The sequence below is a fragment of the Pecten maximus genome, chromosome 13 (assembly GCF_902652985.1).
Source record: "Pecten maximus chromosome 13, xPecMax1.1, whole genome shotgun sequence".
Lineage (NCBI taxonomy): Eukaryota > Metazoa > Mollusca > Bivalvia > Pectinida > Pectinidae > Pecten > Pecten maximus.
In genome coordinates, this window is record NC_047027.1 from 17,528,712 (window position 1) to 17,600,800 (window position 72,089).

Genomic DNA, 72,089 nt, shown 5'->3' on the forward strand with positions numbered 1-72,089 from the left:
GGAAATTACGGGAGTGTTATATAATATCCTCTGAAAACTGGTAAATTGTAAAATTCTTTCCGGTCTTACAGACATAACACCTGGCTGATTTGTAATTACGACCTGGTTATTCAGGCTGGTAATACTTGTAATTATGGTCGTAAATTAGGGATGTTGATAACGACTCTCGTTGAATTAATTGGACAGACAGAGAGTATATAAGAACCTCCTCTAATTTTAGAACGTTCCATTTATGTATCACATCGTGAGGCAACCAGTCACTATGACAGGATTTGTGTACGTCTAAGACGACTTCCTCAAGGCGTGTTAAAACTAGAGCTAAATTTGTAACATAATTTGAATGAATTCATGATCCCGATATTTAACGCGTTAAAATCATGATGTTTAAATGAAACAATGTCGGATAATGACCATGCTATTAAGTGCCTTAAATTTCTCACAGAATTATCAACAAATGGATTTTGTAACGGCCATATGTGGACATCAGCTACCTTTTAGTGTCCCCACTCTGAATGTATCATGTCAATGACACCAAGAGAGAAAGTTACATGTATTGCCTTTCTCCATCAGATTTTAAGACATTATCAATTCATTTAATAACGATATCACACTGCTTATCAAGAGGTGAACTTTTGAAGGATCTCGCATCGTTAGTATAGTGCTGATTTCAAAATCTATAATATTTACGTCTAGAAATGTTTCCACATAGGTATTAAATTTATTTTTTCATTGCAGCTATGAAAATCAGTAGTTATCTACTTATACCGTGGTGCGCATTAAGAGGTTTGTATTAATTAAGTATTGTTTAACGTTCTACCAACAGCTATGGTCTATCAAGGGACGGCCTTTCCGTGTGAAACATGCAACTGACCGCTGGATTTATGTTTTGGGAGATGTCAGTATCATACCTTAAATAAAGGACATACCAGAAATTACAAGATAACAAACTGCAAAAGCAAATCAAATCTAGCTTCGCCCTAGAGAGAGTTTCCTTCTACCTCAATAGATTATTTAGAGGACCGGGATATCAAATATCGCAGGTTCGATCCACGTAGTAGGAACACTACTCAAATATGGACTAGTAAGTCCATGAAGGCCGAAAAATCTGAACGATGCAGGCTAATTCGTTCGCTCTACTTTATGCAACTAATGTCGCAGGCAGTATGTTTAAGTGGTAAGGCGGCGTCAGTTTCGCTTTTAAAAGAAGATAAAACACAAACAACATGCAGCCTCACAAAATATTCACGCATACTTTGGTTTGGTTTATTTTGTTTAACGTCCTATTAACAGCTAATTTCATTTAAGGACGGCCTCCCGTGCGTACGACATGCATGCGTGTGGTGAGTGCGTATGTGTGTCTTGGGAGGCTGCGATATGTTCGTGTTAAGGCTCCTTGTGATAGGCCGGAACTTTTGCCAATTTATAGTGCTACCTCAATGAAGCATACTGCCGAAGACACCCAGCAGGATGCCCCATCCGGTCACATTATACTGACAACTCGCGCATACACCAAATACATGCGTCTCGCACAAATGGGAGCTATTCCGTAAGTGGTATTGACTGTTGATTGGTGACTGTTGATTGGACGTTAAACACTATAAAACCAAATCACTCTCAGGTGGAAGCACGACGTGTGTTTTGTTGTCGGCAAGAATAGAATTTGTTGTCAGTAAAATGTTACCAGATAGGACGCCAGGCTACCTTGTCCAGTTTAGCTCATTTCAGTTTGATACCCTAACTCATCAATATAACCAGACAAACATATATCGAGTTCATGATTCCACAGACAATCATGTTAACATGCGTATTGTGAGGGTTGTAAATCATTTCAATTCTCCCGTTACATATCATATATCAACAGATAATTTGAATGTAATTATTGTCGGTTAATGATATGCATACAAACTGTCACAAGCCCGTGCTGTTAGACTCAAAAGCGATCAATAAAATAAAGACAAAATGATTTGCGAGTGTGCATCAGTTGAAACATTCGGATAATAATTGAAGGTCTTCCCGACATTTATCGGTGTCATGTCTGAAGGAGTCGGATAAATCATTTTACCATGATAACTATGATCCGTATATGTACGTACCGCATCTGCAAGAATCGTGCTCTAAAGCTGAGTACATTTGAATTAATGAAATAGTATTAAAGTGTATGTATTATTCTATTCCGTGACATACACTTCCTTGTAACATGAAATGTGCCGGCTAAAATATCGTTTGATCTGATATTTCGTGCTTTTGACGCGTATTTAATCTGTTTCAGGCTTTTGACGCGTATTTAATCTACTTTTGCATAATCCTGATACACTCGTCATATGCCGTGAATGTATACACTGATGATTGATTGATCCAGCAAGAAATATTTAAAGTAGATACACAGTACCCATTATGTTATGTGGCAATATTTTTTTACAGCTATCTGGTTACCTGTGGTAAATCTTATTAACACAACATAAGGGTGAACCGAATGGAATTATACCGTAGTAACTAAAGAAAATATTAATATAATGATATATCAGGTATGAGTTGATAATAGCATTAGTTCCGTATATATACATCATGTCATTAAAGGTAAAATCTTGATTTTAATCCATAGTTAAATCACTTGCATCATTATGCCTCACTTCAAGGGGTTGCTTACATAATGTAGGTATTAGAAAAGTTTTGATACAATGGCGTTAAAACGCTAAAAAACAATTACAAAAATTTTTGGAACGTTAAATATTCGTAAAAAATAACCGTAAGGACCGACTGTAAATCGTGTTTATATGAATTTGATTTGAATATATATGACCATCAACAGTTAAGATCGTATAAGGACGAGATGCCGGAAAACATACAATACGTCCCGGCCTCATATGACCCTTACTGATGCGAGGACGTTAAGTCTTTAAAGCATACAAACAAACATGCATAAATGCTATAAAGCCAATTCAATTGTTAAGACTGCTTATAACTACCTTCGGGGTCAAAGCAAGATTTGTTGAAACTTATTGTTTTAGTCTTAGTGTTGCGTAATAAATCATGCATTTAAGCCAATTACATATTTTTTTTTAAATTTTAAGTCTAGTTTTTTAAGCGTCGACAGGTCCATGTAGAAAGTGTCAAAGAACGACAAACATTTATACGTTGAACGTTTAGCGCTAATTATATAGCAATCTTCTTTACCGTCTTTTTACATTACTCCTGGATGATTCCTTACATTCCCTGTATCAAAGTTTTTCGCGCTACCACAGGAAAAACACGAGCGTCCTTAAATGACCGTAACTGTTCATAGAACGTTAAACAATACAAAAACGTAACGCTGAATAATGGCGATTTTGTTGGGTTACTTTTACTCTTTTGTCGGAGTTTTATATGCAATTTTTACCCTGTTTAACGAACTGTGATAGTTTAGTCTGTAGGAGCGATATAATCAGCTGTTGATAGGACGTTAAACAATGCAAAACCTAACCAAACATCCTTAAATATGTAAATGTTTTAACATCTGTCTACAGACGGATATTTAAATGATTATCATTATGATTTTTTTTTTTTTCAAATTCTAGATTTAAACCATTGCCATATGCAAGACAGTTATTTAGCAGTATTGTTTTTTAATGGAATTCACACTGTACAATTAAATATTTTAAACCACTTTTCCGTAATGATGTCTATGACTAATGACTTTTTTTAAACAAACGGTTCAATGTTTAGTAGGGACCGCATAATTAAAATTCACATATAAATTTGAAAATTCTATATTTGTATTTGTTAGTGATTTAATAGCTGGCATTGATGTGTGGCGATACGTGAAGCCGCCAATACTGTATATCAATATCCATCATTTCTCATCTAGAACGATCGCACAGTTGAAAAGATATTCCCAAATAAAGGCATATCTTCCTGCATAACTAAGTGGCATCTGACCGTGAAATGTATGCATTTTTCCCACATCTCAGGTAAATCACATAATAAGTAGAGACGGTCTTTTTCCTCCTGTCATTTCTTCATCGGTATTGTCTCGATTATGATAATTCGATCAGGAACTGTCGTTGATGGTATGCAAATATGTTTCGTCTGTACTCCTACATCTTAACCCACAAATTATTTTGTGATATCATTCGGAGATATTCAATACATCAGCTTACACATTGCTGCTAATAAATTGATGCAAAGAAAAAACGTTTGAAAAAATCGGCATACTTTGTTTTTTTTTTAAACATGTATACATCTGTTTACATTGGGGATAAAATTAATATATCTCGCATACACTCTTACTTTGTGACATGTGACAAAATAACATGAATATCAGTTACAGATTCACTGTAAGCTAGGCAGGCTGTGTATATGTAACGCTGTCAATCAATGTATGGTTTGCTTGATGATACCGACGTGCGTGTATCATGGTATATAACTAAAGTAATGACAATGCATGCGATTGAAACAAGGTTGTCTTGATGAAACAAACGTAAATATTGTAAGCGATTTATAGTAATTGCCAAATGTCGCCGTAGTGTATATTTAATAGATATAAACGTTTCGGTATCAGTTTATCTCATATCATCAAAATTACAACTGATTTTAATAGTTTTAATGACTATTCTAAACGTATAACTCGCAGTTTGTCGTTAATTACGGAAATATTATTTCCTTGTATGATAATTTCTGCCGTCTGATCTAAATACTCGGGCAAAAATTATCCAAGTAATTAATTAAAATCAATTTGACATTTACAGTAAAGTAATGGGACACTAACAGTAATCTACGGCCACAACCAGTGTATAAAGCACAAATACCTTAACCTAAGCGTACACACGGGTAAGTGAGACCATGAACAAATGCGCTTTTTTATGGACCCTGAATTTTCGTATGGCATGGCTATAACGGGGAAGTAAGGTATGTCATTTGTCAGTATGCTGCTGGTTGTTTCCGGCAGTAATTTTTATTGAGGTAGCACTATAAAGTCATCTGCATCATTTCCACGCTATCAAAAGGAGACAAAAGTACGAATATGCAGTAGACTCATTAAAATGACCTACACTAACCGACACTGGCTTTAACGAGGAGTAAATAAATGCTAGCTTGGTTTATTTCAAAATAAAAAAAAAGATTAAGGCTGCTCAAATATTGTAATATAGACAAGCAGCGTTAAGACAGTTGCGACGGGGCCAGAGGACCTATTTTGGTCTCTTCAATGCCTCCTAAATAGAACACGCGGAAGAAAGATCATAGAACATTGCCGTTTGATGATACAGACCAACAGCTTTTAGACTGCATAGTTTGTTGATGTTAACAGCTTTTGATATGTTTTGTGGGATGTATCAAATATCAAAATATCTACAAAGTACGCAGTAACTAAAAACTCACAAAACATTTAATAAGTACTTGGAAACCATTGATTTGGTATCATGTATGCAATATTTAGATATATGCTCATAATCGTCTGCAAAATAATAATTAAAGATAAAATACAAGAATGCGTATGGTGATTTTAAATTTTGTGCGAGTGTATTTAATAGCTGTATTAGGTTCGGCATTTGTGTTGATACCAATTGAAGTGAGTGTCGCTATCAATCGCTTGACTGACCATGAATAGCAATCCGAGTCTGTTGGGTGCTATATAAACCTATCATATGATCCGGTACATTCATAACCCGAGATCAGACAAAAAGACTGGTTTGAACTTTGCCAAATTGGGTGTGAAACGTTATAGTTTTGTCGATAAAGATGAACTCAAGAAATTCTTTTCCTTTGATGCAGGATGATTGAATGAGAATTGCCGTTAACCCTCGTTGATGTAGGTGGCAGGGCAAAATATAATCACTAATATATACTAAAGATATAAAGGGTCAAACAAATCTTATGCGATAATTTATTACTGGATTACTCAGACAAGAATTTCTTACGAATAGCTTTTCGAAGATAAATAAGTATGACGTGTACTTTAGGAAAACTAATGAGTATATAAGTATATGTATCAAATACCGACACAATTCTATGACATATGGAGTATAACTGATTATGGGAAGCTACAAAGATTTCTTCGATTCCATGTCCTTTATTTAAGGGGACATTGGAGAGATCAAAATATATCTTCAAGCCATATCGCAAAACTTTGAATCTTATTAACACGCATGCATCTCCCACAAAGAGGATGCTATTCTTATGATCATACTGTTGATATGACGTAAAAAAACACGGAACAAACTCCTCATCTCACGTTTTCGCCTAGATACCCGATGAGTCCGATCTGACATACCAGTAATGTAAATTAAAAATAAATTAAATTAAATAAAAAAAAAGTATAGCTGCTCTTCAATTTCTTTTGAACTACTTCCAAGAGAAAGGGGTGACAAGTTTGTTTTCCAGGATGAAAGACATTTTTATTTTATCTAACTTTACTTTTCTATTTTACCGGTTGTTTTTATTCAAAATAATTTGAGTGACATAAGACCGAGTTGAACATATAAAGCATGCAGTTTAGTCGTATTAGTATAGTAAAGGTTGGCATGTAATTATAAGGAATTTAACAGTTTAACTATTATAATAATCTATTATCAAATCCATTACATCAAGTTATTGACACATGTTCCATAATTAAACTGTAATATATTAGCTAGTTTCATATTAGGCTAATAAAAATGCCTTCGGGCTTTTACATATGACAAATTTGGACCTAAAACTGAGCCAGTTATATCTCATGTTGTAATTTAAACATATTCAATTATACCAATAAAAGAGATGTATTTAAATCAACACGCCCGGCCAGTTTATATAGATTACATTTTTTCGCGTAGGAATACTATCACCTCGAACACAAATTCCAATTAGTTTGCTTGCAGGAAGTTAATCTCCTGCCAAATTCCATGATCGCTAAAAGCGACTTCTATCCGAACGTTCCTCTGCTAACAAACTGTCTTCCTATTGTCGCTCTTGATACTGCCTAACTATTGAGCCGTAGCTACGCGTTCGCTTCTGAGTATAAAAATGGTAGTGGTGAAACAGGTTCACCCGTTGGCAGTATTATATAACCCGATGATGTCTTTTACTGGATGTCTTCGGCGGTATGCTTCAGTGAGGTAGAACAGCCTTAAAATACTATCACTCATGAGAGGAAGTTAACAAATACAACAGTCGCATTTAACATACGAGAAAGACATTATCTGTTCAAATATAATCGATTTTCTGTTTGCAATGCTTACAGTTGAAGTGTCTTTAAATCCTACATGGAGCTCACATTATACCATATTGCCGTGCATATGAAAGAATAAACTGTCAAAAAACTGACGACAGGTGACACTTATTTATTATGGGAATCATTATGGGATTTCTCTGACGAATTATCGATTGTGAGGTACAATTCTTACAACCAATATCTGTCCTGACTACATCTTATATGTATCAGCGCTTACAGTTGTGATAACTCTTGCAGTCTATACTCATACGTATGTTGGATTTTCGATTGGAAATATCTCTCTCTCTCTCTCTCTCTCTCTCTCTCTCTCTCTGGATGATATGTGCGAGTGCTTCACATCACAATAAAATACATACACACACACGCATAGTGTTAAAATGCCCACACTTAAAGAAAGGCAGTAAATTGTCCACATTCTCGAAAAATATATATTCCAAAACAAAAAGAGTTCTTTATAATATTCCCGGATTTGGTATTAGTGGATCGTCGTTTGAAATTTTGTTTTAGGTACACACTCAGAGGAATGTTCGGCATTTTTAGTTTATGTTAATCTATGTTAAATTTTTACTTATTGAGTTACAGGAATTTACACGGAAGTATATTATGATCTCCGTAATGTCACGTGATTTACTACGTAAGCAGTGTTTTAAATAGCCATAATAACAATAATTACAGTCCTTTGTTTATTATTAATATATTAACGTTGTTAGTCCCTACCGTTGAGAGGGAGAGGGGGATTACGTAGCGCCTACTATTTTCAGAGCTCTGCCGGCTGCGGCTTCATACCTTCACACAAGAAAAAAGGTCCGTAATATCTCGGACGCGTTGGAGTTTCAGAGACTTGGAATGAACTCTAACCTTGATCAAGGTCACTTACTATTTTGGCGAGGGCCGGTAGGGAACATGAAGTGCTATGCATGTTTGTTTGTATATACTTTAAATGTCGGTCTGTTTTGGCATTTCAGGACGTTTACTTAAGATACGATTAACTAAATTTTACGTTTTACCTCTTCAATAACAACATTCTTTATTTTGTTTGCTTGTTCGATCAATAATTCCAAGATAAGGAATAAAACAATCTAAAAATAATTGCTGGGAACTTCGCATACATTAATAGTACAATATATGTCGGTCAGCACTGCTTAATCAAGGAAGATCTTGCTTAAGATCAAGTATACTAGACAATGACATGTATTGTAATGACATTTATTCCGAGCTTAAGACAAACTTAGACTTGTAATCAAATTGAAAGGCAAAACATTTACTTAAGTTAGGAGAGAGCATATCGTCATGAAAGGCTACCCAAACAGCATCACCTCAGATACAGGGCAAAGCAGCTTGCTGGAATGTTTCAACTAGGGGGAGGCTGACAACAAATTTGTAATACACTATATCATTAAACTTGGACAGAATGAAGCCCTTTGATAACCAACCGTGAATGTGGAATATATCATCATCTGCCGATCCACATGAAGACGTGTTTGTGATCACGCGTCAGACATGCGGCATAACCTGCTCCTTATCCTCTATACGACCCCAGTATGCACCTGTCGTGTGACTGATAAATCAACATAATTGTCGAAAATGCACAAATTGCCAATCATTATCATTGTGGGTATACTAAAGATATATATGATAACGCGGATTGTCAAAGGATTATACCGTGAATGGGTAGTACTATGAATAGACGTAATACTTATTTCTATGTAATTTGTTATCTTAAAGAGCTCACGTATGTAATTATGTTGTTATGTTTCTATTTAGTTTGACTGGCGTTGTCTTTGATACTAATTTGTTTATGTTCATATAATTATACACTTGCAATAAACAAAATGGAAGTATTTTGAATTTATTTAATGTTTCCATGGTAACCTTTTGGGCCATAGAATGACGAAACAGCTGCATTATATCTTTATGTTCATTATTCAGTATACACTTAAGGAATTACTGAATTCGTTAGTGATTAAGCCGTTGTAAGTATACTGCGACCGGATAGGGTGTCTTGTTGGTTGTCGCCGTCAGTATGCTTAAATAAAGTAGCACAATAGAGTCGCGCTATCAAGATTAGTTTGGGATGGTTTTCTATTGTTTTTGTTTGATTTAACGTCTATTATCATTTAACTACGTCATCTCCATTGCGCGAGATGCATTCGTGTGTATGTTTAGGGAGGATGCGGTAAGTTCGTGTATGTCTCCTTGAGAATCTGATGTCGATACACGGAGATGTCGATACACGGATACATTTTCTGTATAACTCAAAAATTATATAGATTATATTAGTCGCTCCAAGAAGTTTTGAATATAAAACTGAAAAGTTTTTTTTGTTTAAGTATTGTTCGACGGCCTGTCAACAGCTAAGGTAATTCAAGGACCGCCTCCCCGTCTGCGTGATGCACGCGTGTGGTGAATATTATGCGTGTACTGGACAGTAAGGCTGGGATAGCCAATTTCATTTATGTAATGGGTTTCATTGTATTATACTTTTAAAGTGTAACCACAAATAGACAGGGAAAACAATCTGAATCCAGACAGACAGAATAAGAATATAACTACACCTACACGTTCAATAAGAAAAAAAAAATAATTATAAAGAGAGGAACCCAATGTATGACGAAAATCCTACTTTTTTAGTTTAGTAAACGACCGGACTTGCGTCAGCCTATTACATCTTCCGAAGCAGTTAATTTTGTAACATGTCTTTAATTGAAATATATAAATTAGAAAGGTAAGATGATACACACACAGTACTTATATTGCGAATATAACTATCTACATACATTGCATTGCTTCCTTCATTAGATCACTATCAGATTAATTAAAATCGTTAAGGAAACTGGAGCAATTATCATTTTCATATAACAAATTATCAAGATTTACTGGAGCCGTTGTGACGTCACTAGGGCGTTTCCTTACAGTTTTGTCTATTTCAGTAGTTGTATATTAGTGATTTTGTTTAAGATAATTATGATGTTTACGCGATAATAATGTAACTTAAAGTTAATAAACTTCACTGAATGGAATGTCACCGATTATGACAAGGCAGATTCATCTGTTTGTTGTGGTTAGCATGGAGACATATGATTTGACACTGGGTGCATTAATAGTATTACTGCTTGCTAGTGAAGGTGTTTGGTGACTTGATAAAACTAATTTCCTTATCAGAATCAAACCGATAGTTTAAAGACTTATGAAGTCCATAATATTGTTTTAATTTGAAAGCAGTTTTATTAACAATACGTTTAAGTATATGTGCCAAAGTTTGCAAGTTTAGTTTAATGTACTGTTGTTTAACATCTTATCAATAGCTAAGATGATTTAAGGACGGCCTCCCCTGTGTGACAGATGTATGTTTGTAGTGACTTTTAGCGTGGGGGAAGACTGTGGTATGTTGTCATTTGACGTAACGTGATTGCATTGTCGCCATGGCGTCATTGTCAGTTTGCCTGCACGTGCTGTGTCGCCCTCTCGGGGTTTAAAAGAGAGAGTTTACACCCTAGGCTGTGATAGAAAATATTTAAAAGGAAAAACGGGGAGGTGGGATCTGTGAATGATGGGTAAATCATAAATCCGTAAACATAGGTTATCACAGTCTAGGCCCCATTTATACAACAATACATAAATTATAACTGCAGGTTAAGTCGTTCAGTCTTTGTAAATTGTATCCATGTTCATTAGGAGAGAAAGTAAAGAAATCAAGAAGGGCGGCGAGCAAAACGAAATCCCATTAAAATAAAGTATGTGAGCCGCCAACATAAAATCAACCTGTTGGTGCATTGCGAAAACATAAGACACATGCCAAAATATAATGTATAATATTCGCGCAGCACATGCATGCATTTCTGACACAGGGAGACCATCATCAAAATGACAATATCTATTGATCAACAATACAAAATAAAATACATGTTTTATTCCCTTTTGTCGGATAATTAATAAAAAATGAACGGGCGATATATATTTTACAAGTTTTTATATTTTAATTCGGTCAAACAAGTTTTAAAAAGTACAAAGCAGTGACTTGTATCACATTTATCATTATAAACATTGCGTTTACATTGAGTGTTACAAATCAGGTATTTTAAATCCCACGTTTTTTCTACCCACACGTTTTTACTTCTGAATAACTTGCCGTATAAGGATGCAAAGATATCGCTCCGGATCAAAGCTATTTATCTTTTTTACGGCATTCTGCTCTTTTCACCCCCGCACAATGTGTCAGCTTTATCGACGCCTTCCCTGTAATTAAGTCACTTAGCTATCAAATGTAACATCTGAAGGAGGAACTTTGTGTAGGATTGAAGAGTTCACAGTAAATGGATCACTATAAATAGAAGTAATCATTGAGGCATATCAGATAAAAAAATCAAAAATGTTTAAATGTGTGGGTTAATGTAGAATTATTTTAAAGATTCGGACAATTTTATCACGAAATCTATCAAAATACCTTTACTTATGGAATACATTGATAGGGATTGGTTAAGATGAGTATAATGATTTAGTTAAACAATACTTGCTTCTGGCTTTTTCGTGAACGTGATATAATATCATATATTGTTTCAAAAGAAAATATGACGTTCATAAGAATCACTTTAGATTTAACATTATGGATATTAACATTCGGCCATTCGTAACGAAAACGATCAACATGTGTTTAAGGTCTGCTCTTCTGAGGTGTCAGTCACGATGAAGTCTAGTTTCGATCTTTCATACAATGTTCTTGTAATGTATAAAAACAAGAGGCCCATGGGGCCTGTATCGCTCACCTGGTTGGATTTGACCAAATGTCAAAATAATGTTCATGTTCAATTCCTTTTGTTTGTTAACCTCAAACAATGCTATTTATGGTTATAGCGTGGGGATTCCAACTGCTTTAAAGAAATAATGAAGTCCAGACTCTCTGAGTTTACAACATGCATTTATAACTTTATGACTAGTAGTGATTTAAAGGAATTACCTCTATTTCCCATATGGGGCCCCGCCCCTTTTGCCCCTCGGGGGTCAGAGTCACCATTTATGCAAAATCTGTTCCCCTTCCCCCAAGAATGTTTCTTACCAAATTGGGTTCAAATCCATTCATAACTTTATGACTAGTAGCGATTTTAAGGAATTACCTCTATTTCCCCATTAGGCCCCGTCCCTTTGGCCCCTTGGGGGTCAGAGTCACCATTTATTCAAAATCTGTTCCCCCTTCCCCAAAGACGTTTCTTACTAAATTGGGTTCAAATCCATTCATAACTTTATGACTAGTAGCGATTTAAAGGAATTACCTCTATTTCCCATATGGGGCCCCGCCTCTTTGGCCCCTCGGGGGTCAGAGTCACCATTTATGCAAAATCTGTTCCCCTTCCCCCAATGATGTTTTTGACCAAATTCGGTTCAAATCTTTTCATAATTTTATGACTAGTAGCGATTTAAAGATATTACCTCTGTTTCCCCATTAGGCCCCGCCCCTTTGGTCCTTTGGGGGTCAGAGTAACCATTTATGCAAAATCTGTTCCCCTTCACATAAGAATGTTTCTGACCACATTGGGTTCAAATCCATTCATACCTTTATGACAAGTAGCGATTTGAAAGAATTACCTCTATTTCCCCATTAGGCCCCGCCCCTTTGGCCCCTTAGGGGTCAGAGTCACCATTTATGCAAAATCTGTTCCCCTTCCCCAAAGGATGTTTCTTACTAAATTGGGTTTAAATCCATTCATAACTTTATGACTAGTAGCGATTTAAAGGAATTGCCTCAATTTCCCCTATTGGGCCCTGCCCCTCAGGCCCCTTGGGGGTCAGAGTCACCATTTATGCAAAATCTGTTCCCCTTCCCTCAGGAATGTTTCTGACCAAATTGGGTTCAAATCCATTCATAACTTGATGACTAGTAGCGATTTGAAGGAATTACCTCTATTCTCCATTAGGCCCCGCCCCTTTGGCCCCTTGGGGGTCAGAGTAACCATTTATGCAAAATCTGTTCCCCTTCCCTGAAGGATGTTTCTGACCAAATTGGGTTCAAATCCTTTCATAACTTTATGACTAGTAGCGATTTGAAGGAATTACCTCTATTTCCCCTAATGGGCCCCGCCCCTTTGGCCCCTTGGGGGTCAGAGTAACCATTTATGCAAAATCTGTTCCCCTTTCCCAATGATGTTTTTGACCAAATTCGGTTCAAATCTTTTCATAATTTTATGACTAGTAGCGATTTAAAGATATTACCTCTGTTTCCCCATTAGGCCCCGCCCCTTTGGTCCTTTGGGGGTCAGAGTAACCATTTATGCAAAATCTGTTCCCCTTCACATAAGAATGTTTCTGACCACATTGGGTTCAAATCCATTCATACCTTTATGACAAGTAGCGATTTGAAGGAATTACCTCTATTTCCCCATTAGGCCCCGCCCCTTTGGCCCCTTAGGGGTCAGAGTCACCATTTATGCAAAATCTGTTCCCCTTCCCCAAAGGATGTTTCTGACCAAATTGGGTTCAAATCCATTCATAACTTTATGACTAGTAGCGATTTAAAGGAATTGCCTCAATTTCCCCTATTGGGCCCCGCCCCTCAGGCCCCTTGGGGTCAGAGTCACCATTTATGCGAAATCTGATCCCCTTTCCCAAAGGATGTTTCTGACCAAATTGGGTTCAAATCCATTCATATCTTTATGACTAGTAGCGATTTGAAGGAATTACCTCTATTTCCACATTAGGCCCCGCCCCTTTGGCCCCTTGGGGGTCAGAGTAACCATTTATGCAAAATCTGTTCCCCTTCCCCAAAGGATGTTTCTGACCAAATCGGGTTCAAATCCATTCATAGCTTTATGACTAGTAGCGATTTGAAGGAATTACCTCTATTTCCCCATTAGGCCCCGCCCCTTTGGCCCCTTGGGGGTCAGAGTAACCATTTATGCAAAATTTGTTCCCCTTCCCCAAAGGATGTTTCTGACCAAATTGGGTTCAAATCCATTCATAACTTTATGACTAGTAGCGATTTAAAGGAATTGCCTCAATTTCCCCTATTGGGCCCCGCCCCTCAGGCCCCTTGGGGGTCAGAATCACCATTTATGCGAAATCTGATCCCCTTCTTCCAAGGATGTTTCTGACCAAATTTGGTCAAAATCCAATAAGAACTTTTTGACTAGTAGCGATTTGAAGCAAATGTTGACGGACGGACGACGGACGACGGACGCTGCACCATGGCATAAGCTCACCGGACCTTCGGTCCAGGTGAGCTAAAAATGGCAATTTTATAGCAAGATTATATCTGAAAAATGTGTCAAAGTTTCAGACTTCTTATGTAATAGACTTTCTTTTAAAGGATTTCAAAACATGGTCCATTTGGTGGTTATTTTGAAAATGGCTGTTTCTCGTATTTTGTGCAAGGCTGCAATTTCACATTTTTTCTCTAAAACTTTGCATTGTTTAATACAGTGAAGATAATAAACCGAAGGGTCAGGATGACCTATAGTCATCATGTTTCGTCCGTGGTCGTGCGCCTGGCGCCGTGCTTAAACTTTTCACATTTCAAACTTCTTCTCAAGTTCCACCAGTGGGATTGTGCTGAAAACCTGCCTGAAATGATGCTGGGATGGTTTTGACCAAGTGCTGTTATTTTTTGGGTCAGTCTGAAATCCAAGATGGCTGCCACAGCCGCCATTTTGAAAACACATTTCAAACTTCTTCTCAAGTTCCTGTTGTGAGATTGAGCTGAAACTTGTCTGAAATGATCCTGGGATAGTTCTGAGGAAGTGTTGTTATTTTTCAGGTCCGTCAGAAATCCAAGATGGCCGCCATGGCAACCATCTTGAAAAACACATTTTAAATTTCTTCTCCAGTTCCACTGGTGCCATTGAGCTGGAAATTGGTGAGGATGTTAAGGAAGGAGAGCCAACAAAGTATTGTTATTTTTCGACCTCGTAAAAACTTTGACATGGCAGTCACGGCGGCCATTTTGTAACATGAATGCGCAATCATGGTTTTCCTGAACAACACTTATTTCAAACTTCTTAAATTACACCTGTGGGATTCAGCTCAAACTTACCAGAAATGATCCTGAGATGGTCTTGATAAAGTGTTGTTATTTTTCGGGTCAGTCAGAAATCTAAGATGGCCGCCATGGTAGCAATCTTGAAAACACATTTTAAGCTTCTTCTCCAGTTTCACTGGTGCCATTGAGCTGAAAATTTGTGAGGATGTTAGGTAAGGAGAGCCAACAAAGTGTTGTTATTTTTCGGCCTCGTAAAAACTTTGACATGGCAGCCACGGCGGCCATTTTGTAACATGATTGCGCAATCATGGTTTTCCTGAACAACACTTATTTCAAACTTCTTAAATTACACCTGTGGGATTCAGCTCTAACTTACCAGAAATGATCCTGAGATAGTCTTGATAAAGTGTTGTTATTTTTCGGGTCAGTCAGAAATCTAAGATGGCCGCCATGGTAGCATTCTTGAAAACACATTTTAAGCTTCTTCTCCAGTTTCACTGGTGCCATTGAGCTGGAAATTTGTGAGGATGTTCAAGAAGGAGAGCCAACAAAGTGTTGTTATTTTTCGGCCTCGTAAAAACTTTGACCAGGCCGAGACATACCAGATTCGATATAATGGTAATTGTTACTCTCTGTTAAGGCTAAGCATTTAGGAGTGGAGAAACTAGTTTGCCCGATTTCAGAATGATTTAACCGGAACGTGTCTTTAAGGATGGCTTCGGTATAATGCTTCTGTAAGACAACAATATCAACACTAGAAAGTCGACATCAGTTGCACCCTATCACAGGGAGACAAATAGAGGTTCCCCAACGAGTGGAGATTGTTTATCATTTTTATCCAACTCGAGTTAGTTAATTTTCTAATTTTGAAAAGACACGAGCTTTAGCGAGTGTCTTTTCAGAATTAGAAAATTAACTAACGAGAGTTGGATAACAATAATAAACAATCGTCACGAGTAGGGGAACTTGTTTATCCCATAACCTCTTTACTGACAAATGTAAGCATGTCAAGTTCAAATTCTCCCAACGTAGCAACTAAATTCCGTGAACCAAATCACTACGGGACAAAATATAGGTCGTTATGAACGAAAGCTTATCATCTATTTTAGATGCAAGACTCATATCTTCTGTACTATATTTGTAAATGATATTATTTTATAAAACGAAATTTAAGTTTGAAAGTCCTTGTATCTGTGTAATTTATAAAAAGGTAACTTGTTTAAATAACTCCGCTCGAAATATTCGAAGACGACACCGTCATCGCGAAGTCGAACGTCACCGCTGAATATTAGACTAATCATTGTCAGATTCAATTATCGGTCCTTACCTGGATTTCTTAGGTATGCTATTACTATATATTGTGATGTTAAATGTTCATTCTGAGATTTATTCATTCAAGACATCGTGCATTTCAACAAATATTTCGGAAACCGAGCTGGAGTGTTGAGCAATATAGGCCTATGTAGTTTACGTTTGTCAGTGTGTTTACACGAAATCTCATCAGTTTACTGACATGAGACAAATGTTCCAAGATGATTTTTAAATTTTTGTGTTTGGGATGAATATATTCGTAATAAAGGTAAGTGGAATGATAAGAAAACTTGCGTTTATTCGTTGATTTTTTTCTGTTGGTACAATATCCGTACCGAATGACACCCAACTAAAAGGGAAGCTGCCTAACACTAACAGTTACGTTAGATGGTGCGACCGTTTCATTCAAATGACTAAGATTTCGTTCGACACAAACCCCAGATTAATCGACATTTCCATGAGGACACCCCTCTCACCCAGTTATGCTAATGTTGAGCACTGAAAAATCCACAAAACGTGTCCATGCTGATCTTTTGAAGACAGGCGGTAAAAAAAAGAAGATAAGTGAGAGTAGTAAAAATAGTCCGTGGTCAAAGGCCAGAGGTTAGCCAATCAGATTCCTTGGAGGTCACCAATGACCAATCGGAGGCTTAGAAAGTGGTTACACACTGCGGTGTGTAAACAAAAACAATAACACACTGCTACGCATTTTATCACGTGCCATATCAGTTTTGAAACAAGCGTAGTTATGGGATAAACACGAATACAACGCAGTCTTTCGGAATACACAAACATCACACAAATGCATCTTGAACACAGGGGAGGCCGTCCTTAAAATCACCATTGCTGTTGCTAGGACGTTAATGAAAACTAAACCAAATAGAGCCATATAAAAACGACGGATTCAAAAATAAATGGCCGATAACAGTTTTTTCACCATATGCACCACACCAGTCATCTATGTTTAATTATGTCTCCCATCAAAGAGCTTACGTTAAGCTCTCACAATTTTAATTTCTTTTTTTTTCTTTTTATTTGTTTAAACTGCTAATAGTCAATTTGATAAATATGTCAAGTTATAGATTTAACAACATTATTTTAGAGGTTTATCGTCCTCTTAACAGCCGTGTTCATATGAGGACGGATGTCAAGGAAACATCTACAGAGGGAAACAAATAATTCTAATCAATTTAGAAGCATTTCAATTGGAAATGCATCAACTTCTCAAAGGTAAATCTGAAACCTAGGGAAATGACATTTACTATTTTGATTAAGCACCTAAAGACTCTTTTATCCATTAAGAAATGTAATTTTTCATTTATTTTACAACAATTGTGAAACAAGATATATCAACAGATTGAAGCGCCGAGAGGTCTTACTATGGGAGGAAACCGGAGAACCCGCGAAAACCCACGTGGTGTCCCAATGGAAATCGAACCCCGGCCGCATAGGTGAAAGACAACTTTAATCCATTAGTAGTATTTGATTCTATCATAACTAGATTTTGAGATCAAGATGTTTTAGATTCGAATCAATTTGTCCCCTTAATATAGATAAAGATCTGATGTTTGATCATGTGATTTTGGAAACACTGAAATATATGTTGAGACGTTAACCCGTACAAGAGATGTTCATGGAGGTTAAGGATTATTAATTAAGATGGCCAGCGCAAAGACAATGACAATTTATTTATAGTAACCAAATTACCTCATTGTTAACCACAGGTGGTTCAAATGCGAGCTCATTAAAGATATGATGGTCGTGATTTAGTGTATGAATGTTCAGGAATATTAAATTATGAATGAATTCAGAAAAGAAAGGACGTCATTTGTTTTGTATTCGTTGTGATGGGATAAAGGTGACTAAATATAGATTAGCATGTATACAAAACAACCATGTGTATTTCTAAGCATGTATTAATTATGAAGTGCACCTTAAGGCTATAGAATATTAATGAATGGTTATATCCTCCACTACGCTGTGATATATTTAAGTGTCATGAGTAATAGTAAATACGTTGATTCCGACCTAAGACCAGAGATCCAAGAGGATACTCACTATATCATCTCTGTAAACATTACAGGTTACTCAAGATATTATCTTGGTACCCATTACAGGTTACCCACTGTAAAATATTGGTACCAATCAGAGAGTACCTACTGTATTGTATTGGTACCCATCAGAGGTTACCCAAGATATTTGGAGTGGGACGACTGGTTCGCCCGTTGTCAGTATAATGTGACCGGGTGGGGTGTGCTGCTGGGTGTCTTCGGCAGTATGCTTCAGTGAGGTAGCACTATAAATCGGCAAAAGTTCCGGCCTATCACAAGGAGACTTAACACGAACAAACCGCAGCTTTCCAAAACACACATACGCACTCACCACACGCATACATGTCGCACGCACGGGAGGCCGTCCTTAAATGACCTTAGCTGTTAATAGGACGTTAAACAAAATAAACCAAACCAAACCAAACCCAAGATATTATCTTGGTACCCATCATATGTTACCCACTGTATTATCTTTGTACCCATCATATGTTACCCAAGATATTATCTTGGTACCCATCAGAGAGTACCCACTGTATTAGCTTGATTCCCATCAGAGGTTACCCACTGTAAAATATTGGTACCCATCAGAGAGTACACACTGTATTATCTTGGTACCCATCAGAGAGTACCCACTGTAAAATATTGGTACCCATCAGAGAGTACCCACTGTAAAATATTGGTACCCATCAGAGAGTACCCACTGTATTATATTGGTACCCATCAGAGAGTACCCACTGTTTTATATTGGTACCCATCAGAGAGTACCCACTGTATTAGCTTGGTTCCCATCAGAGAGTACCCACTGTATTATCTTGGTACCCATCAGAGGTTACCCACTGTATTATCTTGGTACCCATCAGAGAGTACCCACTGTATTATATTGGTACCCATCAGAGAGTACCCACTGTATTATCTTGGTACCCATCAGAGAGTACCCACTGTATTATCTTGTTACCCATCAGAGAGTACCCACTGTTTTATCTTGGTACCCATCAGAGGTAACCTAATGTATTATCTTGGTACCCATCAGAGAGTACCCACTGTATTAGCTTGGTACCCATAAGAGGTTACCCACTGTATTATCTAGGTACCCATCAGAGGTTACCCAAGATATTTTCTTGGTACCCATCAGAGGTTACCCACTGTATTATATTGGCACCCATTACAGGTTACCCACTGTAAAATATTGGTACCCATCAGAGAGTACCCACTGTTTTATCTTGGTATCCATCAGAGAGTAACCACTGTATTATCTTGGTACCCATCAGAGTACCCACTGTATTATCTTGGTACCCATCAGAGAGTACCTACTGTATTATCTTGGTACCCATCAGAGTACCCACTGTATTATCTTGGTACCCATCAGAGAGTACCTACTGTATTATCTTGGTATCCATCAGAGAATACCCACTTTATTATCTTGGTACCCATCAGAGAGTACCTACTGTATTATCTTGGTACCCATCAGAGTACCCACTGTATTATCTTGGTACCCATCAGAGAGTACCTACTGTATTATCTTGGTACCCATCAGAGTACCCACTGTATTATCTTGGTACCCATCAGAGAGTACCTACTGTATTATCTTGGTACCCATCAGAGAGTACCCACTATATTATCTTGGTACCCATCAGATGTTACCCACTATCTTATTTCGGTACCCATCATATGTTACCCAAGATATTATCAGAGAGTACCTACTGCATTATCTTGGTATCCATCAGAGTACCCACTGTATTTTCTTGGTACCCATCAGAGAGTACCCACTATATTATCTTGGTACCCATCAGAGAGTAACCACTGTATTATCTTGGTACCCATCAGAGAGTACCCACTGTATTATCTTGGTACCCATCAGATGTTACCCACTGTATTATTTCGGTACCCATCATATGTTACCCAAGATATTATCTTGGTACCCATCAGAGAGTACCCACTGTATTATCTTGGTACCCATCAGAGAGAAACCACTGTATTATCTTGGTATCCATCAGAGATTACTCACTGTATTATCTTGTTACCCATCAGAGTACCCACTGTATTATCTTGTTACCCATCAGAGGTTACCCACTGTATTATATTGGCACCCATCAGAGGTTACCTACTGTATTATCTTGGTACCCATCAGATGTTACCCACTATATTATTTTTGTACCCATCAGATGTTACCCACTATATTATTTTTGTACCCATCAGAGGTTACCCTCTGTATTATATGGTACCAATCAGAGTTCACGATTGTCTCCCTTCCCTCATTAGAGAATACAGGTACATATATTTGGCCATAAATTGAACTGTAAGGAGAGATATTCGCAATTATTTTCATATGATAAGTTCATTATAAATAAAAAATACTTTTCATATCGGGCAAAATACACTAACAACAGCTTATCAAATAACCCATTAATGAATAAGTAAGTTTTCAGGAAGATCAATGGCATACTTTGTTGATTACGCGGAGCCCAGGATCCTTGTTAAAGAGCAGAGCTGATGCTGACTTCATAGTACTACCTAACTGAAGCTACCGCCGAAAACACACAACAGGACACCCCATCCTACCACACAACAGGACACCCAATCCTACCACACAACATCACACCCCATCCTACCACACAACAGGACACCCAATCCTACCATACAACAGGACACCCTATCTGGACACATCATTCTGACAACGGGCGAAACAATCGAAACATTCCTCTTGAAATAGTGGGCGTTACACAGGAGAGGGGAACCACTATTTTAAGAGACATTAGTATTGACAAAACCAGTGGGACAAGAAGGAAATTGAAATGAAATAGCATTAATCATTGGCAACTCATAGTTTAATGACGACAAACCTTTAATATAACCAGTAGAAAGTGAAGCGAGTTTATTAATCTAAATAATTTAGTGTTAGGTCATCAATGGAAATGTTGACGTCACTATATTGTCATATATATCACTGCAACGAGCTAAGGCAACCCGGAACTATAGTACTTGTTAAGAATAAAAATGAATCTAAATTGCTATCGTCTTTAGTCTTCGAAATTATATTTGTAGTGTGTTTTTATATGTTCATCATCAGTGTGTGTAAAATGTTTAACACTTACACGAGTTCACAGCGTTCAGTGCATTTTTGAATTCACTTCACATGTCTGAATAAAATGTATCAAAGTTTTGACAACTGTCAGGCAATCAGTACATACACTTATTCACAGGGTAATTCATAGTACTATGACTGTCCCCTTCCTACGACTTCATTCAAGTTCTGGTCATTGTATATGCACTTTAGAGTGACATTCGCTGAAGGTCGGAGTGCCAGAAAAAGGTGCGATTTGGTATGTTATCTCTAAACCACATCTTTAGTAATTGTTTAAACTACTTTTGAAATCTTTACAACTACCTGTTATGTAACAAAGGAATGCTATCATATATCGGAGGAATGCTTGATGCGTGAAAAGGGTTTAATCAGGGACGAGCACGATACAACAGCCACAAGGTCAATATGTACATAGGCTCATTCAACCATGTATATACAATCCGTTTGAATATTGATATATGATAATTAAATTTAAAAAATTATTTACAAATTACAAGTTACGCCAAATGTAAAAACATGGATATTGATCCACTATGACAAGTGTCATTACAATAGATATATCTACTGATTGACTGATCGATAAAATTAATGTAAAATTATATACATCAAATGATCAAAAGAGATTGTATCTTGTGTAAAAAAGACACTAGTTTACCTTGTAAATCACCAGATAATATTAGATAAGAACATTGTTCTGTCATTAAGTATTGTTAGCTTTCATGCTTAGACATACGCAATATTACTGTTATGGGATAAATACACACCCATGATCAAATACTACGAAACATTAATCATAAACAAGTTTAAGCATAATGTACACGTTTATATTTTAGTTTTCCCAACATAGAAATGAAACCCTTAACACACTAGTAACTTTGATTTGTGATATCCGAATCTTCAAACTGAAATGCGTTTTCGTATATCGAGTATGATATTAGTTTATATCCGAACTTGAACTATCTCATAAACTGTAAACCTTCTATGGAAATATATAACGAGATAAAAACAAGATCTGAATCATTATAAATCCATTGATAATTCATATATTCATGTTAAAGACAATAAGTTTCTGTTTAAGTGTTAGTATTGAGGATTAAATTTAAGTTTTTGTTGGTTTCCAGACTGTAAGCATAGATAACAGTGATATAGACATGAGTTTAGAAAATTATCTAATACATAGGGATCGTTTAAGGCATTGAACACTTTTTATCGGATTTACAAAAGATGATTTTACGACAACATGGGAAGTCAAAAGGTTTTTTTCCGAGTCTGTTAGTATTTATAACTAAAAAGAATTTACCATTGCCCCTAAACCCTATTTTACAATTTTTTCCAAAAGAATCTTTTGTTGCTTTAGTACAAGTAGAAGAAACACTCACGTGCTCAGAAATTGTTCCGCCCTATCGCTGGACACGATATAATATTTTCCAACGAAATCATGTCTCTCAAAATGCTAAGCAAAAGCGCTATAGAGAAGTAGAAACTACTATTTCGAGTCTCTGGTATAGAACCAAAGGCCATCATCGCAGAGACAAATTCTCAACGGAAACTGCAAGGCGATGTCAATAGAATATAAATAATGAGGAAGGGAATCAAAGTTTCCAATGGTCCGTCAATATTTTCTGATAAAAACTGGGGTTTTTTAAGTACAGATTCGTGGATTATTGTTTACTGACCGATACTTTCATGTACAAATGTGAATGATACCTACTGATATGAAGTACACACATGATTAATTCTCTAATCGGTCATCGATGCTGTAAAAACGAATGCATAAAAATACAGCGATAAGAATGACATAACATTCCGTATATCAATGTATAGGTTTCACCAAAGTAAAGTAATCAACACTTTCTTTGTTGTAAACTTGTGATACCAAGTATGTTCAATAAATGTGTGTACTGATCCATACAAGTTTCTATATATGTGGTCACTTTGGGTACTACCTTAATCAGTGGGGGAGATATTTTTTGACAGTAATATGGCATCATTCTAGGGGTATTTTCTTACTGGGGGTATCCACAAGGGTAGGCGGAATTCGAGTTAACCGCTAGCGGTCACTGAGCATCCAACATAGACCAAGACAAATATATGATTACTAGGTTAGTGTCCGTTCGTGTACATCGGTATTTAAATAGCCATTTATACTTTCTAGTTTAATTGTTCCTTGGTCTCCCACGAGGTTAGCCACAGCAAAACCGAGATCACGCACACCTTGTATCCAATCTTCCTCCATGTCTCACGCCGATATATATCCCAGGTTCATTCATTTCAGGCCAAGAACATACTTCCGTATTATGATTTAAAATGTAATTATAGCCCTTTTTCTATGTATGTGAATAATTAGACAACATACAACTCTACTTCCGTTCAGCTGGGCAACTGGTACCTACGTTCACCCATTTTACTAAACAAAGGTGGATTGTCTTAAACATTGAGTCCTACTGTTCATAACTTCCGATTTCTGTTTCATAACAGTTATGTATAATACATATGTATAACATTATATTTCTTTAAGAATATTTGGTAATCTCTGCAATAGATGAATTATGTTCGCTGATTATGTGATATCAAGTAATTATTCATTTTTAAAAGATAATTACAATATTGACAATGATTACATATCTGGTCATGGTTTCTGAAATAAGTTGGCGTATTCAGCATAATTCGATAATTACATGCTTCAAGAACACTAAATAATGCCGAACCGCCATTTCTTGAAGACGGACATTTTCATACATATTATTCCTGTTTTACAAGATTATTTTGTCATTTTCTTTATAAAATAGTGATACATAATTTCTACTCTCGCCAATACACAAAACCAGACAAGAATATCATGCTATGAACACATAACGTATTACAAATAATGATAAATCATTAAAACTAAATACGTTTTATTGTTTAAGTTACCATTATGCTGCATTGTTTTGTCTCGAGTAGAATATAACATGGTTAAGCGCGGACGACAAAGCTGAAAGGCGAGAACAAATCGGTGCCTACGTGAATATATAGTATAATTTGAAGGTTTTTGTTAAAACCTATTACCGGTTAAGCGATGACAAATAACAGACAAGAGAAACCTTTAGGAACTTATGAATGCAATACAGGAAAACCTATTAGCAATGGGCGTCAATTGTCATCCACACTTTTCACACGTTGTATGTTCTCTTTTTAAAACAAGTCCGCATCAGATACGCGCAAAAACAGAAGAATTCGAACAAACCACTGTCTCCTTCAACACGCGTTCATCTCGCACACATCGGATGCCGTCCTTAAGTAACCTTACCTGTGAGGACGTTAAACAATACTAAACACGTCCCTTTTATCTCCCACGCTTTTTAAACAAGCGTTTATTTGTGACATTCCTTGATAGAGATAATGAGTTAATCTTATAGGTAATTACTGGGGAAAACCAAATGAGGCTTCACTAATGAAATCACACGGTAATAAACCTGTCTTAAAATATATTGGACAGTTTACTATAGCATGAATAAAAACAAACACACTTAGGCATCAACACATAGAGGGAATACATTACAGCGTCAAAATACACGGGAGTAAATTCATTGAAATCACAGGGAGATGATTATAAATCAAACCTTTACTCAAACCTTCAAACCAAAAGGAAATATAGATCACATCGTCAAAAAGGAAAATAAAACAACGTCCATACAGAAACATATAGCATTTAACCGAATACCCTACAGAAATTAAAAACACAGAGAAAATTAAATATTGAGATATTTTAGTGTCGACTATAAGAGGTAAAATCTCTGAACATGCATTACTTAGCTATTGACGAGTATTGTAATTGTAATGACATTCCATAATGAAGGTAATACGCACAGCCGCAATGGAAAACTGACCAATGTTTTGAATTTAACTCATATCGGTCAGAAGATTAAGCCTATTGCTTTCGCTATCTGGGGTTGTTCAGCAAAACCATCGAGTCTTACACATATATGACTATTGTAATTAGTACATAACGACAGTCATGTATTTCATTCAAGACAGACAAGCCAATGTCTGTAGTGTGTCGTCACTTCAAATTGCATAGTTTTAGTACCGAATGTTCTTAACCCGTGCTAGACCGGAAAAGCATATGTCTGCTGTACACAATGCATGTTGATCGTAAAAAGCGACTTGAAGTTAGTCCCCTGAAGAATAATGTATTTTCTCCATTGTGTCTGTTAAAGCGGTATTGTGGATACTAAAACCGATCTTGTGCCCCTGTTGCAACACTTCGGATCTTAAATCTTTCCTCGTCCTTTCCATTGCTCTGTCGTTCTGTGCCCTGTTTTCTTATTACTCTGTCTCTTCCTCGCCGTTCGAGACAACAGTGATTAATATAAATTGGTTTAACTTGATGTAAAATAAAGCTTAAATAACTGATGTGTTGACCTGAACCTCAATGTCTTAATATATTGATTTATCCAGTATTTCTTGTCCGGGCGATATTTTTCAAGCCGTAAAAGATACTAATTAAGAAGTTGCTGATACATTTAACTTCTATTGACAAAGTGCAATACTCTTAAAACTTGTATAGTTATCAATGGCAGAGACGAGGTTGTTCTTGCAAATCCCATGATAGGCAATGCATAGATAACGCATTCTTGCTTCGTGAAGCATGAGGGCAAGCCCCAGTGCATCTCGTGCAATAGGCGATCTACTGTTAAACACCTATTATTGGACTGCATTGGCCTACAACTTGCAGGAGAGTTTCACAACAAAAGATCATGTCCAAAGGTTCATTTCAAATATGTTAGTATAAGATTTTGAATTATCTTAACGGTGTTCAATTATTTCAAGATATTTAGTAACCATAGCATCTTTTTCGTTCAAAACTACAAATTTCGTTAATCTGTCCAATTTAAGTAAGAATTCTACTGGAAACTGTGACATTGACTGACCTTTTAGCTGAGTGCATGTTTTGTGAACTGAACATCCTGACGAAGTTTCACGTAAATCGGTCAATAAATAAAAAAAAAGTTATAGCAAGGATTATATTTATTATTATTATTTTTCATTGTAATTCGTGTCTTTCCATTGGCTGAAAACGTAACACGTGACGCACTATAAATAAGCTGTGTAAACTTTTACAATAATATTGTAAACCTCGCATTACCATAAATATATGTGACGTAGCGTTCATCTTTCGGGTGCTCTCGGACTTTCTCTATTGCCGTAACGAACACCCGTGAATGACCGAACGTACGTTTGTTGACACAATGGCGACTGCACGGTTTGCATCGGTTGACGGAGATGAACTAAAAGGAATTATAGACAACATAGACTCTGCGAACACGAAAAGGACGACTATGACATCTGTAAAACTGTTCAGGGAATATCTATCAGCCAAAAATTACGCCACGGACTTTGAAAATTTCACACAGGATGATTTGGACTCGAAGCTGTCAAGTTTCTATGTGGAAATGAGAAACAAGAATGGTGACATGTATAAGAAGTCAACGCTCATTTCTTACAGGCACGGGTTGCAACGACACCTTGAAAAGTGTAGATCTGACAATATAGATATCACAAATCACAACATCTTTCGAAAATCCTCGCAGGCATTCAAAGGGATGTCTAAGGAGCTAAAACGCCAGGGACTAGCCGCTGTCAACCACCACCCACCTGTAAGCGATGGAGATTTAAAAAATCTCTATCATTACCTTCTCCAGGGCAATTTGGAAGATGCCCAACTATTGCAATATAAGGTACATATATACAAATTTCTATAGATATGCAAAATAAAACAATGTTAAATTAAAAAGGCCATTTACATATTAGGTAACTACATTGAAGGGGGGGGGGGGGGGGGGGGGTGATCAATGACAATGACCTATATGTCATATATATCTCACTGGTTTGATCTAGGTCAAGGTAAGATACAAGTAATTAAAATATTCTACATTCAACACTGAATTTCTTAGTAAAATATAGATGGTTGATTGTGTAATATGAACTGACATGAAAAATTAAATACTCTTTTCTTCAAAAAGGTGTTTATCGACCTGATGTTGCATTTTGGGAGGCGAGGGAGAGAGAATCTTGCTACCCTGACACGACAAGATTTTGCTGTAGGCCGAGACGATGAGGGCGCTTTGTATGTATACAAGACCACAGACGAACTGACAAAAAATCACCAGGATGATTCACAAAAATCTTCAGATGGAAGAATGTATGAAGTTAAAGGTAAACAAATTTCCTACAACAAACAATATGTGTATGTCATGGGTGTACAAACTAATGGGTTTTTTTAATATCAGATTAAGTTGTTTTTGCAATACATGTCTGTTGGAAATAAGGTAAGATTTCAATGGGACACAGACTTATAAACAAATTACGACAGAATATTTTAAAACACTTGAATTTAAATAAAGAAACAAAGTTATGAAAATTGACAAAATAACAGGTTATGATTCAATCATGATAAAGTTTAAAGAAATATGTACATTTTTTGTTGTTCTTTTTCAGAATCTATGGAATGTCCTGTGAGATCTTTTGTCAAGTATATAAGAAGACTCAACCCCAACTGCTCCCGTCTGTTCCAGAAGGCCAGAAAGGACCCGAAGGATCGCATTTTTTATGACAATATTCCTCTTGGACATAACAGGATTGGGTCATTTATGACAGAAATAAGTAAGGCTGCATCACTCTCCGTGGTTTACACTAACCACTCCCTACGTGCTACCACAGTGCATGTCTTGGATAGTGCGCATATTCCTAGTAGGCACATAATGACAGTTACGGGACATAAGTCCGAGTCATCACTAAAAACCTACTCTGGTAAGACAGATAATGCTACAAAGCGATTGATGTCTGAAACCATCAACAAAAAATGTGAATCATCAAGATCTAAAGGTGTCCTGGTCCAAAAAACAACCAATGTAACCCATCAACAAGTAAGTGATGATCAAGAAGGATTACAGCTCACACAACTGACTAATAGTCAAACTGAAACATTCTTCAGTGATATTGGTGGTGGATTTGATGAGAATACTTTCTTGGATTTTATGGATCCCCCTCCAGCTTCATCTACCATTAGTGCACCAAATCCTCAGTCGGTTGAATCACAAAATCCTCAGACTGTGACTGCTCCTAGTGCTCTGGAAGGCATGCCTATGCCCTCATTTGCGAATTGCAGCAACTTTACTATCAACTTTAATTTTGTTTTGCCTAAACAGTAATTTACAAATGTGTATCAAAATTGTTGATTTTGTTTGTGTTGTTAAAATATTCTTGATGAAATTTATTACTTATTAAATTTAAATTTGAAGAACTTGTTGTTATTTTTAAAAAATTATCCAAGACCACAGTTGAGGAAGTTTACAATACCATTTTATAATTTTTTTTTTAGAAAAATAATAAAGTAATTGTAGCATGTTGATTTCGGTCAACACCTGGTTTTATCGACCTGAGAAAAAAAATATCGACCTCGACCTTCGGTCTCGGTCGATATTTCTTTTCTCAGGTCGATAAAACCAGGTGTTGACCTCATCAACATGCTATAATTGTATATGATTACTATTGGGTAACCGTATCCTCGATTACGGTGCCCGAAAGAGGGGAAATATTGACAAAATATAGATGTTTATGGTTCCTCTCAAAAGAGTACAAGGACAATGTGACCAGGTGTTTCTGAAGGTTAATCAACTTCTCTTTCATTGATGTAACTCACAATACACATATGGGTAATGTCAGGAAATCAAGAATGGTCGCTCCTGTTTGCGAACTGTATGCGTAAGATGAGTGTGCCGAACTTTATAACGCTACCTAACTGAAGTGTACTTCTTAAGACCACAATAGAGATGTCTTTAAGCTAAAAGTCCATTAGGTCCCAATCATCCATGTAAACTGTCTTCAATATATTCAACTGTTGACGTTGATGTTGACGTAAATCAATCGTAAAAAGTTCATTTATTTATGACAAAATTTACTGATGTTGCATTTTGTATCGCAACTAACCCTACTGCTGTACAGTATCATGAATGTCCAGTGCGATAACATTACTTTTAACATCCCAATGACTCCATAGTCAAGTCTGGGGTCAGATTTTCATGTACAAATATGAATCTGCGTTTTCATATCTTTAATTACATTTTTGAACTCGAACAAGGTCTTTGGATCCTCATATCATTTCGATTACATCGATCCAAGAAATTGCCGAATCCTTACTATAATGCTATCATACAAAATATCGATTCATTATGTGTTGTAACCCAAAAAAATATTCTTTATAATCCGTGCACACTATCTGTTAATTATTTACCAATAAATCATTTTCAGTTTTAAAATATTCGAAATCTGATTGCGTTTTTTTACCTGTCTGGTGATACAACCATCCTGAAACTTTTAATGGATGCAATTTATCATTAAACCTTTGTATTTTTATATAAATACACGTCGTGGGTATTTAAATAGCATGTTACTTGATTTAGAAATAATACACTTTTCGTCTTTAAAACAATTTGTCAAAACACGTAACATAGATTAAATGCATGCAGGCTAAAGGTAAAATCTGATACAGGTTCTAAGTGAAGGGTTGGAGTGAAAGTTCATGGATATCGACTTCCTATTAGGTGAAAAACGAATCAATTGTATACCATGCACTTGGGAGGGCGAACCCGAACATAATTCCTGGGCCCATATGTTTTAAGCATCCATCGCACTGCAAGACGTTAATCCAAGGTCTCTCAATTATTTTGAACCATAAATTTCGTTTTAACATTTTCAAGTACATTTTCTGATATTTTTCAATAGAAGAACGATAGACTATAATTGGAGTAAAAAAATAATTTAAAAGCTGATCCTGGCTGTGGTAACGTGAAGTGTTTACCTAACGCTAAGTTAACCATGCTCCGTTACATAGACCGGAAAAAGTGTGGGTAGGGTAACTAAATCCCAAGATAAAGAGGAAAAACACATTTGGTACGACTCGTATATGAATTTATACCATTAGACAGTCAACTACGGAAACATGCACTACATATAACCATTAATATGATATTCCATATATAGGAAATTATCATTATTGTCAAATTGATCATAACACTCACTTAGTTATAAATGACAAACTTTTGGATTTCTATACTTTTTTACCCTGTATCGATGACAAGTTCTAAACTGTTTTGTATGTAGTTTGCTAAACGTCTTGCTAATCGCTTAAATTATTAAAGGACGGCCTGCCCTCTGTGCCCGATACATACTTGTAGTAAGTGTATTTTAGGACGCTGCGATATGTTCTGAAGCACACTGTCATATCTTTCATTATTTGCACAATTGTTCCGTCCAAGTAAAGGCCGCTTAATATAAAGGCCTTATATCCTGTCGACCATGTTAAACTTATTAAACTCTTTTTTCCAAGCAATAAACACCCTTAGCAAACAAAATAACAGCACTTACGATTTCTGTTGCAGTGTTAATGAAATAAGAGAACTTTAGTCAACAATGTTTTGTATTTTAAACGTATGCATATGTAAAAGTAAGACGTGAACTTTGAAATATTTAGAATTATATTAGAGGTCAACCTGTGTACTTTATGCAACTCACAAAATGTTAACAGCAAAATCCACTAGGTAAATTACAATTCTTCCCAATATGTAACATGCCCAACATCAAACGTCGATGTCTTATTTTTAATATGCCTTTTGAATATTTGTGAACATGTGATCACTGTGACGTCAACGATATATCAAGGTCATTCATTTGAAAAAAAAATATAAATACTTAGTATTTACCCTCAAACTCAGCATAGTACATACCTAGTATCAGGTTCCTGTGTCTCATATTAATTGTAGGCTATAAGATAATCTCTTCCAATTACAAAAATTTTGAGCTTAAATATTTCCTCACTTTTCTGTTTGTGCTTTGTTTTCCTATCTAGGTATATCTTTGACACCCGTCCTCACATAATCTTGGCTGTTGCGTGGACATTATCTCTTAATAACCTTCTGAACTCTCCAGGCCAGGTGAGCTAATAAACAGATACAGTATAACCACACAAGCCAACAGAGAAATAACTCATCATATCAACATCAAATGCCAAATACCCGCCGGGATTGCAAAGATACAATGTAACACCACACCAACTTAGCATATCGCAGCCTCTCAAACACACTCTCACCGTACGAATGCATCTCACACAGAGGATAGGCCGTTCTTAAATGACCGTAGTTGTTGTAAGGACGTAAACAGTAGTAAATCAAACATAAACACCGCCAATGTCATAAAAGCATATTTACAATAGCATGTTTACATATTGGCAAAAACATGATAGCAAGGACAAAATATGCCAGAAGTGTCAGCATACAAAGACAAAATAACATATTATCAACACAGGAGGATAGAACGCACAAATCCAGCAATCAAAGACAAAACATACCAAAGGAGGAACACACGGGGACATCTCGAGTACACATAGACTAATTAATTAAATTACATGGAAATGAGGGAGATCGGTTTATCTCAGGAGAGTGGGAAGCTTTTGCAACAAAATCCAAAAAGAGACTTAATGGAAAATATAATATATGGTTAAAAACACATACTGTCTACAGAATACAAAGACAAGCATACTTTATTAACACACATACAGATAACACATAACACACTATGGCATAGCGTCAACACAGACAGCTAGCACAGAGCAAACTATAGCATAACATCAACACACATACAGCTAGCACACAGCAAAGTATAGTATAGCATCAACACACATACAGTTAGCACACAACAAACTATAGCATAGCATCAGCACAGTTCGTACACAGTTAACTATAGCATAGCATCAACACACAGACAGCTAGCACACATAAAACTGCAGCATAGCACAAACACACGAGGACACATGTTGTACTGTCATTTTATAAAGACAAAGCAAAGCATCAATAACAGTTTACGAACAATCAGCAGCAAACATGAATCAAGACGGAAATGACTGAAAACAAGGGCCAAAAAACGTTCTTAATGATGAATGTATATTTTGTATTCATAATCATCAATTTGAGTCGGAAAGTTTTACCAGCGTCATTTGAGTAACCAGATATCCTGGTGAACAAACAAAAGTAACTGAAAGGAATAACGGGCTTGCTTTTGCCATTTCGACAATAGAACTATTATTTTTCACATTTTGTTTTCTTTATACTTCCGACATAAAACCCCATTTCATGAAACATTGAATTGTTTATGAAAAAAAGTATAATTTCAAAGCATTCGTATATCATGTTTTTCTTTTGAAAGATCTGTTTTGATCCAGTTTGTTTGTAAACAATATTGTTTTGTTTGGTCCAGTGTTGTTATTCTAACAAAAAAATGTCAACAATATTTTAGGAAGTCGCTTTTTCCATAGTATGTAATCCGGATCTACGTTTGTTTTGTCATAATAGGGTTCATGCCGATCCTATATATTATGTAGCATTCACACTGCCAATATAACAATATATAGATTAAAATATGTATACTATGCTGTCAAATGCCGTGTTATCGTATAATTTAATTGATATTTTTTGTATTATTTGACCCTTTTTTTTATCTTTTTAATACAATGTTCTCCTTATAGCACGACAGGTAAAATAGAAAATTACCCAATAATGTTATCAGCGACATATATTTGACAGCAATATTGTGCAAAAAAGCACTGCACTGTATACATGTGGCACCCCGCCATTACAAATGACAGCTTTTATGTTACTAAAGCTACTTAAGCTAGTACAACTTCTAACAACGGACAATAAAAGATATATAGCAAACTAGGGATATATATATATCTAGCGATGAAGAAAAGAAAAATTACTTAAAATAATATGTATATATTTTGTCTACAATCGGGATTGAATGTGAAGTGTGTGTGTTTATTTGTGTTGTATATGTTTTGTACATGTATGTGATGTTTTAAAACAGATGAGTCGTTTGACTCAAGGTAATAAAGAACTTGAACCTGTTACTGCTTATCAATTGAACATTCTAGACGAAAATTACTGGCACAGCGATAATATCACACTCGCCGTCCACCTAGGCGGCCGGGGATCGATTCCCCGATCGGACTTGAAAAGGTATTGGGTCACATTTCCTACCAGGAGGATACTCGATATTCCGTTTTTACTCCCGACAGAAAGACACGTCGGGGACTGCAATTCGAGCCAACTATTACATGTATAAATGGTTTTAAAACTTAAAAAATAAATAAAAGTAGAAAATCACTCAGATTAAATTTTCAACAACATGATTTATTTCATTCCCGACATACATCGTGAGACCCGTCTTGTCTGTCGAAATTAATAAATATTCTCTATAATTAATCGATATTAAATCTGTTGAAATGGCATCTGTCAAGACTATTTTTCGCTTCAGTTGCGTATATAAATTATGGACGAAGACAATTTGACACAATGGAATTTACTTTACGACAAAATCTGCTTCGTAATCGTGAGCTGGTTACTCAATTGTTCGTACTGGCAAAAGTACAGTGCAAAATAATAATAAGTCTGTAGGTAAATGAGCATGTAACTGTATTATTCCATAAGCCGACATGGCATTTGCTTCAATTTTAAAGAACGCTCTACGAGTTCTACTATGAAGTGTAAAAAGATCACATACATTTCCATTCATTGCAGACGTCTAAGCAACGCGTGTGTTTATAAATCAATCTAATAACCTTAGTTATTAGGAGGATCAACAAAACATTCCTGTAATTCGTATTCATTGAGATGTATTTTTACTTAGTACGATGTTTACCTGTACATGTTAAAACTAATGACCGTTTTTGATATTTGTAATTTGAAAATGGTTTATTTGGGTTTTTTTTTTCAATTTTGTAATCTCTAATTCAATGTCTTAATAAAAATCTTAATTGAAGTTTGGCTTCGTAGCAATACATCTCCTGTCTCAGCAGCACACGTCATTTAAGGACGGCCTCCCCTGTGTGAGGGATACATGCGTGTGTTTCTGAAGACTGCGACGAGTTCGTCTTGCCTTTGTCTCCATGAGTTAATTGTTCTTTATTGTGGGGGAGGCGTTGGATTCTGTCACCTTGCCGGTTATACCGGACTCTATAAAAATGGTAGATGCTACTCCTGCTTAACGCTCAGCATTGTGTGGGTTAGATGTCTGTTTGCTCGTTATCGATATTGTCATATGACCTGGTGATGTGCCCAAATGGATTGCCTTCGGCAGTATACCTTGGTAAGGTAGCATTAGAAAGACGATATCAGTTCCGTGCTATCACAACCAGTTGCTTCCCGAAAACAGATGTCCTGAAATGATGATAGCTTTTGAAAGGACGTTAACCAATGCAAAACTAAACAAAACACCTCTCTCCTGTTCAACGCTGGCTAATTTCATTTTGATTTTCTGGCTCCCATCTTGATTTCCATTCTTTTTGGTGGTCCTTAGCATCACTGCGGATTCATTAAAGGACAAATCTTCTCTATGATGCTGTTTTCGGTACATCTTTGTCCTTTATTAATATTTCCATGTTCTACCCGTGTGCATTTCGCAAAATAAAACACATTAATTACGTTTGCAATACTTATTTGAATATAATTGTTAAACGTAAACATCGCAAGGTCGAATGTGTACATAAATAATATATTTGTTATTGTCCCAGCTGATCCAGAACGGAATGTACAAAAATAATCGTTTAATTGATCAGGGTTAATTAATTCTTCAAATACTAACACAAATATACTTAAAATGATTACTGACCGCATTATATATTACAAAATGGGCACCTTCTGACCTGTTTACAACAAAACTCATATGAAATAGATACGGAAACACCCAGACGGAAAAATCAAAACACCATTTAATATTGACATTCTCTTCCTGCTACTAAGCTACCAAGGTTGCGAGCACTGCGTTGAATTATGGTAATGTAATTGGAACACATGCCATTGAAACATTGATGAAGACCATGTTTTTCTTGTTGTTTTTTTCAATATCATTATCATTTAATTTCCTTGCACGAAGAGAAGTCGTGTATATTCGTTGTTTCCCAGGTACCTTCACTTTATCTAAGTATCACTGATATCCTGAACGCATGAAACGGCTGTGTGATGCAGTTTGATTATTGTTTGGCTCTTTGTATCTAACGTTCAGTTTGTATTGTAAGGTGCCAATAGCATGTGCTTTTTTTGTACAATCCTTGTGTATTTGTTCCATTGTTACAATCTTGTTCTTATTTTGAGAATATGACACATTTGTACGCACAATAGATGGATTGATTCTCGTACTGTTTCAATGGTCTCCATCTAATCAACGTTTTGTTTGTATGCTCCCCCTCCCTCATTTCATCGGTTAAAATTACGTTTGTATGTCGGGATTTTCTTTGTTGTGTGATACATCCAACTCCTACATTAAGTGATATATTTTGTTTGTGTTAAGGTGTTTAACATATTAAGATGATTGTCAATGAGAAGACAAGTACATCAGCGAAGATAAAACGGAAAGATTGAAGATCGCAAGTGTTGGAATGGGGGCAGAAGATTATTTCGGTTTCTTCAATGTTCCCTTAAGGGACCACAGAACCAAATCAAAAATAGATTGTGGGTTTTCCCCGTTTGGGCAGAAGATTTAATAGGAAGGTGAATGCATCGGGGCCTACTGAGTGGATATTTAGGTGAGAGAAGTTTCCAAAGTTTTATGTGTGGGCTGGGCAATACATGTAGATGTAAAATATATAGAAAACAAGTTTGTTTTTTGTCTAGTCTGTTTTTGTCAGGGGGAGTTAATTAAGTGTGCATTTTGTTGTAAATTAAGGTGAATTTTTGGTGCTGAATTCAATACAAGATGGTGGCCCTCATATAAAAAAGTTCAAATTGGTAGAATTTTTAATCATTCTATTTACAGGTTTCCGAGATAACATTCTTCAAAATTATGGCTTGATGACCAGTGTTGAAAACTCCATTTAAGCAGGACAGTGGTAAACGTTAACATTATCGTCTATTGGTTCCTTATTTGAAGGGGCACGAAAGGATTACCCCGATTCATCAGGCTCCCCGCTTTTAGTCGCCATGTACGATCAACATGCTGAACAGATGACATTGGAGAAAGCACCCGGAACAACCAGGGGGCCCTACAATTAATCGCCTGCTCCTACACTAGTGTAAACAAGATATACTGGTATTATCAATGAATTCTCATTCAGTAGTGCAAACGCAAAACATACTTTGATACTTAATACTCATGTTTCATTCAAATAGGTTGAAGGGTAAATGGTATGGCTAAAGCAGTACGAAAAGATAGGCAGACGCATAAATGTATCTAATTTAATCTTAATATCATCATTTTGAGAGCCTATTATCACAATAATCCACTATCAAAGTCACTTTCATCAAACACTTGTGTATGTGGGTTTTCAACCAGAATATGGCGTAGGCTTCTGAGTATCAGATTTCAATAATTTACAATTCGAGTTATTAATTTAATATGCACGTGAAAAATATGAATGGAGAAAACCTGTTCTCAATTAAATATTTATGTATATACATCAACTCCAGTTTGGGGTATTAACAGATAATAATCTGGGTAGAACCGGCATATTTGATTGTCGACATTAAAACGCTACTTCACTGTAACCTACTGTAAAGATCCCAAGCAGAACTCCCCAAGGAGTCACATTATACTGACAACAGGCGATTCAGTCGTCCAACTCACAGAATGCAGAGACTTATTGAAGAGAACCATTTGTGTAAACTCTGGTATGTTTCGGTCAAGGATTAGAACCAAGGAAACAGAAGAAACGGGAGAAGGGAAACGGATCCGGAGAAAGGGTTAGCAAAAGATCAGTTATATTAATATCTTAATGCAACGCTACAAAAAAGACACTTTCCTTTACTGCATTGTACCAATCATCAAAAACCGAGAGACTGAAACCCTTTCATCTAGTATTTCTAATGTACTAATATGAAGAAACCATTTAACTGTGAAAACCGTAAAGTATATTTAAGATAATGACTTGAATATAGCTCCATTTTACTAAGCGCAAGTATAAAATATAGTATGAAAATGTAAGTTGCAGGGAGCTTATGGTAGACCTTGGACATGTGATTTCACATGTATGTTCATTAATACACTGTATAACCGATGTATTTGCCGTCTCGATCTATAGAACACTGAAAGATGAAATTTTTAATCTAAAAATAATCTAAATTATAAAACCTGATCGAACACGATAGAAAAGTAAAACAGTTAAAATAATTATTTATGAGTTGCTAAGGTAATATTTAAGCAGAGGACATTTCATTTCACAATTAAAAATAAACCAAATAGAATGGTTCAGATGGAACATTATCTAAGGAATACAAAAATGTTGGATTCTACAACCATATGCCTTTCATTGCTAAACATAATTATCGCCAAAACGCCTATGGGATCGACAGGAAATAAGCAATTCTCTTCACGACGATATAGCAGGTTACTTTCTGTATTGAAAAAAAGGATTGGTGTTGGCTTACATAGGAAATATCCACGCTTTTAAAATGGGGACAATAGGAATAACTAGAACCTCCTAAAACCCATACACTCGCTACAGTCAAAAATGGAGTCTGGCTTTAAGCCAAACCCAATATAGAACATAGAATAAAAAATGATTCAGATCTTATAACAGCAACATCTATAAAACGCGAGGCACCCAGAGATAAAGAAAACTAGAAAAAAAAAATGCAAAGAAAGTAAGAGTATTGGGAGAGAAATAGTTGTAAAATGTGCAGATTAGTTTCTTCGTAGTATATGGTACTTAAAATCACAGCAGTATATACGAATAAGTCAAATACAATGTTAGCCTCATAGTTGTACTTGTTTACCATATACACTCCACAAATACTACCCGTGCACTTTTCGCTGCATGGTTGAATGCATTTGAGTACATCGTACTTGAAAGAGTTAAAATTAAAATGAGAAAAAAATATGGAATTTAATTTTGTGTTACAAGAGACAAGGTTTGGTTAACGTTGACATGACTGATATGAACTGTTGTGAGAAATAATTCCGTCTTTGACTAAATGTCGAGGATCAGCTAATAAATCTTTTCTTCCGTATTTTTTGCCAGATGATGTTATCAATGTAATCTTTGATCTCTTACATCATTATACACAAGCCTAATAAATTATTCTATATTGTACTTGTAGACTCAATATGCATATCAAATGTTTAATTAATGATCACGTATTATGGATAACCGGATATCTAGTAGCAATATCTGACCCGTGAAGTTTAAATTGACCACGATAAAATATTCATTCACATATCAACTAATCTTTTAGTCGATAAAATCTTGAGCTATTTGATTCCATACCAAATACACACAATATATATTAATTTGATTTTGAAATTCTCAAACTGCCAAATATCATATAGTCATGTATACGTTTGATACATCATTCCTGTTAGTATTACACCTTGCCTCGTGTCACATACAAGTTCATATTATGCAGATTTGTTTGGTTTGGATATGTTTCTACGTCCTATCACAGCTAAGGTCATTTAAGGACGGTCTTTCCTGTGTGCTAGATACATACGCGATGTGTATGCTTGTGTATTTTGTGGCTGTGGTATGTTTTTGTTCGTCAAATGCAAATGGACCAATTGTTCGAAATATATCAAGTGATTAGTATTTCTTTTATAAAATAAACAGTATTCTCAGAATAATAAATACTTATTAAAGAGAAATACCAACACGATAGCGTACTCATAATTGAAACTCAAATTCATTTAAACAATGCCAAGATATAGACTTGCATTGAGACTCGTGAAAAAGTAGAAGGAAATTCGATAATGTCCTTTATAAGGGTAAGGGTTTTCTTCGACGACAAGCGTCATAAAAATCTAGGAAAAATCCGAGTTCAATCACAAACTTACACGAAAATTAGGGTGGTGACAACCGAACCACCGATATATCAACCATCACCAAACATTTCTGTCGGCAGTATGCTCCAGTGAGGTAGCACTATAAATCGGCAAAAGTCCCGGCCTACCACAAGGAGACTTCACACAAACATACCACAGCCTCCCAAAACACAAATACGCACTCACCACACGCATACATGTCGCACGCACGGGAGGCCGTCCTTAAATGACCTTAGCTATTAATAGGACATTAAACAAAATAAACCAAACCAAATCAAACCAACGCATTAGGAAACATATTTTCAAATAAGATCATATAACTACCAATTCGTTCTGTCAGTAGTAGACATCTAGCTCACCTGCCCAGGGACTTGATATTGGACCTGTAGCATGCCGGGGTGAAGGGCTACCAAGTTTGTTCGAATGAATGACCTACATTTAAGGTCACATGTGTCACATAGGCTAAACTCTCCAACAACTTCTTCTCAATAACAAAGAGACCCAGTGACTTGTTTTTTGGCCTGTAGCATGCTGGGGTAAAGGACTAACAAGTTTGTTCGAATGAATGACCTACATTCAAGCTCACATGGGTCACATAGGCTAAACTTTCCAACAACTTCTCAATAACAAAGAGGCCCAGGGACTTGTTAATTGGCCTGTAGCATGCTGGGGTAAAGGACTACCAAGTTTGTCCAATAAATAACCTCGACCTACATTAAAGGTACAATGTAGCATGGGTCAAATATGTTTAAACCATGAAACAATGATTTCTCGATAGCCAAAGACCTGATATTAGGACATTAGTATGATTGAATGAAGAGCTAGACAATTTAGATATGAATAAACCTTGCCTAAACTCAAATTTGAATGACATCTGGTAATCAGCAGAGTATCTGCAGAAATGACCTAGATCAACTTCAAAGTTGCTGTAGAGCCAGGTAAGTGATACATGCCCATTGGGCCTCTTGTATATCGTCGAATTAGACACCGTAGGTAGAGGCTGATAACTCCTTTGAGAATTCGTAAGCGGTACCCAGGACAAACATATACTATTCATAACAAAATATGAAATGTGCATTGAAAAACAGTCCGTTAACCATCTCCGCGTAAAAACATCCGAAACACAGAAATCCAGCACAGAATTGTCTTTAACATCAAATTAAAGAATGCTATAATAAAAAAAATATGGTATGTGACATGAAAACAAAACCGTAAAATATTAAATTCTGTGCTTAAAAGTATAGATGACAATCGGCTCATAGACCTGAACGGACATGTGATTTTAACACCAGCGAGTACTATTGTAATTTACAAACGCATTAGAAGTACAAGAGGTACTGACACAATTGAGATTGTATAGCTATCATCGATTACTGACCAACCCGAACAAATAACTACATAGTCAGAACCATACTGGCATGAACCTTTTCGTTTGAAACATTTTTTTTTTCAAAATGGCGGCCATTGAAGCCATCTTGGATTTCCGACCGATCTCAAAAAATAACACTTATCGGGAAAGAGAGAGCTAAATCCAACTTGAAAACAAGCTCAAAATGTGATGTAGATACTTTTTGTCAGTGTGGTGATCTTGGATTTTTGACCGACTCCAAAAATAACACTTGGTAACGACTCCCTTAGAATAATTTCGGGAAAGTTTAACATGAATCCAACAGGGTGAATTTAAGAAGTTAGATTTATGTGTTCCTCAGGAAAACTTTGATTATGGTTTCATGTCGGAAAATATCACTTTTTGAGCTTCCTTGCAACATCAATTGGTAGCTCAATACCACCACTGGATTAGAAGAACTTTGAAATGTTAGTTTGTTAGTAATTTAAGGTGCTTAACGGCCCATAAACACCTATAAAGGTCATAAGGGCCAAACAAGTTATTGAAAATACGACCCGAAACAATACTTGTTTCAGAGATATCTCGGGATAGGTTTAGGCCAGTTCGAGCTGAACCGATGTTGGTACTTTGGAACTTGCAGTTGGCGCACTACGTCGGACGAAGAACGATGTCTCTTGGTCATCTGAACCCTTCGGGTCAGATGACCTGAACAGATATAGATATTGCTATACCATATACATGAAGCATATTAATCCCTTTACATGGTGCCGAAATATCATGTTTTCTGTAAGTCCTACATCACGATCTTTTATCTCAATAAAACATAGCATATATATATCAATTTGAAAATGATAAGACTGGTGGGGGTGTCATGCTGGGTGTTTTTTCGGCAGCATGCTTTAGTGAGGTAGCATTACAAATCGGCAAAAGTTCCTGACTATCACAGGGAGACTTTACACGAATAAACCGCAGTCATACAAATCACCCATACGCACTCAACAATTGCATGAACGTTGCACACACGGGATGCCGTCCTTAAATAGCCTTAGATATTGATAGAATGCAAAACAATAATTAAGTTAACAAGACAACTGTTTTCTCCATAAACTGATACTGTACATTACCTTACTATATTCTAAGTCATATGTGTAAAAGGATTGTAAACTGTAACAAATCAATTATGGGAACGTAGCAAGGTTCATTCATAAAGTTAAACGAAATAAGAGATATAACTTTAACGTTTTGTTCATGCCTGATTTACAACGATAATAATCAGTTTTAGTCAACGAATATCAGATAAATTGGTCCAGCCAATTCACATTACGATAGCCTGTGTACAACACAATACCGATATAATCTGGCTGGCTGTGATTGGTTGTTCTGACGGCCACATTCCGATAGTCACCACCTACTAGTGGATTTGATATACAGGTAGCACGTGGACATTGTGTATATATACAGGTAAAACAGTCGTATCTGACAGAACACATTTGATACCTACATATCGCTGTCGTTACCTGCTTGCTGATCACAGCTCTACACTGTTAACCTACAACAGACACTACTACCTGATCAACATGTCTATCGTATTGCCTTTCTCCGCCGAGATCCAGACCATGGAAGCTGACTTCAGCATTAGAGATCTGTGTCTTCTGCCGGTGGTCCATCAACGAAAACTGTCTTCTATGACTGTTTCAAGAACTGACTCCGAAACGACTTCCCGAACACTGATGGTGAACTGCGCTTGGCGATCACTGCCCGAGTGATGCTGAAGTAACTGATTTTCTGAACAGCTAGCCACGCCAAATGGCTAGAACCACGAACAATTGAGGTGACATGGACCTCACTAGCATCTTACCTGACCAGGGATTTATCCAAATCCTTGACGGTCCCAAACTACTGGGTGAAGGACAGCAACTCTAATACTTCTAAAGACCAAGGACTGGCCGACGTCCATACGTTAGCTTGAAAATCGGCGACTGATGTCGAGGAATCCGCAGATCTGACGGAAGAGACCACGTTGTTTCCAAAAGAGAAGTTTATTGATACCGACGGCTGTGCTTGTTACATATAGCACAGGATTATACATGTGTTTATGACACATTGCGAACAATGACTTTAAGTGAAATCCAGCCTGAAACAGATGGCGAATTGTGGTGATAACGATTGACCTCACAAACTTTGTTTCGTAACAACATTATTACTTGTGCAAATGTATTCAAATTAATGAGATTACTTACTGTATAAGGAACAATGTGTATTGGAAATACCGACGCGTTCTAATTTTTCTGAACAATGATTTAAGTTTGTAAGTAATTATTTGATATTCTTGTTAATACTGCATTAATTGTGTAGTTGTTGATTATGATTTTGTTGAGCTATGTTGATTATGAGTAGAAATAAACATTGAATTGATTTGGAATGTTGTTTTTTCTTTAAACTGTGATATTTAACTAGATCCCAGACAGACAATTACCGACTTTGACAACTGTAACACGACAAACAATCATTACCAGTTCGAAAATATATAGAGGCTCTCTAACAGTATCTTCAGTAATACCAAATATGTTTCACAAGTGCGGCTAATATTTTGATATTTTTTTCACGACTGCGTAGCAAGAGTGAAAAATATCGAAATATTAGCCATACGAGTGAGAGATATTTGTTATAACTGAAAATACTGTTAGGTATTCTGTTACATTGTATAGCAAAATATACCGAGGAAGCACAATCTCTCAAAGAATCCATCCCGGTATCCTGTCAAGCGGCTCAGAAACGCACGCCAAATCATGACGTTATGTATTCTATCTTCCTTTACATTAAGACGTCATATAACATGACGGAGAGCTATATGCGAATATTCAATTTCCCCATGGTCATTTGTAAACAGTGTCCTTATTCAAATCAGAAAAGGTGATATTTTTTCACTTGTCAGAAAAACGTGTTATTTTTCTGAAGAATGTCACTTTTATTGAATGAATAGTTTTCGATATTCCACTGGTTAAAACGTAATAAAAAAGGCTTCTGGTTCAACTTTCCACCTATGTTATGTTACGAAAATAATTTTCACTTTGTGTCCACCAATCACTTACTTTCAGAAAACATCTTCGGTCTGGACAATTATCCAGTCCGTGTCTTTATACTATTACGAAAAGGTAGAAAATTCTTTGAACGAGTTATACTGTTGAAATTAATTTGTAAATCTGGTAAAGCGAACTTAAGATTTTAAGTGAACATGGTAATATGTTCATCTAGGTTAATTTTCAGACTCAAAGAAGTCGGACATTATTTAGTAGTGAAAATTTACGTTGTATGGCATGGATTGCAAAACCAGCTTCATGATTATAAAATTGCTAGATGATTTTATCAACAACAAAAATAAGTATGTTAAAGTCGGAATCAACAGATATGAATGGATATATGAAAAATGAAACCGGTTAAAATGTATTGTTTTGCAGTATACTTCAGTAAGATAGCACTATAAAGTCTGTATCAGTTCCGAGCTGTCAAAAGGTGACAAAAATTAATCAACCGAACACAATTTACCACACGCATGCATCTCGCACAAGAGAGGCTGTCCTTAAATGGCTTAAGCTGTTGAAAGGACGTTAAATGATGAAACGGAACCAAAACCAATCAAAAAGTTCAGATGAATTACGTTTTACATTTCTGAACTGTATATATATATATATATATATATATATTAAAATGATCATTAGCTAACCTGGTCCGAAGGACCCAGGTGAGCTTATGCCATACCGTAGCGTCCGTCGTCCGTCCGTCAACAATTGACCTCTTTCACAGATAAGAATTTGACCAAATTTAGTCAGAGGAATCCCTATGGGGTGATGACTCAAAAGTGTACAAATGGTGGGGCTGACCCCCAGGGGTCTGAGGGGCGGGGCCGAAAGAGGTCAATTTGGCTCTATTAATATAAACGACTTCTTCTCTGAAACTGAGCAATGGATATTGCTCATATTTGCCTGGTAGCATCACTATTGGGTGGGGATTCAAAATTGTACAAATGGTGAGGCTGACCCCCGGGGGCCTGAGGGGCGAGGCCAAGAGGGGTCAATTTGGCTATTGATATGAACAATTTCTCCTCTGAAACCAAACAATGGATATTGCTCATATTTGACTGTGAGAATTCCTTTGGGGTTGTGATTCAAAATTGTACAAATTTTTTCGCTAAATTGATATGAACAACTTCTTGTCTGAAACAGCTCATATTTGACTGGTAGCGTCCTTTTGGGTAGGGATACAACATTTTTTTATAAAGGAAGGAACTGACACCCCCCCCCCCCCCCCCCCCCCCCGGGTGCAGAGGGCGGGGTCAAAAGGGGTCAATTTAAACAACTTCTTACCTGATATTAAGCAATGGATATCACTTACACTTGTGTGCTAGCATCCCTATGGGGTTGCGCCAAAAGTCGATTTCATTTCATGGATTAATGCTTTTTTTTTGGCATAAAAACCTCACCTACCCATATAAAATGCCTATGATATATTGACATAGCAATACCAGTGACAAATGAACTTACTCATCATTCTTGTTTCATATCTCATGAAATCCAGGTGAGCGATACAGGCCCTCTGGGCCTCATGTTTAGTAGTTATATGTTGTTTTTTTAAATTTCGTCCGCACGAATCTCTGGCTCTAGTATTTTTGATTTATTTGAATTTTCCTATACATTCCACGGTAGATCTGATAACATCATGTTCTAAATCACAGTGCTGTAGCATGTAACATTTAAAATCTCCTAAAACACACGATCAGGATATAGTGAAGCAACGCAAGGTCTATTACTTTTACGCAGCGATTTTATATGTTAACAAGTTATTCGCTAGTTTCTGTTAAGTATAGAATTCAACGGAGAAAACGGTAAAACAATACGCAATGAAATATTTTCTATATCATATCAGCATTCTTCTTATATATAACAGAAGCTAATGCTATCGATTAAAATGCATCTACATACCACCAAATTTCCACGCCGATTGTAAACGCGAAATAAACAAAGAAAAGCAGAAAAAGTATATTTAAGATAACATTAAAACGATTTAACATAAATTGGTTATGGACTATTGAGCGATGAATCCTATTTAAATGAGCTCTGTGTATAATACTAAATACATGGACGCATTTCAATCGCCGATATAAACCACGCTTATTTGTAGGTGCGCACGTGTAATGTTTTTAAAAATGCTATGTCTAACAATACTTCATCAGATCACACTCGATATCTTCATATCGCTGCCGTTACCTGCTGATTACAGCGCTACACAATTGACCTACAACAGGCACTACTACCTGATCAAAATGTCTATTGTTTTGCCTTTCTCGGCCGAACTCCAGACTTCTGAAGCTGACTTCAGCATGAGAGAAGATATAATTTCTTCGACAGTCGCCGTCCAGCACAAACAGCCATTTGAGACCGTTTCGAAGATGCAGTCTGCAACTAATATGAGGATGCTACTTGTCAAACTGACAGGGAGCAACTTATAGAGTGATAGTGGCGCAAACACTTTATGAAAAGTTTGGTTTGGTTTGGTTTGGTTTATTTTGTTTAACGTCCTATTAACAGCTTAGGTCAATGCCTAGCCTCGTTAAATGGTTATATTTTTGAACAACTTGAGGTGACATGATCCTCATTAGGATCTGATCTGACCAGGGATTGACTTAGATCCTTGACGGCCCCTCACTACTGGGTGAAGGACCACAACTCCGATACTTCTGAATACCAAGGACTGGCCGACGTCCATACGTTAGCTGAAAACTTGGCGACTGATGTCGAGGACTCCGAAGATCTGACGGAAGAGACCACGTTGTTTTCAAAAGAGAAGTTTATTGAATCCGAAGAGCTGACTGCGAAAAACATTCAACCAAATTTCTAAGGAGAATTTTGATATCGACGGCAGTGTTTGTTACATATACCACTGGGATATAAACATCAATGTGACATAATCAATAAATCAATATCAATGGGAACAATGGCTTTGTGGAATCTAATTCGAAAAAGATCGCTGAATATTGTTTACCATTGAACTGACGTAATTTGTACCGTTAATATTATCATAAGAGCGTTGACAATTCATCGTGTTTTATACAAAAGCGAAACTATAAATTTGCTCTTTCCGACGAAAATACTGAAGTGTTTTTTAGCAATAAGTTAAGCTTGTAAGGAATTATTTAAAAAAAAAAAAAAAGACTTATTCAATGTTCAAAGTTTTTGTATGTGGATTTTGTTGAATTATGTTAATCATCAATATAATAAAAATAAAATTGATTTGGAAGCTTGAATTTTCTTTGAGCTGCGATATCAAACCAGATACCAGACGGGCTGGTTCGCCCGTTGTCAGTGAGATAGCACTATAATTCGGCAAAAGTTCCGTTCTATCACCAGGAGACTTTACACGAACATACCGCAGCCTCCCAAAATACACATACGAACTCACCACACGCATGCATGTTGCACGCACGGGAGGCCGTCCTGAAATGACCTTAGCTGTTAATAGGACGTTAAACAGAATAAACTAAACCAAACCCTCTGTCGAGCTCCAAACTTTGGAAGATGACTTCAGCATAACCGAAGTTCTTTGTTTTCTGCCGTTTGTCAATCGACGGTTACTACTGACTGTTCAAAAAATTAAAACGAATTCCCGAATGGTAAACAGAGAGATACCATGAGTATTCTTATTTCCTGAACAAGTAGCCACACCAAAAGGTAATAAGCATGAACAACTGAGGTGACATGATTATCTTTAGGATCTGACCTGACCAGGAATTAATGTAGATCCTTGACGGCCCCTAACAACAACCACGACCTCGATACTTCTTAAGACCTAGGACTTGCTGACGTCTATGCGCTATTGGGAATGTCCAGGAATAAGAAGACCTGTGGAACGAAACATCAAATCATTTTTTAAAGAATTTTGATACCCACGGCAGTGTTTTTCCATACAGTACACGAATAAACGAGTCTGCGTGAGGTTATTAAAAAACATTCACTTTCATGAACCTAAACTGGAGCAGATGGCGAAGTGTGGTAAATAACACTGACCTGACAAAACTGCCATTAACACTACTTTACCAGGTGTTTTCGCATCTAAAAGATTTTATCCTTTTTTAAACGAACCTTGAATGAACTTATACTTATACTTTATTATGATCATTTGAATAAGATCGCCCTTTGTAAGTTATTATTAAATGTTATTTTGTTTTGTTATTTGATTCAATGTTTTGATAAATTGTATGGATTAAACATGGTGAGTATGAATCAAAAATAAAATTGATATGAAAGTGTTTATGTATTTTGGATGCTGCGGTATGTTCGTGTCAAATCTCCTTGTGCCAGCCCGAACTTTTGACGATTTATAGTGCTACCGCAATGAAGCATACTGTCGAAGACAACCAGCAGAACACCCTAATCGTCACATACGGACAAGGGGCAAACCAGTCGTCCCGCTCCCAAAATGTTGAGCGCTAAGCAGTAGTAGAAACTAACAATATATTTATTTTATGTGAGAATGACCATCAAGATTTTAATTAAAGTTTTTTTTCAACATATGACAAAGGACATTTTTCTATTAAAATCGTTGTTAGTACATCTTTAAATCATTTCCAATCAACAGCATTATGTGTTTTGACTTGATCTCTGAAGTTCGATGTACCTCATATACACTACAATATTCCAACAACAACTGTCCACCTTTAGGACATATTCAATAAAACCGGACTTAATATCTTTCAAGTTCAAAAAGAATATTGTTTTCGGAATGCGCTAGTGATAAACCGAAACATACTGATGGTACACACACATAAGCAGGAAGGCAGGAAGTTGTACCTTTGCTGGTTATCATTGTCAAAGATCCCTAATTTCCGTCTGAGCTGATGTCGCATGTCAAAAAAAGATTAACATTCAAAATCAATTTCAGTTTTATTGATATTCAGTCAACATAAGTCAACACAATCATTACCAAACATTACACATTGATTATAATATTGACAAAATAAAGAATTTCAAGTAGTTATTCACAAAATAAATTTATTGCTCAGAATATATGAACGCGTCACTATTTCTATAACACATTTTGTTCACATTTTGTCAAGATAAAACATGATGAAATTTCATCAATTCATATGCTAGTTCAAGTTCAATGGTTTTCACAAGACATCGCTATCTCTTTAAAGTTTGATTTAACAAATATCAATGTTCTATGTGTCCATATCAATGCGCTATATGTTACAAGCACTGCCGTCGGTAATACGGTTCTCTTTGTTTTGAAAACTTATTGCATGTTTTCTTTCGTCAGATTTATGTTCGCATGCCTCGACATCGGTCGCCGAGTTTCCAGCAAACGTATGGACGTCAGCCAGTCCTAAGTCTTCAGAAATATCGGAGTTGTGGTCCTTCACAAGGTAGTTAGGGGCCGTCAAGGATCTAACAATTTTTGTGTTCGATATACTAAAGCATGCCTTATTTGTCAAATTTTCCAACATATGCTTTCACTCTTATCTTTATTTTTGCAAATTACAAATCACTTCATTGATAATCAAAACCATACGGCGAATCTGTCCCCGTCATCAGTCGGATTCTTTCACGCCATATTTTTTTTTTTACATTTTTCATGTGAAACAAAAAATGTGTCAATAGTCTTGAAATTAACGCCAATCAACAGAAATAAGTATTTTGACTGAAATTCTGAAGCTTGGTGTACCATTATGCACTTCAATTTCTTTTAAATATCGTCCTACATTCCAACAACTTTCTTCGTTTAAGAAATATTCATTAAAACTGGATTTTATATTTCTCAAGTTGAAAGATGTATATGTTTAATGCGTTAGTGATGCACCGAAACATACTGATTGTATGACATCTAAGCGAACTTAGGCAGAAAGTTGTTTATTATGTCGGCTATGATTGTCACAGGTCGTTTGTCGTGTGACAATTGTCAGAGAGTAAATTTCCGTCTCGGTTTTCAGTTCAAAGAAAAGTTCAACATTCAAAATCAATTTCATTTTTATTTATACTCGCAATCAACAAAATTCAACACAATCTCTATCAAACATTACACATTGAATAATAAATAGTCAAAATTAAAAATCTTAAGTAATTACTTACAAAATAAATGTATTGCTCAGAATATATGAACGCGTCAGTTATTTCCATTAGAGTCATTTTTTTTTTACATTTTGGCGTGATCAAACATGGTGTATTGATTCATAAAACACTTAACGGAATATTGTTATGCCAGTTCAATGGTATTCACATCACTTCGCCATCTGTTCCAAGTTATATTCACAAATGTCAATGTTCTCCATTGGTCATCAAGCCTTTCCTATCCATGTGCTATATGTAACAAGCACTGCCGTCGGTATCAAAGTTCTCTTTTGAAAATTGATTGGATGCTTTCTTCCGTGGATCTTCGGATTCCTCGACATCGGTCGCCGAGTTTCCAGCTAACGTATGGACGTCAGCCGGTCCTAAGTCTTCAGAAGTATCGGAGTTGTGGTCCTTCACCCAGTAGTTAGGGGCCGTTAAGGATCTAAGTAAATCCCTGGTCAGATCAGATCCTAATGAGGATAATGTCACCTCAGTTGTTCGTGGTTCTAACCATTTGGTATGGCTAGCTGTTCAGAAACTGGAAACTATCAGCATCACTCGGTTGGTGATCTCCAAGCCATATTGACCATTTGTGTTTTGTCATACATTTCAGAGTCAATTCTTGACACAGTCAGAAATGACCGTTTTTGTTGATTGAAAACCGAAGGAAGACAACGGTCCTCTCTTATGATGAAGTCAGCTTCCTCAGTTTGGAGCTCGGCGGAGAAAGGCAATACAATAGACATGTTGATCAGGTAGTAGTGTCTGTTGTAGGTCAACAGTGTAGAGCTGTGATCAGCAGGTAACAACAGCGAGATATAGATATCAAGTGTGATCTGGTGAAGTAGTGTTAGATTTAGCAGTTATATACACATATGCCACGTGCGCCCCTTCAAAGGGGCGTGTTTCATGTAGGTGTTTGGAATACGTACATGCGATAGACAACCAATAGGAACGCTCAATTAATTACGACTCAACTCTGTCTATCTGACGCTCAAGGGTGATTATCGAACTAATCGATAGGATATTATCTAAAACATTGTTCTTTTTTACTTTTAATCTTTAGCCTAAAGTGATGCAATTTTATTGCTTTTCTGATGCATTTAAATAGATAATATTATCTTCAGTTATATATACCTGAAAACACAATAATCATATAATATAGTGTTCAATCCCGTATATCACTGCATCGATATTATTTCCATGCAGTTCGATAATTATTAGAAATAGCAATTCACGAATACTTCGGTTGCTTTTACGTATTGGTAGCCTGATTTAAATTGCTCTGCAAAAAGTGACCGACGTAAGCTATGTGTCATTATAGACTGGTTATGGCTTTGAGGGATGTACTACGCAATTTTGTTTGATGATACATCAAACGTAATTTAGAACATGTTGCGTGGTAATAAGACAAAGCGTGAACTATATAGGAAAATATCAACTTATCATTACAACTAGTTTCGCTTGCAGACCAGGTTTAAAAACGGACAAATAGTACTAGTAAAATATTATCACTTCCTTATTTGCGAAATTCAAATCTATGTCCAACGAAACAATTCTTGTGTTCCATATACTAAAGCATGCCTTATTTGTCAAATTTGCCAACATATGCTTTCACTCTTTTCTTTATATTTGCAAATTACAAATCACTTCATTGATGATCAAAACAATACGCCGATTATGTCCCCGTGAAGCTTATACAATCACAGTCGGATTCTTTCAGGCCATATTTTGTACATTTTTTCTGGTGAAAAACATCCGTTTTTCATAGTCTTGAAATTAACCCAATCAACAGAAATAAGTATTTTGACTGAAATCCTCAAGCTTGGTGTACCTTTATCCACTTCAATTTCATTTAAATATCGTCCTACATTCCAACAACTTTCTTCGTTTAGGAAATATTCATTAAAACTGGATTTTATATTTCTCAAGTTGAAAGATGTATATTTCTAATGCGTTAGGGATGCACAGAAACATACTGATTGTATGACATCTAAGCGAAGTTAGGCAGAACGTTGTTGTAATGTCGGCAATGATTGTCAGAGGTCGTTTGTCGTGTGACAATTGTCAGAGAGTAAATTTCTGTCTCGGTTTTCAGGTAAAAGAAAAGTTCAACATTCAAAATCAGTTTCATTTTTATTTATACTCACAATCAACAAAATTCAACACAATCTCTCAAAATTACACATTGACTAATACATAGTCAAAATTAAAAATCGTAAGTATTTACTTACAAAATAAATGTATTGCTCAGAATATATGAACGCGTCAGTTTTTCCATTAGAGTCTTTTTTTCACATTTAGGCGTGATCAAACATGGTGGATTTCATGCATTCAAAAACGTTTAACGGAATATTGTTATGCCAGTTCAATGGTATTCACATCACTTCGCCATCTGTTCCAAGTTATATTCACAAATGTCAATGTTCTCCATGGGTCATAAAGCCTTTCCTATCCATGTGCTATATGTAACAAGCACTGCCGTCGGTATCAAAGTTCTATTTTGAAAATTGATTGGATGCTATCTTCCGTGGATCTTCGGATTCCTCGACATCGGTCGCCGAGTTTCCAGCCAAAGTATGTACGTCAGCCGGTCCTAAGTCTTCAGAAGTATCGGAGTTGTGGTCCTTCACCCAGTAGTTAGGGGCCGTCAAGGATCTAAGTAAATCCCTGGTCAGGTCAGATCCTAATGAGGATCATGTCACCTCAGTTGTTTGTGGTTCTAACCATTTGGTGTGGTTAGCTGTTCAGAAACTGGAAACTATCAGCATCACGCGGGCAGTGGTCTCCAAGCCAAGTTGACCATTTGTGTTTGGTCATACGATTCAGAGTCAATTCTTGAAACTGTCATCAATTTCCGTGTTTGTAGATTGGCAACCGGCGGAAGACAACTGTCCTCTCTTATGCTGAAGTCAGCGTCCAAAGTCTGGAACTCGGCGGAGAAAGGCAATACAATAGACATATTGATCAGGTAGTAGTGTCTGTTGTAGGTCAGCAGTGTAGAGCTGTGATCAGCAGGTAACAACAGCGAGATATAGGTATCAAGTGTGATCTGGTGAAGTAGTGTTAGATTTAGCAGTTATATACACATATGCCACGTGCGCACCTTCAAAGGGGCGTGTTTCATGTAGTTGTTTAGAATACGTACATGCGATAGACAACCAATAGGAAAGCTCAATTAATTACGACTCAACTCTATCTATCTATCTGACGCTCAAGGATGATTATCGAATTAATCGATGGGATATTATCTAAAACATTGTTCTTTTTTACTTCTGATCTTTCGCCAAAGTGATGCAATTTGATTGCTTTTTTTATGCATTTAAATAGATAACATTATCTTCGGTTATATATACTGAAAACACAATAATCATATAATATAGTATTCTATCCAGTATTTCTCTGCATCGAAATTATTTCCATGAAGTTCGATAATTAATAGAACTTAGCAATTCACGAATACTTTGGTTGATTTTACGTATTGGTAGCCTGATTTAAATTACTCTGGAAAAGTGACCGACGTAGCTTTGTGTCATTATAGATTGGTTGTACGCATTCCGAATGTACTACGCATTCTTGTTTTATGATACATCCAACGTAATTCAGAACATACTGAGTGGCAATCAGAGAAAGCGTGAACTATAAAATTTAAATAAATTACAAGAACTAGTTTCGCTTGCAGAACAGGTTTAAAAACGGACAAATAGTACTAGTAAAATATTACCACTTTCTTTTTTGCGAAATGCAAATCTATGTCCAACGAAACAATTTTTGTGTTCGATATACTAAAGCATACCTTATTTGTCAAATTTTCCAACATATGCTTTCACTCTTATCTTTATTTTTGCAAATTACAAATCACTTCATTGATGATCAAAACCATACGGCGATTTTGTCCCCGTGGAGCTTATATAATCACAGTCGGATTCTTTCACGCCATGTTTTGTACATTTTTCATGTGAAAAAACAACGTTTTTCATAGTCTTGAAATTAACCCAATCAACAGAAATAAGTATTTTGACTGAAATCCTCAAGCTTGGTGTACCTTTATGCACTTCAATTTCTTTTAAATATCGTCCTACATTCCAACAACTTTCTTCGTTTAGTAAATATTAATTAAAACTGGATTTTATATTTCTCAAGTTGAAAGATGTATATTTTTAATGCGTTATGGATGCACTGAAACATACTGATTGTATGACATCTAAGCGAACTTAGGCAGAAAGTTGTTGTAATGTCGGCTATGATTGTCACAGGTCGTTTGTCGTGTGACAATTGTCAGAGAGTAAATTTCCGTCTCGGTTTTCAGTTCAAAGAAAAGTTCAACATTCAAAATCAATTTCATTTTTATTTATACTCGCAATCAACAAAATTCAACACAATCTCTATCAAACATTACACATTGAATAATAAATAGTCAAAATTAAAAATCTTAAGTAATTACTTACAAAATAAATGTATTGCTCAGAATATATGAACGCGTCATTTTTCCATTAGAGTCATTTTGTTTTTTACATTTTGGCGTGATCAAACATGGTTGGATTCATTGATTCATAAAACACTTAACGGAATATTGTTATGCCAGTTCAATGGTATTCACATCACTTCGCCATCTGTTCCAAGTTATATTCACAAATGTCAATGTTCTCCATGGGTCATAAAGCCTTTCCTATCCATGTGCTATATGTAACAAGCACTGCCGTCGGTATCAAAGTTCTCTTTTGAAAATTGATTGGATGCTTTCTTCCGTGGATCTTCGGATTCCTCGACATCGGTCGTCGAGTTTCCAGCTAACGTATGGACGTCAGCCGGTCCTAAGTCTTCAGAAGTATCGGAGTTGTGGTCCTTCACCCAGTAGTTAGGGGCCGTCAAGGATCTAAGTAAATCCCTGGTCAGGTCAGATCCTAATGAGGATCATGTCACCTCAGTTGTTTGTGGTTCTAACCATTTGGTGTGGTTAGCTGTTCAGAAACTGGAAACTATCAGCATCACGCGGGCGTTGGTCTCCAAGCCAAGTTGACCATTTGTGTTTGGTCATACGATTCAGAGTCAATTCTTGAAACTGTCATCAATTTCCGTGTTTGTAGATTGGCAACCGGCGGAAGACAACTGTCCTCTCTTATGCTGAAGTCAGCGTCCAAAGTCTGGAACTCGGCGGAGAAAGGCAATACAATAGACATATTGATCAGGTAGTAGTGTCTGTTGTAGGTCAGCAGTGTAGAGCTGTGATCAGCAGGTAACAACAGCGAGATATAGATATCAAGTGTGATCTGGTGAACTAGTGTTGGATTTAGCAGTTATATACACATATGCCACGTGCGCCCCTTCGAAGGGGCGTGTTTCATGTAGGTGTTTGGAATACGTACATGCGATAGACAACCAATAGGAACGCTCAATTAATTACCACTCAACTCTGTCTATCTGACGCTCAAGGGTGATTATCGAACTAATCGATAGGATATTATCTAAAACATTGTTCTTTTTTACTTTTAATCTTTCGCCAAAGTGATGCAATTTTATTGCTTTCTTATGCATTTAAATAGATAACATTATATTTGGTTATATATACCGAAAACACAATAATCATATAATATAGTGTTCAATCCCGTATTTCTCTGCATCGAAATTAAGTCCATGAAGTTCGATAATTAATAGAAATTAGCAATTCACGAATACTTCGGTTGATTTTACGTATTGGTAGCCTGATTTAAATTGCTCTGAAAAAAGTGACCGACGAAGCTATGTGTCATTATAGACTGGTTGTACGCATTGAGAATGTACTATGCATTCTTGTTTTATGATACATCCAACGTAATTAAGAACATACTGAGTGGCAATGATGTCCAAAGCGTGAACTATCAAATTTAAATAAATTATCAGAACTACTTTCTCTTGCAGACCAGGTTTAAAAACGTACAAATAATACTAGTAAAATATTATCACTTTCTTTTTTGCGAAATGCAAATCTATGTCCAACGAAACAATTTGTGTGTTCGATATACTAAAGCATACCTTATTTGTCAAATTTTCCAACATATGCTTTCACTCTTATCTTTATTTTTGCAAATTACAAATCACTTCATTGATGATCAAAACCATACGGCGATTTTGTCCCCGTAAAGCTTATATAATCAGTCGGTTTCTTTTACGCCATGTTTTGTACATTTTCAATGTGGAAAAAAACAACGTTTTTCATAGTCTTGAAATTAACGCCAATCAACAGAAATAAGTATTTTGACTGAAATTCTGAAGCTTGGTGTACCATTATGCACTTCAATTTCATTTAAATATCGTCCTACATTCCAACAACTTTCTTCGTTTAGGAAATATTCATTAAAACTGGATTTTATATTTCTCAAGTTGAAAGATGTATATTTCTAATGCGTTAGTGATGCACCGAAACATACTGATTGTATGACATCTAAGTGAACTTAGGCAGAAAGTTGTTGTAATGTCGGCTATGATTGCCACAGGTCGTTTGTCGAGTGACAATTGTCAGAGAGTAAATTTCCGTCTCGGTTTTCAGTTCAAAGAAAAGTTCAACATTCAAAATCAATTTCATTTTTATTTATACTCGCAAGCAACAAAATTCAACATAATCTCTATCAAACATTACACATTGAATAATAAATAGTCAAACTTAAAAATCGTAAGTAATTACTTACAAAATAAATGTATTGCTCAGAATATATGAACGCGTCATTTTTTTCACAGTTTGACGTGATCAAACATGGTTGGATTTCATTGATTCAAATACATTTGTTAACGGAATATTGTTATGCCAGTTCAGTGTTATTCACAACACTTCGCCATCTGTTCCAAATTATATTTCACAAATGTCAATGTTCTCCATTGGTCATCAAGCCTTTCCTATCCATGTGCTGTATGTAACAAGCACTGCCGTCGGTATCAAAGTTCTCTTTTGAAAATTGATTGGATGCTTTCTTCCGTTGATCTCTTCGGATTCCTCGACATCCGTCGTCGAGTTTCCAGCTAACGTATGGACGTCAGCCAGTCCTAAGTCTTCAGAAGTATCGGAGTTGTAGTCCTTCACCCAGTAGTTAGGGGCCGTCAAGGATCTAAGTAAATCCCTGGTCAGGTCTGATCCTAACGAGGATCATGTCACCTCAGTTGTTTGTGGTTCTAACCATTTGGTGTGGTTAGCTGTTCAGCAACTGGAAACTTTCAGCATCACGCGGGCGTTGGTCTCCAAGCCAAGTTGACCATTTGTGTTTGGTCATACGATTCAGAGTCAATTCTTGAAACCGTCATCAATTTCCGTGTTTGTAGATTGGCAACCGGCGGAAGACAACTGTCCTCTCTTATGCTGAAGTCAGCGTCCAAAGTCTGGAACTCGGCGGAGAAAGGCAATACAATAGACATATTGATCAGGTAGTAGTGTCTGTTGTAGGTCACCAGTGTAGAGCTGTGATCAGCAGGTAACAACAGCGAGATATAGGTATCAAGTGTGATCTGGTGAAGTAGTGTTAGATTTAGCAGTTATATACACATATGCCACGTGCGCACCTTCAAAAAGGCGTGTTTCATGTAGGTGTTTTGAATACGTACAGGCGTTAGACAACCAATAGGAACGCTCAATTAATTACGACTCAACTCTATCTGACACTCAAGGATGATTAACGAATTAATCGATGGGATATTATCTAAAACATTGTTGTTTTTTACTTCTAATCTTTCGCCAAAGTGATGCAATTTTATTGTTTTTCTTATGCATTTAAATAGATAATATTATTTTCAGTTATATATACTGAAAACACAATAATCATATAGTATACAGTGTTCAATCCCGTATATCACTGCATCGATATTATTTCCATGCAGGTCGATAATTATTAGAACTAAGCAATTCACGAAAACTTTGGTTGCTTTTACTTATTGGTAGCCTGATTTAAATTGCTCTGGAAAAGTGACCGAGGTAGCTATGTGTCATTATAGACTGGTCGTGGGCTTTGAGGGTGTACTACGCAATTTTGTTTGATGATACATCAAACGTAATTTAGAACATGTTGCGTGGTAATAAGACAAAGCGTGAACTATATAGGAAAATATCAACTTATCATTACAACTAGTTTCGCTTGCAGACCAGGTTTAAAAACGGACAAATAGTACTAGTAAAATATTATCACTTCCTTATTTGCGAAATTCAAATCAATGTCCAACGAAACAATTCTTGTGTTCCATATACTAAAGCATTCCTTATTTGTCAAATTTGCCAACATATGCTTTCACTCTTTTCTTTATTTTTGCAAATTACAAAACACTTCATTGATGATCAAACAATACGCCGATTCTGTCCCCGTGAAGCTTTTCGGATTCTTTCAGGCCATATTTTGTACATTTTTTCATGTGAAAAAAATGTCGTTTTTCATAGTCTTGAAATTAACCCAATCAACAGAAATAAGTATTTTGACTGAAATCCTCAAGCTTGGTGTACCTTTATGCACTTCAATTTCTTTTAAATATCATCCTACATTCCAACAACTTTCTTCGTTTAGGAAATATTCATTAAAACTGGATTTTATATTTCTCAAGTTATAAGATGTATAATTTTTAATGCGTTAGGGATGCATCGAAACATACTGATTGTATGACATCTAAGCCAAGTTAGGCAGAAAGTTGCTGTAATGTCGGCTATGATTGTCACAGGTCGTTTGTCGTGTGGCAATTGTCAGACAGTAAATTTCCGTCTCGGTTTTCAGGTGAAAGAAAAGTCCAACATTCAAAATCAGTTTCATTTTTATTTATACTCGCAATCAACAAAATTCAACACAATCTCTATCAAAATTACACATTGAATAATACATAGTCAAAATTAAAAATCCTAAGTATTTACTTACAGAATAAATATATTGCTCAAAATATATGTGAACGCGTCAGTTTTTCCATTACAGTCTTATTGTCACATTTAGGCGTCATCAAACATGGTGGATTTCATGGATTCAAAAACGTTTAACGGAATATTGTTATGCCAGTTCAATGGTATTCACATCACTTCGCCATCTGTTCCAAGTTATATTCACAAATGTCAATGTTCTCCATGGGTCATCAAGCCTTTCCTATCCATGTGCTATATGTAACAAGCACTGTCGTCGGTATCAAAGTTCTCTTTTGAAAATTAATTGGATGCTATCTTCCGTGGATCTTCAGATTCCTCGACATCGGTCGCCGAGTTTCCAGCTAACGTATGGACGTCAGCCAGTCCTAAGTCTTCAGAAGTATCGGAGTTGTGGTCCTTCACCCAGTAGTTAGAGGCCGTCAAGGATCTAAGTAAATCCCTGGTCAGGTCAGATACTAATGAGGATCATGTCACCTCAGTTGTTTGTGGTTCTAACCATTTGGTGTGGTTAGCTGTTCAGAAACTGGAAACTATCAGCATCACGCGGGCAGTGGTCTCCATGCCAAGTTGACCATTTGTGTTTGGTCATACGATTCAAAGTCAATTCTTAAAACTGTCATCAATTTCCGTGTTTGTAGAGTGGCAACCGGCGGAAGACAACTGTCCTCTCTTATGCTTAAGTCAGCGTCCAAAGTCTGGAACTCGGCGGAGAAAGGCAATACAATAGACATATTGATTAGGTAGTAGTGCCTGTTGTAGGTCAACAGTGTAGAGCTGTGATCAGCAGGTAACAACAGCGAGATATAGGTATCAAGTGTGATCTGGTGAAGTAGTGTTAGATTTAGCAGTTATATACACATATGCCACGTGCGCACCTTCAAAGGGGCGTCGTTCATGTAGTTGTTTAGAATACGTACATACGATAGACAACCAATAGGAAAGCTCAATTAATTACGACTCAACTCTATCTATCTATCTCACGCTCAAGGATGATTATCGAATTAATAGATGGGATATTATCTAAAACATTGTTCTTTTTTTTCTTGTAATCTTTCGCCAAAGTGATGCAATTTTATTGTTTTTCTGATGCATTTAAATAGATAATATTATTTTCAGTTATATATACTGAAAACACAATAATCATATAGTATACAGTGTTCAATCCCGTATATCACTGCATCGATATTATTTCCATGCAGTTCGATAATTATTAGAACAAAGCAATTCACGAAAACTTTGGTTGCTTTTACTTATTGGTAGCCTGATTTAAATTGCTCTGCAAAAGTGACCGACGTAGCTATGTGTCATTATAGACTGGTCGTGGGCTTTGAGGGTGTACTACGCAATTTTGTTTGATGATACATCAAACGTAATTTAGAACATGTTGCGTGGTAATAAGACAAAGCGTGAACTATATAGGAAAATATCAACTTATCATTACAACTAGTTTCGCTTGCAGACCAGGTTTAAAAACGGACAAATAGTACTAGTAAAATATTATCACTTCCTTATTTGCGAAATTCAAATCTATGTCCAACGAAACAATTCTTGTGTTCCATATACAAAAGCATGCCTTATTTGTCAAATTTGCCAACATATGCTTTCGCTCTTTTCTTTATATTTGCAAATTACAAATCACTTCATTGATGATCAAAACAATACGCCGATTCCGTCCCCGTGAAGCTTATATAATCACAGTCGGATTCTTTCAGGCCATATTTTGTACATTTTTTCTGGTGAAAAACATGTTGTTTTTCATAGTCTTGAAATTAACCCAATCAACAGAAATAAGTATTTTGACTGAAATCCTCAAGCTTGGTGTACCTTTATGCACTTCAATTTCTTTTAAATATCATCCTACATTCCAACAACTTTCTTCGTTTAGTAAATATTAATTAAAACTGGATTTTATATTTCTCAAGTTATTAGATGTATAATTTTTAATGCGTTAGGGATGCACCGAAACATACTGATTGTATGACATCTAAGCGAAGTTAGGCAGAAAGTTGTTGTAATGTCGGCTATGATTGTCACAGGTCGTTTGTCGTGTGACAATTGTCATACAGTAAATTTCCGTCTCGGTTTTCAGGTGAAAGAAAAGTTCAACATTCAAAATCAGTTTCATTTTTATTTATACTCACAATCAACAAAATTCAACACAATCTCTATCAAAATTACACATTGAATAATACATAGTCAAAATTAAAAATCGTAAGTATTTACTTACAAAATAAATGTATTGCTGAGAATATATGAACGCGTCAGTTTTTCCATTAGTCTTTTTTCACATTTAGGCGTGATCAAACATCGTAGATTTCATGGATTCAAAAACGTTTAACGGAATATTGTTATGCCAGTTCAATGGTATTCACAACACTTCGCCATCTGTTCCAAGTTATATTTCACAAATGTCAATGTTCTCCATGGGTCATAAAGCCTTTCCTATCCTTGTGCTATATGTAACAAGCACTGCCGTCGGTATCAAAGTTCTCTTTTGAAAATTGATTGGATGCTTTCTTCCGTGGATCTTCGGATTCCTCGACATCGGTCGTCGACTTTCCAGCCAAAGTATGTACGTCAGCCGGTCCTAAGTCTTCAGAAGTATCGGAGTTGTGGTCCTTCACCCAGTAGTTAGGGGCCGTCAAGGATCTAAGTAAATCCCTGGTCAGGTCAGATCCTAATGAGGATCATGTCACCTCAGTTGTTTGTGGTTCTAACCATTTGGTGTGGTTAGCTGTTCAGAAACTGGAAACTATCAGCATCACGCGGGCGTTGGTCTCCAAGCCAAGTTGACCATTTGTGTTTGGTCATACGATTCAGAGTCAATTCTTGAAACTGTCATCAATTTCCGTGTTTGTAGATTGGCAACCGGCGGAAGACAACTGTCCTCTCTTATGCTGAAGTCAGCTTCCAAAGTCTGGAACTCGGCGGAGAATGGCAATACAATAGACATGTTGATTAGGTAGTAGTGCCTGTTGTAGGTCAACAGTGTAGAGCTGTGATCAGCAGGTAACAACAGCGAGATATAGGTGTCAAGTGTGATCTGGTGAACTAGTGTTGGATTTAACAGTTATATACACATATGCCACGTGCGCACCTTCAAAGGGGCGTGTTTCATGTAGTTGTTTAGAATACGTACATGCGATAGACAACCAATAGGAAAGCTCAATTAATTACGACTCAACTCTATCTATCTATCTGACGCTCAAGGATGATTATCGAATTAATCGATGGGATATTATCTAAAACATTGTTCTTTTTTTACTTCTGATCTTTCGCCAAAGTGATGCAATTTTATTGCTTTTTTATGCATTTAAATAGATAACATTATCTTCGGTTATATATACTGAAAACACAATAATCATATAATATAGTATTCTATCCAGTATTTCTCTGCATCGAAATTATTTCCATGAAGTTCGATAATTAATAGAACTTAGCAATTCACGAATACTTTGGTTGATTTTACGTATTGGTAGCCTGATTTAAATTGCTCTGGAAAAGTGACCGACGTAGCTTTGTGTCATTATAGATTGGTTGTACGCATTCCGAATGTACTACGCATTCTTGTTTTATGATATATCCAACGTAATTCAGAACATACTGAGTGGCAATCAGAGAAAGCGTGAACTATAAAATTTAAATAAATTACAAGAACTAGTTTCGCTTGCAGACCAGGTTTAAAAACAGACAAATAGTACTAGTAAAATATTACCACTTTCTTTTTTGCGAAATGCAAATCTATGTCCAACGAAACAATTTTTGTGTTCGATATACTAAAGCATACCTTATTTGTCAAATTTTCCAACATATGCTTTCACTCTTATCTTTATTTTTGCAAATTACAAATCACTTCATTGATGATCAAAACCATACGGCGATTTTGTCCCCGTGGAGCTTATATAATCACAGTCGGATTCTTTCACGCCATGTTTTGTACATTTTTCATGTGAAAAAAAAAAGTTTTTCATAGTCTTGAAATTAACGCCTATCAAAAGAAATAAGTATTTTGACTTAAATCCTCAAGCTTGGTGTACCTTTATGCACTTCAATTTCTTTTAAATATCATCCTACATTACAACAACTTTCTTCGTTTAGGAAATATTCATTAAAACTGGATTTTATATTTCTCAAGTTGAAAGATGTATATTTTTAATGCGTTAGTGATGCAACGAAACATACTTATTGTATGACATCTAAGCGAACTTAGGCAGAAAGTTGTTGTAATGTCGGTTATGATTGTCACAGATCGTTTGTCGTGTGACAATTGTCAGAAAGTATATTTCTGTCTCGGTTTTCAGGTCAAAGAAAAGTTCAACATTCAAAATCAATTTCATTTTTATTTATACTCACAACAAACAAAATTCAACACAATCTCTATCAAACATTGCACATTGAATAATACATAGTCAAAATTAAAAATCTTCAGTAATTACTTACAAAATAAATGTTTGCTCAGAATATATGAACGCGTCATTATTTCCATTAGAGTCATTTTTTCACATTTTGGCGTGATCAAACATGGTTGATTTCATTGATTCAAAAACATTTGTTAACGGAATATTGTTATGCCAGTTCAATGGTATTCACAACACTTCGCCATCTGTTCAACGTTTGATTTCATAAATGTCAATGTCATCCATGTGCTGTATTTAACAACCACTGCCGTCGGTATCAAAGTTCACTTTTGAAAATTGATTGGATGCTTTCTTCCGTTGATTTCCGGATTCCTCGACATCGGTCGCCGAGTTTCCAGCTAACGTATGGACGTCAGCCAGTCCTAAGTCTTCAGAAGTATCGGAGTTGTGTTCCTTCACCCAGTAGTTAGGGGCCGTCAAGGATCTAAGTAAATCCCTGGTCAGGTCAGATCCTAATGAGGATCATGCCACCTCAGTTGTTTGTGGTTCTAACCATTTGGTGTGGTTAGCTGTTCAGAAACTGGAAACTATCAGCATCACTCGGGCAGTAATCTCCAAGCCAAGTTGACCATTTGTGTTCGGTCATACAATTCAGAGTCAATCGTTGAAACAGTCATGAATGACCTTTTTTGTCGATTGGCAACCGAAGGAAGACAAATATTCTCTGTCATGCTGAAGTCGGCTTCCAAAGTCTGGAACTCGGCGGAGAAAGGCAATACAATAGACATGTTGATCAGGTAGTAGTGTCTGTTGTAGGTCAGCCGTGTAGTGCGTGATCAGCAGGTAACGACAGCGAGATATAGGTATCAAGTGTGATCTGGTGAAGTAGTGTTAGATTTAGCAGTTATATACACACATGCAACGTGCGCAACTACAAAGGGGCGTGTTTTGTGTAGGTGTTTGGAATACGTACAGGTGTTAGACAACCAATAGGAACGCTCAAGTAATTACGACTCAACTCTGTCTATCTATGACGCTCAAGCGTGATTATCGAATTAATCGATGTGATATTATCTAAAATCTTATTCTCTTTTCTTCTAATCTTTCACAAAAGTTAAACAATTTTTGGTTTTCTGATACATTTTAATAGATAACATTATCTTCGGTGATATATACTGAAAACACAATAATCATATATTATACTGTCTTATCTCGTATGTCTCCGCTTTGAATTGTTTCCATACAATTCGATATTTAATAGAACTAAGCAATTCAGGAATGTTTTGGTTGATTTAACTTATTGGTTTCCTGATTTAAACTGCTCTGCAAAACTTATCGACGTAGCCTCATATCGTTATAGACTGATCGTACTCTTTGAGAATATACTAAGAATTCTTTTTACATGATACATACAACGTATTCCCGAACATACTGAGTGGTAATAAGACATCGCATGAAATATGTAAGAAAATTTAAATAAATCTAAATGATTTATTATCACTAGTTTCCCCTACGGACCTGGTTTAAAAACACACAAATATTACTAAAACAATATTTACATTATCCAATTTGACATATGTAAAGCTAAGTCCAACCAAACTTTTTTGTGTTCAATACATTAAAGCCCGTGTTATTTGTCATATTTCCAAACATATCGGGCTCTGACTCTGTTTATTTTTACAAATTACAAATTAGTTCATTGATGATCAAAATCATTCGGCAATTCTGTCCCCGTAAAGCTGTTATCACAGTAGGGCTATTTCCTGCCTTTCATTGTACATTTTAATAGGTAAAAACGATCGTCTTTCTTAGTCTTGAAATTATTGCCAATCAACAGAAATAAGTATTGCGACTTGAACTCTGAAGCTTCGTGTCCCCATACGTACTTCAATTTAATTTTAATATACTGCATTCCAACAACTGTCTGTCTTTAGACAAATATTCATTAAATCTCGACTTAACATCTGTCAAGTCCAAAGACGAGTATTTTTTTAATGCGTGTAAGTGATACACCGAAGCATCCAATCTAATTAAAATCTAGATGGTCATTCTTGCTACGTTACATAAACATCTAACAACATCCAATAAGGGGTCAAGTTCTGATGACCTTTGAGATGTGTGTATTTCATTTTCATGGCGAATTGTCAATTTGTCGATGTCATCGAAGCAAACCGTTACAGCTTGCATCTAAAGCACAACATGTATGGAAATATGCTTGAAGCAGTTTGACATTTTATATATAAACCCACTTCCAAGATTCTAAAAGTAGTCATTTGATTGGCTAATCCATAATGTCATCCCGACGTGACCCCTTATGGGATGTTGTTAGATGTTCATGTAACGTAGTGAGAATGACCATCTAGATTTTAATTAGATTGCGAAGCATCGTATTGTATGACATCTAAGCAATAATAGAAAGTTGTTGTAATGTCAGTTATGATTGTCACGGGTCGTTCGTCTTGTGACATTTGTCAGAAAGTAAATTTCCGTAACGATTTTCAGGTCAAAGAAAATTCAACATCCAAAATCGATTTCATTTTTATTTATTCGCACAATAAACAAAATTCAACACAATCTCTATCAAACATTACACAATGAATAATACATAGTCAAAATTAAGAATTTTAAGTAATTACTTACAAAATAAATGTATTGCTCAGAATATATGAACGCGTCATTATTTCCATTAGTATTTTTTCACATTTTAGCGTGATCAAAACATGATGCGATTTCATTGACTGAAAAACATTTTTGTTTACGGAATACTGTTATGCCATTTCAATGGCATTCACAACACTTCGCCATCTGTTCAACGTTTGATTTCACAAATGTCAATGTTCTCCATGTGTCACAAAGCCTCGTGCAAATATGATAATATCTGATCAAAGCGATGGAATATTATCCTGACATTGGTTTTTCCTTCTAGTCTTTCTCAATTGTCAACTATGTTGAAATATTTTTATAGAGATCAGTATCTGTGATAAGATATACTGAGAACAAGATTAACTATGAATGATATATTGTGTCTCATTCTACTTTGATATTGTTTCCTTGGAATTCGATTCTGAATAAATTAAGCAATTCACGGATTTCTTTCTTCATGTTACCGATTTGTAACCTGCTTAAACTGCCCTGCAAAAAGGTCCAACGTAACTTTGGATTATTATTAGTGGTAGGCCGATGACCGAAAGTAATGTAAAAGATTGATCATCATGATTATTTTGAAAAGGCAATTAATCGAAAATTTCTGAAAGTGCTCCTCAATCTTCAGCTGTACGTATTTCTGGAAATAACCGAACCAAGAATTAGTTGATTTTTAGCTCGTCTCTTCGAAGAAGAGTGAGAGCTTATGTCGTCACTCCGGCGTCGGCGTTGGATTTTCAAATGTTAAATTTTTGCTGCAAGTGTTGAAAGGTATTAATACATCACTATATAATTGTACTAGGGTGCTGATAATTGGCAATAGAGTCTATCTGGGGTTAAACTATCCCCTGCCAGAGTTAAACTAAAAGATTTTTTTTTTGGAAAAAAAACAGAATTTTCAAATTTGTGGACTTAGAATATTTCTGTGTTCAGTTTTAGGTGCAAGTGTTGAAAGGTATTAATACATCACTTAATAATTGTACTAGGGTGCTGATAATTGGTAATATAGTCCCTCTTGGGTTAAACTATCCCCTGCCGGAGTTAAACTAAAAGATTTTGTTTTGGAAAAAACCAGAATTTTCAAATTTTTGGACTTAGAATATTTCTGCGTTAAGTTTTTGGTGCAAGTGTTGAAAGGTATTAATACATCGCTTTATAATTGTACTATGGTGCTCATATTTGGCAATAGAGTCTCTATGGAGTAAGACAATCCCTTCCTGGAGTAAAACTATTTAAAAAAATTGGATTTTTTCTTTTTTAAATCTGTGTTTTTTTGTTTTTGTTTTTAAATCTTTGGACTTTGTCTTAAGTTTATGTTGTGAGTGTTGAAAGGCATAGTAAAACACGGTATTAGGTTCCCTGTGGATGTTAAACTATCCCTTGCCAGAGTTAAACTGAAATATTTCCCCAAATGTCAAAAAATTGAAGAAATATGTCCAAAAGCAATTACATTTGTTTTTAATATATTCATTTAATCTACAACAGCATAGCTTGTCTCCCGAATGTTTGTCAATAAATAATTTATATATATATAAATTGGTATGGTTTTGAAAATTGCATGAATTCACAAAACATAATCTGATCAAGCAAACGATATAAATATTATTAGTGCAATTTGCGAAACCATTAATATATTTTAATTATTTATTGACAAACATTTGCGAGACGAGCTATGCTGTTTCCAACAGCTCTTGTATATTTTAGTGACATATCCATCGGTCATTTACGGGACATTTAAATGTATTTAAAACCGTTCAATGCTTTGCTTGTGTTCAGTATTATTATAACAAAAGGCTAAGACGTGTTATAGAGAACAACCAACCAATTGAAAAAATATATTTTTGAAACAGCCCCTGTGTATAGAAAGTTGAGCCAAGGATAACATGTCTGGCATCCGCGGATTAGCCAGTATGTTATGAAGCGAGAAAATAGATATGTAGCCTGATAGGTAACTATCAAAAAGAAATTTTGATATAAATGATATAAAGTCCGATTGATTTTTTCCCAAAAATTCAGGTAATAATAATTAACAGGTAAACATTTAAGATTTTTGAGATTTATTACTGAGAAATTCACCCATTTTCAAAATGGCTACCCTGGAGAAAATTTGAGCTGAAGGACCCAACTTTTTTTTTTTGATTGGGTGTTATATCAGACCCTGTCATATTGAATTCAAGAATTTGAATGAAATACTCCAAAACGTTAACACTAATGTCTATGGGAAAACAATTGGTTGGTTGGTCCCTATAAATGTACTTTATATGTACATACATTTTCTGCAAAAGGGCAATTCTGTGCTAAATTTAGAAAACCGATCATAATCAACAATGGTTGTTATCAGGTTTCCTACTATCGATTCTAAAAGTGCAACCGATTCCCTTCACTAATAAGTACAGTCTGCTCGTACGATTTGATATTTAGCATAATTACATTGTTACCTGATACATGTAACATTATTCAGAACATGTCGAGTCATATTTAGATACAAGATGCCCAATGGGCCTGTATCGCTCACCTGGCTCTACACCAACTTTGATGTTGATTGAGGTCATTTCTACACATACTATGCTGATTACCTCTTTATTCAAATATCAGTATATGCTTGGTTTTTTATATCAATAAATTTTCTAGTCCATTCCAGCATAATATTTGCCTAATATCAGGTTTGAGAATCTAGGCTATCGCAAAATTATTGTTTACAGATTTAAGCCGATTTTATCCCTGTGACCATGAATGTAGGCCTTCATAGCCCTTCACCCCAGCATGCTACAGGCCTAATATAAAGTCCCTTGGCCTCTTTGTTATTGAGAAGAAGTCGTTCAAAGAGTATAGCCTATTTCACCCATGAGACCTTGAATGAAGGTCAAGGTCGTTCATTTGAACAACCTTAGTAGCCCTTCACCCCGGCACGCTACAAACCCAATATCAAGTACCTGGGCATCTTGGTTATTAAGGAGAAGTTGTTTGAAGATTAAAACCTATTTGACCCATGTGACCTTGAATGAAGGTCAAGGTCATTTATTTGAACGAACTTGGTAGCCCTTCATCCCAGCATGCTACTTGCCATATATCAAGTCCCTTGACCCCTTTGTTTTTTAAGAAGAAGTTGTTTTAAGATTATAGCCTATCTGACCCATGCGACTTTGAATGGAGGTCAAGGTAATTTATTTGAACAAACTTGGTAGCCCTTCACCCCAGCATGCTAAGGGCCCAATATCAAGTCCCTGGGCCTCTTGCTTATTGAGAAGTCATTTGAAGATTATAGCCTATTTCATCTCTGTGACTTTGAATGAAGGTCAGGGTCATTTATTTGAACATACTTGGTAGCCCTTTAACGCAGCATGCTACAGGCCCAATATCAAGTCCCTGGGCCTCTTGGTCATTGAGAAGAAGTCGTTTGAAGATTATAGCCTTTTTCACCTCTGTGACCTTGAATGAGTTCGTACATGTCAAGTCTGAGGATCATCTTCTGTAATGCGTTAGTGATTCACAGAACCATAGTGTTGATATGTTCATATCCTATGTATGCGAACGCAGGCAGAAAGTTGTAAAAACTGATATTTTCGGTTTGGTAATGAGTATCACACATCGTTTGTTGTTTCTTTGGTTTGGTTTGGTTTATTTTGTTTAACGTCCTATTAACAGCTAAGGTCATTTAAGGACGGCCTCCCGTGCGTGCGACATGCATGCGTGTGGTGAGTGCGTATGTGTGTTTTGGGAGGCTGCGGTATGTTTGTGTTAAGTCTCCTTGTGATAGGCCGGAACTTTTGCCGATTTATAGTGCTACCTCACTGAAGCATACTGCCGAAGAAACCCAGCAGCACACCCCACCCGGTCACATTATACTGACAACGGGCGAACCAGTCGTTCCACTCCAAATATGCTGAGCGCTGTTTGTTGTTTCACTAGTGTCAGTAAGTAAACTTCCGTAAGATTTCACGTCGCATGTCAAAGAAAAATCAAAATTTAAAATCTATTTCATTTTTGTTTATAATCTCAATTTACATAATTCAACACAATCATTACAAAAAATTACACATTGACTGAAATATAAAAAAAATAAAATTATATTTGTTTGTCTAGTGAAACACGGTACCAATTCATTTATGCAAGAACATTTATCAAATGCATATTGTTATGCCAATCCAGTGGTATTCACAACACTTCACCATCTCTTAGATTTAACAAAACTCATTCTTCTCAATGTAAAAAAACAATCTATATTACAGTGTTATATGTAACAAGCACTATCGTCGGTATCAAAATTGTATTTTGAAAATTGTTCGAAAGCTTTCAATTGCAGATCTTTGGATTACTTGACATAGGTTGCCGAGTTTCTACCCGCTCGTAAAGGCGTCGGGAAGTTGATCGGATATTTAGTCTTTCACCCAGTTACTTTGGGCCGTCGATGATCTCATTAAATCCCGGTCAAGTACGATGCTAATGATGATTATGTATCCTCAGTTTTTTCTGGTTCTAACCATTTTGCAAGGCTAAGCTATACAGGAAATGAGAACTTTCCGCATCACTCGGACAGTGGTTTCAATGCGAAGTTGTCCATTGATGTTTGGTTATTCGCTTCGGTGTCAATTCTTGAAATAGTCATAATTATTATGACTGTTTTCGTTGATCAGCAACAGGCCAGAGCCAACGATCCTCTTTTGTATTGAAGCCAGCTTCCAAACTCTGGGTTTCGGCGGAGGAGCGCAATACAATAGACATACTGATAAGGTTGTAGTGCCTCTTGTAGAATGTAGAGCTGTGATCAGCTGGTTTGTTTATGTATTATTTCAACTCCAATCAACAGCAAAGTTCATTTAAGGACTGCCTCCCATGTTGTGTCCGTCTCCTTGCGATAGCGCGGAACTGGTGCAGACTTTAAAGCGCTACCTTAATTAAGCTTACTGGTGAAGACAGGTAGAAGGAAACCTCACCAGGGAAATTATACTGACAAGTAGCTTACGACAGCGAGACATAGGTATCAAGCGTGATCTGATGAAGTTGTGTAAGTTATAGCTACAAAGGGCTTGGTTTGGTTTGTTTTGTTTAACTTCCTATTAACAGCTAAGGTCATTTAAGGACGGCCTCCCGTGCGTGCCGATTCATAGTGCTACCTCACTGAAGCATATTGCCGAACACACCCTGCAGGACACCGCACCCGGCATGTAACGTAGTGATAATGACCATCTAGATTTTAATTAGATTGCCCCACCCGGTCACATTATAGCTACAAAGGGCAAAGGTGTGTGTTTTATATAGGTGTTGAAAACACGTTCAGGTGCTAGACAACCAATACGAACACTCAATGTATTACGACTCAAATGTAAAAACATTTGAAGGAAGTGGACTAGTATAAGCTTTCAAGCTTGTTTCCATATCCTGTTTCTGTTTGTTGTCGTTACTAAAATGCAGTCATATACTCTACCAAAAGAAACGAAATAAAGTTTACATCAAATGTAAAAACATGATTAAATCTTCTTAATAAAAATATCGTTGTTTTTATTAAATTCTAGTCTTTTTACTTTCGTCAGGAAATATTTGATATGTTGAGCTAATATATAATACAAAACACAATAATGATAAAATATGCTGTGTCTCATTCCACATGTCTCTGCTTTGAAATTGATTCCATGCAATTCGATACTGAATACAGGAGTAGATTTACTTCACTTATTGGTAACCTGATTTCAATTGCTCTGCGAAAGTGATCGACGGAGCTTTGTTTAATTATGCAATATAATTCATAACTGCTGTGTTGTATATAAATCATCCTTTATTAGGTACGCGTGAGGTTTAAGTTTAAAAAACAGACAAATATTACTAAAAAAAATATTATTATTTAATTTGAGAAATGTAAAGTCTTACGAATTACATTATGTGTAGCATGTATTAAAACCCATATCATTTGTCCTATGACCTTTCATATTATTTATGCTTTGACTGTTAATTTTCGCAAATTTCAATTTAATGCATTCATTATCAAAACAATTTGGCAGTTTTGTACATATACATTTAAATTTATTCTAATAATAGCTTTCTGTTCGATATTCGATAAAGCTAAACTTACTAGATTAATGCGTTAGTGATTCACCGATTCACTGATGGTTCAATATATAAACGGGCATTGACAGAAAGTTGTTGTTACAAACACCTTTTCCGCTTATCCGCTTGGTAATGGTTAACACATATGTCGTGTCATAGTTGTAAGTCGGTAAATTTAGTCCGGGATGATATTGTTGCTCAACGAAAGAAACATTCAGAAACAATTTCATATTATCTATACTCACTATCAACACAATTCCGTCATTACACAGTCAATAAGATACTTTCAAAATTAATAAT

The 72,089-nt window shown here is 36.1% G+C and overlaps 1 protein-coding gene across 1 annotated transcript; it reads left to right on the forward strand.

Annotated features, from left to right (window-relative positions):
• The first annotated feature begins 26,623 nt into the window (after window positions 1–26,623).
• On the forward strand, window positions 26,624–28,875 carry LOC117341461. Its single transcript, XM_033903312.1, has 3 exons — window positions 26,624–27,313; window positions 27,599–27,791; window positions 28,074–28,875. Exons 1-3 carry the CDS (start codon window positions 26,798–26,800, stop codon window positions 28,784–28,786), a joined length of 1,422 nt encoding a protein of 473 aa, XP_033759203.1. The 5' UTR covers window positions 26,624–26,797; the 3' UTR covers window positions 28,787–28,875.
• Window positions 28,876–72,089: the final 43,214 nt, after the last annotated feature.

Coding starts and splice junctions, on each gene's coding strand:
- LOC117341461 (XM_033903312.1), top strand. CDS start 26,798: ATGACCGAACGTACGTTTGTTGACACAATGGCGACTGCACGGTTTGCA. Junction 27,314..27,598: donor CCCAACTATTGCAATATAAG/GTACATATATAC, acceptor TTCTTCAAAAAG/GTGTTTATCGACCTGATGTT. Junction 27,792..28,073: donor AAGAATGTATGAAGTTAAAG/GTAAACAAATTT, acceptor GTTCTTTTTCAG/AATCTATGGAATGTCCTGTG.